The sequence below is a fragment of the Clupea harengus genome, unplaced genomic scaffold (assembly GCF_900700415.2).
Source record: "Clupea harengus unplaced genomic scaffold, Ch_v2.0.2, whole genome shotgun sequence".
In the NCBI taxonomy this organism is placed as follows: Eukaryota; Metazoa; Chordata; class Actinopteri; order Clupeiformes; family Clupeidae; genus Clupea; species Clupea harengus.
The window spans coordinates 1-59679 of NW_024879859.1; the positions used below are offsets into that span (position 1 = coordinate 1).

At 41.8% G+C, this 59679-nt stretch overlaps 5 protein-coding genes and 1 long non-coding RNA gene across 6 annotated transcripts; all 6 read left to right on the forward strand.

Moving 5' to 3' along the window:
- Positions 1-6: 6 nt before the first annotated feature.
- Positions 7-1359, forward strand: LOC122130550. Its single transcript, XR_006151919.1, has 3 exons — positions 7-261; positions 370-522; positions 717-1359. It is a non-coding gene; the product is annotated as an uncharacterized LOC122130550 (long non-coding RNA).
- A 4055-nt stretch (positions 1360-5414) lies between these two features.
- Positions 5415-6597, forward strand: LOC122130551 (E3 ubiquitin/ISG15 ligase TRIM25-like). The gene is made up of 2 exons (XM_042705260.1): positions 5415-6333; positions 6514-6597. Exons 1-2 carry the CDS (start codon positions 5749-5751, stop codon positions 6595-6597), a joined length of 669 nt encoding a protein of 222 aa, XP_042561194.1. The 5' UTR covers positions 5415-5748.
- An 8899-nt stretch (positions 6598-15496) lies between these two features.
- On the forward strand, positions 15497-19180 carry LOC122130548 (E3 ubiquitin/ISG15 ligase TRIM25-like). The gene is made up of 5 exons (XM_042705257.1): positions 15497-16087; positions 16278-16373; positions 18123-18356; positions 18800-18950; positions 19158-19180. The coding sequence occupies exons 1-5, from the start codon at positions 15503-15505 to the stop codon at positions 19178-19180; spliced, it is 1089 nt and encodes a 362-aa protein (XP_042561191.1). The 5' UTR covers positions 15497-15502.
- A 10028-nt stretch (positions 19181-29208) lies between these two features.
- On the forward strand, positions 29209-32500 carry LOC122130549 (E3 ubiquitin/ISG15 ligase TRIM25-like). Its single transcript, XM_042705258.1, has 7 exons — positions 29209-29292; positions 29336-29925; positions 30101-30196; positions 30436-30669; positions 31084-31234; positions 32008-32145; positions 32355-32500. Exons 2-7 carry the CDS (start codon positions 29341-29343, stop codon positions 32498-32500), a joined length of 1350 nt encoding a protein of 449 aa, XP_042561192.1. The 5' UTR covers positions 29209-29292; positions 29336-29340.
- Positions 32501-37202: 4702 nt separating this feature from the next.
- LOC122130547 (E3 ubiquitin/ISG15 ligase TRIM25-like) lies at positions 37203-40336 on the forward strand. The gene is made up of 3 exons (XM_042705256.1): positions 37203-37807; positions 37959-38054; positions 39990-40336. The coding sequence occupies exons 1-3, from the start codon at positions 37223-37225 to the stop codon at positions 40272-40274; spliced, it is 966 nt and encodes a 321-aa protein (XP_042561190.1). The 5' UTR covers positions 37203-37222; the 3' UTR covers positions 40275-40336.
- A 7128-nt stretch (positions 40337-47464) lies between these two features.
- On the forward strand, positions 47465-58023 carry LOC105897370 (E3 ubiquitin/ISG15 ligase TRIM25-like; the record flags this gene model as incomplete). Its single annotated transcript, XM_042705259.1, has 6 exons — positions 47465-48049; positions 48240-48335; positions 48628-48861; positions 52271-52421; positions 56360-56493; positions 57956-58023. Coding segments are annotated over exons 1-6 (1268 nt in total), but the record flags the coding sequence as incomplete, so codon positions are not given.
- Between the last annotated feature and the right edge of the window lie 1656 nt (positions 58024-59679).

A 59679-nucleotide genomic window follows, 5' to 3' on the forward strand; every position in this document is an offset into this window, starting at 1 on the left:
GAGCATAATAGGTCCTCTTTAATGAACGGAAGAGGTGCCGACATATTAGGCCAAAAGGTTCAATAGAGACAAAAAAACATTAAGCGGAGGACAAGGAGCAGAAAACCATTCACACCAGGGACAGGCTCCTAAACAGCCAAGGTCACAAGGTCAGAGTGGAATACAATAAATACAGGCAAGATTAGTAACTTGAAATTAGTAAATTAGAAAAAGCTTGAATGTGGTGTGAGAATCTGAACAGATAATGGTGATGAGGAACAGGTGAGGCATGACTATGACCAGCATCCTAGGAGTAGTTGACAGCAATATGGAGAAGTTTTCTGTTATTCAGACATCAGTCACACATAGCTTCCTCTGCTCCTTTCATAGTTACAGGCTTCCTGAAGGGGGACACGGTCAAACTGAAGACTCCTCAGATTGTCTATAAGTATTTCGAATGTGACAATTATAGAACTGGAATGTTTGCGGGCACCAACCGACACAATTATAACTTCACTGTCAGTGATGTGGCTGAGGTAACAGGTAAGACCCTTATGGATTTACACTCACTTTCATCACTTTCACTGCATTTACTGATGTAAATGATTCATGTGGATAATATAGCAAGAAATACATTAGCATTCCATTTCCAGGAGAATTTGTAGAATAAGAAATGTATTACCAATCATATACAGTACTACTATTGTGTTAAATAAATGACAAATTGATTCTCTTAGGTTCTACAGAGCCCGATACTGTGACCGTTAACTTTCCTGAGTACCCTGGTTGGGAGGGGAGTTCTTCTGAGCTGGAGCTGGTATTCGCGATAAATAAAGATCCATGATCACTTACTTATTTACTTCCCCTAACGTTTATTTTGGACCAACCAAAACCATCCTGTCCCTCTATGCAAATGCTCTGCTGATGTTCTATGCAAATACCTTTGGCCTTTATTTTATGTAACATTATGAACAGCTGCAAAGATCACATCTTGAAATCATTCATGAATCGATTTCTTCACTCTTCTTTCTGCCTTTGTTAGCGTGTAACAATCTCCATATTATGATCAACTAATAGTGTATGTCACTTTTGCAGTTTCACAGTAGAATGGAATTTATTAACACAATTTATTAACAATGCAGCCTATATGTCAATGCGGCAATGCCTTTGTTTCTTGTTCATTAAGTTTAATCCAAAGAAGAATTACGACCTGTTAATCAGTTAAAGACTTAAGATGTTCTTTGAATTCATTTTGTTGTCATGTAAGGGTAGGTGCAAAGTAATGCACATTATACTGTATATCACGGTTTTATCAGTGCCGATGTTGGAGTATATTTCACCTTGAGGCTTTATGAATAAACAAATGAATGTATTAATTAATGTTTGTTTATGTTGTCTTTTACTTGAGTGTCATCAAGAAATGATAGAGGATCAGATGGAGAGACACGAGGGGGCTTTAGGGTCTACGGTACAAGGGGTTGTGTGTGTTTGTGTGTGTGTGTGTGTGTGTGTGTGTGTGTGTGTGTGTGTGTGTGCCTGTTATTGGGTGCTGTGTGTGCATTTGTGTCAGCCTGACACGGCTTAAGAGCGTCTCAGCCAACAGAAGGAGGATATTTTATTTTAGTACCACCTAGACAAGGTATCATGAATTAGTGTGACTAGTCATCACGATCATGGCATGGACATGGTCCTTTCTCAGCGATGGAAGATAGCAATATGTTGGTCACAGGTCGTAGCAACAGTGATAGGAAATGCATGTGATTTGTTGGTTCAGTTCCCATCTGAAACAAAGACTAGGAGATATCATAATAGGTTAGTGGTGCGGGTGAATATTTGAGATACTCCCCCCGACTGCTTTTTTGTGTACGTCTTGCTGACTATGTCTGCCGGCATGATGAAAAAAAAGAAGACGCCTGGTTGTATCTTAAGTAATTAAGTAATAGTAATAACTTCTGTGTCTCAAACACACAGGTAAAAGCATTTATTGTCAAATTACACAGTATACTATTAATACATTGGTGTTACTCTTGGTGTTTAGAAGTCAGTTCTGCTGTAATTTAGCTAGTTAATTAGTTAGTTTAAGACCATTAGTAGTCACTAAACTACAGAGCAGAGATGCTGAGATGGAGAAACTTGGATGGACCCCACCAATTTTCACAAGGTAACACTTAAAGGCATCTGCAGAAGATGTTAGCTCTCAAATATCCCCTGCTGGGTGGCAGATATTAAGAACCTGTAGATGTTCTTCAGTCGTAATTGTAATAATATAGCGGGGTCTAATAGCAGCTTGTGTGTGTTATCGGATACGTTCGCGTTGTCATGTCAATCTAATTAACAGACTTAGCATTTCAATTGTTTAACAGACTGGCCGATTGTTTAACAAACTGGCCAATAACCGACGCAGCTACGATAGAACCTTTGAGGAAAAGGCTTCAGGGCCCAGTTAGATGGGAGGTATTAAGAACCTCTAAATGTTCTTCAGTTGTAATTGTAGCAGAACCCTTGACGTAAGGGCTTCAGGACCCAGTTAGATTGGAGATATTAAGAGCCTCTAAATGTTCTTCAGTTGTAATTGTAGCAGAACCCTTGACGTAAGGGCTTCAGGGCACAGTTAGATTGGAGATATTAAGAGCCTCTACATGTTCTTCAGTTGTAATTGTAGCAGAACCCTTGACGTAAGGGCTTCAGGGCCCAGTTAGTTTGGAGATATTAAGAGCCTCTAAATGTTCAATTGTAATTGTAGCAGAACCCTAGATAAGGGCTTCAGGGCCCGCTCTCTGTCCCATACGGTCCCCTGTAGAGTTTGGGTTTGTAGGTGAAACCGGGGTTGTTACATTAGTTTAATTAAATCAGTCTCATAAAATGTAATAATCATTAATTTTAGTATTTAATATTTTATAACTAAATTACTATAATAATGGAAAACTCTAGCTGTACCACTATGCTACAGTCTTAGTATGGTATTACAATACTAACGTATTACAATCTCAATGCAAGTCTATAACACTTCATGAAAACAACTAGACAAGTGAAGGCAATCAGAGTATTTGGTTGGCGGAAAATGTCTTTCAGTGGAATATTGGAACAATAACAGGCAAGACAATTGTTTGAGTCTAAAATAAACAATTTATTAAAAGTAACAAACAGGAATTAATGGCTAATATTAAATCAGGTATAATCACATAAACACTGGAGTAAAACAATTGAACAAGGCACAAAGTGGAATTGGGAAGTTGGGTAGTGAGGTAGTCTGTTTCAGGAATGCAGAGGAGGATGCGTTAGCTTCCTCGTCTCTGTGTGTGTGTGTGTGTGTGTGTGTGTGTGTGTGTGTGAGCGGGTGCGTGCGTGTGTGAGCGGGTGCGTGTGTGGGTATGCGAAGTTGCGAGTAATCCCCCTCTCAATGGAGAGATGGGGGAAGTGAGAGGGAGGCTTTGCGCAAGCGCACAGGCGATAGATGCTGTGTGCGTGAAGTAAAGAGTGCGTCAGGCCCCAACTAGATGGAGAATGGTCACCGGATGCTGCTGCAGGTCCGAGACCTGAACTCTATGTTTCTTATGCGCCAATTTAGTTGGGGGGAGGTGCACAGAGTAAAGAATGCCTGAACAAAGGATTCTTGCCTTAAGGACTAAATCCAAGCTAGGCCTTAATTCAATACAAGATATTTAACAACACTGAAATCGCGATGTATGCGTGTATATGTTCAGGTGGTGATGTAAAGGGAGTTAGAGAGAGAGAGAGAGGGGGGGGGGGGGGGGGGGTGCATACACAATCTATCTAACAAATAGCTAAAAGAACCAAGCAAGATTATCAGCGGTCAAGGACCGTGTAGACTGTGAATTTCAGATTGCATTTAGATCTTAATGAAATAAAATAACCACAATTCTCACATAGATTAAAACATACGTATAAAACTAAATTCTACCCAGATATTAGCCTTACTTGGATCGCTCTTGAATGGCGACCAAGATGTTTTCTGCAGGACTTCCGATGAGCAGCGTGGGACGCAGATTCGTGGAAGTTGCCAGGACCTTCTTAGCTCGTCAGCTGAAACTCGGGACGGCCTGGTGGTCGTTGAGGAGTCTCGAAGGGAATGAGAGTTCTTTTCGTCGACGTGAATGGATGAGGAGGGAACCGGTAGTACTATCGATGTAAACTCAGGTTGCAATTAAACGATTTCAAGTAGATTGGAACTTTGATCAGAAGTTCTATGGGCTACGTGTCGTCGTGTCGTCCTTTGTCCTGATGAGAATTCTTCTGTAGAGTCTGGTATCTCTATTTGTGAATGGATTTCTTCAGGAACACCAGGGTCAGGTGTGCTTCTTTTGGGTTGCTGTTGAACTCTGCTGCTGATGCCACTTCCTTCAGTGCACTGTCATAAACACCTAGAACATTAGAACACCTAAAACATTAGAATCGGAGCAGTTAAGGAACATTCTAGAGCCATTAAATGAATACTCCACCCAAAAAGGGTCGCCCCCCTCATGACATACTCAAGTGCAAACTTTGACACAGACAGCTGAGTGATCTACCATTCCTGGCATGTGCATGAAAGCACCAGTTCACATCATTCCCAACATCTGCTCTCTCACATCATTCCCAACATCTGCTCTTTCACATCATTCCCAACATCTGTTCAAATGAACTATATCACATCATTCCCATCATCTGTTCAAATGAACTGTATCACATTATTCCCAACATCTGTTCAAATGAAATGTATCACATTATTCCCAACATCTGTTCAAAAGAACTATATAACTTAATTCTGAACATCTGTTCAAATTAACTGTGTGGTAGGTGAAACTATATTTTAGTCTGTGTATATGTGCCTGTGTGGTAGGTGAAACTATCTTATAGTCTGTGTATGTTTTCCTGTGTGGTAGGTGAAACTATCTTTTAGTCTGTGCCTGTGTGACTGTGTGGTAGGGGAAACTCTATTTTAATGTGTGTATGTGTGCCTGTGCCCTTTGGAATTAACCAGAGAAGGGGCAGAACATGTTTTTACAGGCCATGGGTGCCTTAAGGCTAATCACATGAATTATTTTTCTTTTGTAATATTATGTTGTGGCTAATTACTCTTTATCCTTTCAATCAGGAGACTAGAGACTGGTTGTAGAAATCTAGAAGTTTGTATTGCAGTCACTAATGTAGCAATAAAGGACAGGTTCCATGGCTCGTCTCTGGGTGTGAAAACGCTACAGGCTCTTTTTAAGGCCTCAACTCTGAGAGTTTCTCCGTGGCTTGTTCTGTATGGCTGCTTGCCAAACCCAATCAGAATGACCTTATCTTAATCTTGCATAAGTGGTTATGCCCATGGTGCATACCCTCTTTGTGTAGGCTATGTTTCTCACAGGCCGAAGAGGGGCCTCTGGACTTGTAATAAATCTCTTCTATGGTATCTATGGTATGTACTCCAGACGTTTTAGAGCAGGATCTTCTGTTCTTACTGCAGACACACTCTAAGAAACCTCTTCACATAAAAAATATCCTACAATTATTAACATATTTTGTAATATGTTACATGCTTGATAACTTCTTAAATGAGGTTGACTTGAATGTCCGGTTGTGGGATACCATGTCTCTTAATAACACAATAGTTTTCTGAAATGAATTAGGGAATTTCTAGACTTCTGCAATCTTGCCCTGTGCCTTTAAGGCCAGTGTGCGCACACAATCATGAAGAAACACAAACACTCCCACTTCTGGTGAAACAAAAACCTTTTTAGCTTTCCTTGTAGACAGAACGTGTGTGCCTGTGTGGTAGGTGAAATGGCCAGTGCTTCAGTGTTTCAGGATGAGTTCTGCTGTTCTATCTGTCTGGATCTTCTGACGGACCCGGTGACTGTTACCTGTGGACACAGTTTCTGTTTGAAGTGTATTACAGGATGCTGGGATCAGGCAGACCATAAGGGTGTTTACAGCTGCCCCCAGTGCAGAGAGACCTTCACTCCTAGACCAGTTCTTCGCAGAAGCACATTGCTGGCTGATGTTGTGGAGAAGCTGAGGAAGATAGAAGTCCAGTCTGATCACACAGCTCCTTCCAACGCCGGACCAGACGATGTGGAGTGTGATTTCTGCACTGGGAGAAAACACAAAGCCATCAAGTCGTGTCTATCATGCATGGGCTCTTACTGTGAGGTTCACATCCAGCCTCACTATCAAGTGGCCTGTCTGAAAAAGCACAAGCTAGTGAATGCCTCCTCACGGCTACAAGAGAAGATCTGCTCACAACACGACAGGATCATTGAGGTGTTTTGTCGCACAGATCAGAAGTTGATATGTATGCTCTGTTCAATGGACGGCCACAATGGACACAAAACTGTCTCCGCTATAGCAGAACGAACTGAGAAGCAGGTAAGCACTCTCTCTCTCTGTCCCTCTCTCTCATTATTTTCTTAACTGAATTGAATAGAGTGAGAATAGTGATCAATCTGTATAATAAAATCATCAATATTCCGTCAATACCCATCTATTTATCTGTTGTAAATGTTGCCTAAAGCTAATGGATATTTGCCTGTGTACATTTATCCACAGAAAAAGTTGTTGGAGATGAAGTGGGATAACCAGATGTGGATCCAACAGAAGGAGAAGGAGGTGCAGAAGGTGAAAGGGCTTTGAAGTCTCTGCAGGTGATCACTGATAAACATGACTGATGTAAACTGATTGTAAACTGATTGTTTTACACAATTGATTTTGCTCCGCACTATGTCTGAACCCTTTTGGGTAAGAGTTTGGTTCTGTAGAATTGGTTTAATTTCTGAATTTCAGTTTTTACATTTCATTAGTTTTATTTCAGTTTTAAACATTTTGTTAGTTCAGTTTCCTTCCCCTCTTGTGCGTTTTAGGTCTGTCTTGCTCTGCACAGACGATACAAGCAGAGACACACAACTTTGCATGTCTACAGGCTAAGAAATTTTTCTTTTTTGAATAGTGATTGAAAATGAGCTGATATGAGTGCTCCTGTCTTGTTAACAGGCCTCTGCAAAAAAAGCTGTGAGGACACAGAGAGGATATTCACGGAGCTGATCAGCTTCATGGAGAAAAACACTCTGAGGTGAAAGAGTCGATCAGAGCTCAGGAGAAGGCAGAGGTGAGGTCGAGCTGAAGGACTCCTGAAGCAGCTGGAGCAGGAGATCGCTAAGCTAAAGAACAAAGATGCTAAGATGGAGCAAACTCCAGCCAATTGAGGACCCCATTGATTTCCTTCAGGTAACATTACTAGCCCCTTGGTCACCTACAGAGAGTCTTGACTCGCCTTAATTAGATGGTTCTATCAAGACTCTCTCTTGTCATCATAACAAAAAAGACCCTTGAAGTTGGGGCTTCCAGACCTAACTCTTTACAGTCCCCTAAGAGTTCATGTGCACAAACCTAACACACCTGATGCTTCTCATCAGCATTTAAGGACAGCAGGGTCACGTGTGTTTCGTTGGATATCTGGATGGCAGCCCACCCAACACAGGTGTGCACCTACACCTGCCTAAAATGGCACATACAGAGCTGAACTACAATGCTGTATTCAGGAGATATTAATTATTCTCTACAAGCTCCAAAAATGCATCTCAACATCTATGAAATATATATAAAAACAGATTGAGCATGCAGTTTTAATCATTTCCCTGTCTTGCCAATGGTTTCAAAAATCTTATGTTATCAGTTCAGTTCAAATCAGTTATATGAACAATTTCTCAAACATAGTTGATGTTAATGGTGTGCATGTATCAATTTTTGGAAAATGTTGGGTGTATATGTTTTAGGATTTATAGTACCTGCAACCCTTCACCTCTGAGACCAATGGTTTAGATCAGGGGTTCCCAACCTTTTCGACTCCGAGGCCCAACTTTTCGTATTTGTAACAGGTCGGGGCCCAACAGACACCCCGCTTATTTTAGCTAATCTATATTCCATTAGGCTAATTGAATCTATAATCCATTCATTCTAATTAATAAGCGATTGTTATGTGTCACAAAAAGCAACATCAGCACCTGCTACAGGTGGAAGCCTAGAAATGAATAAAAGAAAATATAACTCTAGATATTGCATCCAAATTGTGGAATTGTATTGTGCACCAGAAAACAACATAATACCACACAGAGAACTTAGTTGCAGTAGGCCTAGGCCTATTTGTGCACAGCAAACAAGCAAGGAAATAAAACCAGAATAGACCCAAGATAGCATCACTCTCAAAACAAAGTTGATGAAAACATGCAAACAAGACCACTCAGCTAGGTCCTAATTAAAATAGGTGATGCTTCAGACATGCAAATAGTAGGTTCAAATAGGTCAATATAACTGATTCAAAATAATTGAAATAATGATTTAAATCTGTGGCTGCAATCTATTATCAAACATAAATAGCACCGAGCAATTCCCTGGGCAGTAGTTCGAGTTGGTAGTTCTCCACAGAAAAGCATGATCCTCTTGTAGAATACCACTCCAATGATAACGCACAAAAAACAGCACTAATGCAGCTTTACTGACGTCCGTCGACCCGTCTTGTTTAAAAGGAACGGGCTGCCTTTTCATCCTTTCCAGGACTGGTTCTGTACGTGAGTGCTGGATGTTGCTGTCTCCAAATGTCCGATTCAGATTTGAAGTTTGAGGCGCCTCATTAGACAGCTTTAAAACGCACTCAACACACTGCGCCCTGGGCTCAACCTCCATTCAGAAAACCCAAATCTAATTTAATCAGGGTTGTATTGTACGCTGAATCTGAGTAGTTTTCGCTTATGACATTACCAGTGCTGTCATTCTTCCGCTTAAAGAAACCGCTAATAGTCGTCACAGCGCCTCAACTTGATGACGCTGTAAAGTTTGATAGGATAGGATATTATTTTCATGATCTGTCTGTTATGCCCTATTTATATATTTTTATATTGTGTTTAAAACATCCAATTTCAATCATAAATTGTATTAATATTAGGGCTGTCAATTTTCGTGCTCTCTCGCGTCATACAAGGAATGGTATGCGGGACACAATGGTGCACCTCGACGGTAAACACCTCAGTCAGCCCACCGTCTTCAACTACTGTTGATGGGCCGACAGTCACCGGCAACCCAAACTGCTACAGCGTTGGTAACCTTTCACGGACTGGTCTAGTTATTTTCCTAGTTGAAGTCGTGGAGTGGTGGTTGGCGACCATCTAACCTGGGACTGCTTCTGTCGGGGTGCTTTGCATTAAGGTGATAACTTAAAGACGAGCTGCTTCTGTGATCGCTAAATTCAGCTTGACAAATGCTACAACTTTAGTTTTGTCGATTGTTCCGTCATTTTGCCTCTTAAACAGACACTTTCCGCCCAACAATCCCTCAGCTCTCTCCATCTTCCACTACCGTCTTGGTCTCTCCTATCTAACTGATTTTACTTCAGGCACGGCGGTATCATGTCATTGGTCAACGCACACCGGAAGTTAACAACGTTGCTGTAACTGCGTTAAAATATTGTATCGCCTTAATCTCGGCCACAATAATCTCATAGATTGACGCATTAATTTTGACAGCCCTAATTAATATTGTTCCCAACTAAAAAATCAGTTCTTCGTGGAAAATTCACGGGGGAAAAAAAAACCTGAAACATTTTCGCGGCCCACTGGAAGGTGCTCCGCGGCCCATTGGGAAACCCTGGTCTAGATAGCACCTTTTTATCTAGTCCTCACGGCCTATGATCTCTCTGTTTGATCCCCTGTAGAGTTTCCGGTCACACCTCACCTCCTCATCTGTGGCTAAGAACCTTCCGAAGATTACTTTTAATCCACCAGTTCTCCTTCAGTAACATGATGAAATCAGGTGTCTCCGTCTCTGAATGAGAAACAAAACCAGTTCCTCCAGGACATATTTAAAGGTAGGCTTCTTCAAGATCACATGTCACAAGCCTGTAAGGCCAGAACTAAGCTTGGACCTAGAAGCAGAGACCAGAGTAGGGCTGGGAAGGACCTGTTAAAGAGGACCTATTATGCTTCAATTTTCAATGTTCATGATTTATAATCTCCTTTTCTCGCCTGGTTTAAGGCCTGGTTTGCTGCTTTGATATTCTCCATTTTTTCTAGATATAACTATAATGTCACTTAAAGGGGAGTTATTGATTGAAATAGTTTTGATTGAGTAGATTGAACTCTTTTGTGCTCTTCTTTTTAGGCACAATTATATTTTATGCTGTTCTTTGCCTCAGAAATCATCTACAGCGTCTGGTGGTTTACAAGCTGTTCACGGGTCCTGCAACAATTCAATTAAATTCTATTTCTATTTATATAGCGCTTAAACAATAAAATTCTCTGAAGGCGCTTCAAAGAAACCAAGAGACATGCATTTCTCTGCAGGCAAGCAGAACTTAGCATAATATTTTAGGTAAAAGTGGGCCTGCAGCTGATTAGTATCATTATGACATAATAGGGTGTCCATTTTGATTTGTTGGAAAGCCTCGTTAGTGAGAAGTCTACTGCTGAACACTGGGTCTAAAGTTTAGCTACAGCCAACACCTCCACACTTGAACACCCTTTTTTAAACACAATGGTGAAGGGGGACAAAAACTTGAATGCGGATTGAGAATCTGAAACAGATAATGGTGATGAGGAACAGGTGAGGCATGGACTATGACCAGCATTCCTAGGAGTAAAGTGACAGCAATATGGAGAAGTTTTCTGTGTTCAGTCAAATAGCTTCCTCTGCTCCTTTCATAGTTACAGGCTTCATGAAGGGGGACATCGGTCAAAACTGAAGACTCCTCAGACCGTCTATAAGTCTTCAGGATGTACAATATTGAACCTGATATGTACATGAGTCACCAACCAATACTATTATGACTTGGCCAGAAAGGTAAGACCCTTATATGGATTTACACTCACTTTCATCACTTTCACTGCATTTACTGATGTAAATGATTCATGTGGACAATAAAGCAAGAAATACATTAGCCATTCCATTTCCAGGAGATTTGTAGAAATAAGAAACGTATTACCAATCGTATATAGTACTACTATTGTGTTATATAAATAACAAATGGATTCTCTTAGGTTATACAGAGCCCGATACCGTGACTGTTAACTTTCCTGAGTACCCTGGTTGGAGTGGGAGTTCTTCTCAGCTGGAACTGGTATTCGTGATAAAGAAAGATCCATGATCATGATGAAGATTATTATGAATCTCTTACATATTATACTTACTTCCCCTGACGTTCCTTTTGGACCCGACCAAACAGCTGCAAAGGTCACATCTTGAAATCATTCTTGAATCGGTTTCTTCGCTCTTCTTTCTGCCTTTGTTAGCGTGTAACAATCTCCATATTATGATCTCACAATAGTGTAAGTCACTTTTGCAGTTTCACAGAAGAGAGGAATGTATTAACACAATGCAGCCTATATGTAAATGCAGCAATGCATTTGTTTCTTGCTCATTAAGTTTGATCTATAGAAGACTTACGAACTGTTAATCAGTTAAAGACTTAAGTTGTTCTTTAAATTAATTTTGCTGTCATGTATGGGTAAGTGCAAAGTAATGCACATTATACATCACAGTTTTATCAGTGCCGATGTTTGAGTATATTTCACCTTGAGGCTTTATGAATAAACAAATGAATGCATTAATTCATGTTTGTTTATGTTGTGTTTTACTTGAGTGTCATCAAGAAATGATAGAGGATCAGATGGAGAGACACGAGGGGGCTTTAGGTTCTACGGTACAGGGTGTGTGTGTGTGTGTGTGTGTGTGTGTGTGCCTGTGATTGCGTTTTGTGTGTGCATGTGTGTCAGCCTGAAACGGCTAAAGAGCGTCTCAGCCAACAGAAAGAGGATATTTTATATTAGTACCACCTAGACAAGGAATCATGAATTAGTGTGACTAGTCATCACGATCATGGCATGGACATGGTCCTTTCTCAGCGATGGAAGATAGCAATATGTTGGTCACAGGTCGTAGCAACAGTGATAGGAAATGCATGTGATTTGTTGGTTCGGTTCCCATCTGAAACAAAGACTAGGAGATAGCATAATAGGTTAGTGGTGTAGCTGAATATTGGAGATACTCCCCCCGACTGCTTTTTTGTGTGTGTATTGCTGACTGCCGGCTTGATGAAATAAAAACGGAAAAAAAAGACCCTGGTTTATCTAAAGTAATTTGTTTCTGTGTCTCTAACCGAAAGTAAAAGCATTTATTGTCAATTTACACTGAATGCTCTTAATACATCAGTGACACTCTTGGTGTTTAGAAGTCAGTTCTGTTGTCATTTAGCTAGGTAACTTGCTAGTTTAAGGCCACTAATAGTCACTAAACTACAGAGCAGAGATGCTGAGATGGAGCAACATGGATGGACCCCACCAGTTTTCACAAGGTAACACTTAAAGGCATCTGCAGAGGATATTAGCTCTCAAATATCCCCTGCTGGGTGGCAGATATTAAGAACCTCTAGATGTTCTTCAGTCGTAATTGTAATAGTATAGCGGGCCTAATAGTAGCTTTTGTGTGTTATCGGCTACGTTCGTTGTCATGTCAATCTAATCAATAGACTTAGCATTTCGATTGTTTAACAAACTGGCCGATAACCGACGCAGCTACGATAGAACCTTTGAGGAAAAGGCTTCAGGGCCCAGTTAGATTGGAGATATTAAGAACCTCTAAATGTTCTTCAGTCATAATCGTAGCAGAACCCTTGAAGTAAGGGCTTCAGGGCCCGTTCTCTGTCCCATATTGTCCCCTGTACAGTTTGGGTTCAAGCCTCACCTATCAGACCCGACGGCTCTCTTCAGGCCCTTCAGGAACACCAGGGTCAGGTGTGCTTCTTTTGGGTTGCTGTTGAACTCTGCTGATGCCACTTCCTCCAGTGCACTGTCGTAAACACCTAGAACATTAGAACACCTAAAACATTAGAATCAAGACAGTAAAGGAACAATCTAGATCCATCCAAGGAATACTCCACCCAAAAAAGGGGTCGCCCCCCTCATGACACACTGAATTGCAATCTTTGACACAGACAGCTGAGTGATCTACCATTCCTGGCGTGTGCATGAAAGCACCAGCTCACATCATTCCCAACATCTGCTCTCTCACATCATTCCCAACATCTGCTCTTTCACATCATTCCCAACATCTGCTCTCTCACATCATTCCCAACATCTGTTCAAATGAAGTATATCACATCATTCCCAACATCTGTTCAAATGAACTATATCACATAATTCCCAACATCTATTCAAATAAACTATATAACTTAATTCCCCAAATCTGTTCAAATTAACTATATCACATCATTCCCAAGATCTGTTCAAATGAACTATATCAGTACTATAAAATAGGGGGATATTTGATTGGATGAATCCCAAAAGGATCTGTATGAAGGTTGAATGAATAGGTGCCAATCGCCACATATTGTCCGGTAAGAACAGATGATGTCAAAATCCCAATGACAAAGTAAGAACTGGATTTATTTCCACACACACACTCTCAAGACATGAATGGCAGGATGAATATGGAATGACTGTTGATAGACATGAATAGGATGACAATGATAGAATGATCCGTGAATATTGACTAGGATGAACCATGGTTTCTACAGAAATGATAAATAACAAAGACGTACAAATATGAACAATTATATACAACAAAGATGAATATAGTATATACACGATGAATATTACAGCTATGATATAAGTATGGATCTGTCCCTTTAATGCCGTGCTGCGTAACGGTGAACATTCCATTATCTCCGTAACCAGCGGTAACTCGTTAAAGTAGCAGTAACAGAGTGAAATACGAATGCTACGGATGATAATGATAAAAGTAACTAACAGATACTATCTACAATGATACTGACAGACTAAATCGCTAAATGACACATAACAACTGAACACTCACTATCTTAAGGACGCACGGCAAGAACGAACGTGAATGGCTCTGATCTTTGAATCGTCCGATTAACTCCCGATGGCTGATACAGAGGTGGGTTAGACTTATATAGGGGAGAGGGGGGATGAGGGGAGCCAGAAAACCGGACTTGGGGTAGCCAATGACTTTCAGAGCATTAGCTGTGCATCTGCAGCCCATGAGTCCCTATGGAACTCTAGGATCAACTGATTGGGTGACCTCTCTATGGTCCCCAAGTCTCAGCTTTTGAACAAGTACAATGTTGGCTGTGCATTGAGTAAACAAGTTGCACATTTTAGGATTCATATTAAAGGCATTAATGCTTCATCTGAGCACATTTTTTTCTGCTCACAACATGACAGAATCATTGAGGAGTTTTGTCGCACAGATCATACATCAGAGATCAGTGATGTATGCTCTGTTCAATGGACGACCAAAACGGACTCAAAATTGTCTCCGCAATGACCAGTTGATTCAAATAAGCTAAATGCCTTTCAATGATGAGGGAGAATATATAGAATTATGATTTGATTTCTGATTATTTATTTGTCTTCAAATGGATTTCTCTTTAAGAGCCTTTCGTTTGCCCCTGTTGCCATTGTGCTTGCTCTAAGGGGGTCCAGTCACTGGGCTCTGTAAAAGCGCCTTGAGACAATTTTATTGTTTGGGCACTATATAAATACAATTGAATAAAATTGAATTGAACATGTCTGTATTTTCCTAATGATTACCCTGCATATAGTAATTGGGTTGGACTGTAAGGACGATTAGGAGGAAGTACATACCAGCTGCCATAGAGGTCTTATGAGGTCGTATCCTGCTGGACTCTCTGTCAGTGTTTGTGTTTGGTGAGACCCTCTACCCAGACCCTACGTGTGCCTAGTCTAATGAATGCATTAGACACATTTATGACTCATGAAAAGACAGCCAACTGCTTCACATGGAAAACAAAATGCTAGATGTTTACTTGAAATACATTTAATATCTTCACAACAGTTCAAACCATTAAAGACGATCACTATGCATACATACTCATACTCATGAACTGAGCAGGCATGTCATCGGATCTGCTAACTGAAAGCCACAGCACCCCAGCATGCTCTTCCCATAGGAAATAATAACCTGGACTTCTGACTTCTGACTTTTCCTCTGGAACAAATTACCCAATACAGTCCATACACATGAGTCAGCATAGGCATACATAAGGCATACATAAGGGAGGTTATAAACCTGCAATTTGGAATTAACCAGAGAAGGGGCAGAACATGTTTTTATTGACCATGGGTGACTAATCGCACAAATTGTTTTTCTTTTGTAATATTATTAACATATTCTGTAGTATGTTACGTGCTTGATAACTTCTTAAATGGGGTTGGCTTGAATGTCCGGTTGCGAGAAACCATGTCTCTTAATAACACAATCGTTTTTTTAAATGAATTAGGGAACTTCTAGACTTCTGCAATCTTGCCCTGTGCCTATAAGGCAGGTGTGCACACATAACCAGGAAGAAACACAAACACTCCCACTTCTGGAGAAACGAAACCTATTTAGCTTTTCTTGTAGTGTGTGCCTGTGTGGTAGGTGGAACTCTCTTTTAGTCTGTGTGTGTGTGCCTGTGTGGTAGGGGAAACTCTCTTTTAGTCTGTGTGTGTGTGCCTGCGTGGTAGGTGAAATGGCCAGTGCTTCAGTGTTTCAGGATGAGTTCTGCTGTTCTATCTGTCTGGATCTTCTGACGGACCCGGTGACTGTTACCTGTGGACACAGTTTCTGTTTGAAGTGTATTACAGGGTGCTGGGATCAGGAACACTATAAGGGTGTTTACAGCTGCCCCCAGTGCAGAGAGACCTTCACTCCTAGACCTGTTCTTCGCAGAAACACAATGATGGCTGAAATGCTGGAGAAGCTGACGAAGACAGAAGTCCAGTCTGATGACACGGCTCCTTCCAACGCCGGACCCGACGATGTGGAGTGTGATTTCTGTACTGGGAGAAAACACAAAGCCATTAAGTCGTGTCTAACATGCATGGGATCTTACTGTGAGGTTCACATCCAATCTCATTTTCAAGTGGCCTGTCTGAAAAAGCACAAGTTGGTGAATGCTTCCTCACGGCTACAAGAGAAGATCTGCTCACAACACGACAGGATCATTGAGGTGTTTTGCCGCACAGATCAGAAGTTGATATGTATGCTCTGTTCAATGGACGACCACAACGGACACAAAACTGTCTCCGCTATAGCAGAACGAACTGAGAAGCAGGTTAGCCCTCTCTCTCTCTCTCTCTCTCTCTCTCTCTGTCTCTCTCTCTTATTATTTGCTTAACTGAATTGAATAGAGTGAGAATAGTGATCAATCTGTTTAAATCGTCAGTATTCTGCCAATACCCATCTTTGTATCTGTTGTAAATGTTGCCTTAAGCTATTGGATACCTGTGGACATTTATCCACAGAAAAAGTTGTTGGAGATGAAGAGGGATAACCTGAGGTGGATCCAGCAGATTAAGAAGGAGGTGCAGCAGGTGAAACAAGCAAAGAAGTATCTGCAGGTGATCACTGATAAACATGACTGATGTAAACTGATGTTTGTTGCACACATCTCTTGCACACTGTTGTTTTTGCCCCCCTAGTATGGGGCGCCGTTTGTAAAATGTTGCACGTTCGAATATCCTGCTCAGTTTTGGTACATTTAGCATTATCATATGGGGGAAAAAGCATGACGATATTCAAATGTCACTTTTTCAAGCATTTAGAGAGAAATTCATGTAAATTCATGCGATTACTTTTCCAAGGATAATTTTTGGCAGTAACACAAAGTTGTTAATTAATATAAATCTTTCATCTAAATGTTAATGTTAAATGTAAATGTAAATGTAAATGTTAAATGTAAATGTTAAATCTAAATGTAAATGTTCGATGTTATATATAAATGTTAAATATAAGTGTTAAATGTAAATGTTAAATGTAAATACAAATATCAAATGCTAAATGTAAATGTTAAATGTAAATGTAAATGTTAAATGTAAATGTTCAGTCTACATGTCAGACTTGAGACAGAACATTACAATATTTACGGTAATTCATAGCTTTCAGTCACGTGACTACAATGGATACCTTGCGGGCAAAAAGAACAGGTGAACAGCGAAGATGTCGACCAACAGTGGACATCTTCAAGCAGTGCAGCCTACTCAATTACGATCGCCATCAAACACAGATCATACCACAATAGCCAGACAGAGATATCTAGAAAAAAATTACATTTTGGGAACCTCTGATCCCTTTACTGCACCCACTGATATTTGTATTTCTATAACGTCGTCGAAGTCCCTGCCTGAGCTCCAGTTTGGAGATATTTACATCTATCTAATAGAAAATCCGTCCCCCTACACACCTCAAAAACTGAAAGCCTACAAAAGCACAGATAGTAATTTAATTTTCAGAAGGGGATGGGTTCATAACGATGTCGTCTGGAAGGTGAAAACTAATAAACATCTTCATTATCAGAGCAAAGATGATTGCCATTTAATAGCTAGCTACCAGCTAGCGAGCTACATGCTGTTAGCTAGCAGCCTTTAGCCTACCCAACGCTGTTCTTTATCATTTGACACAATTTCCTGGTTAACACAAGTACAACCACCTGGTCTGGCGAATGACAACTGAAATTATCTTCCCATGTATTTTCTACTGGCATTGTAGTATTACCAGTTGGTCGACAAAATACAGTAGTATAGCCTACTTGCTTAGGTACTTGTAGCATTTACATTTAACATTTACATTTAACACTTATATTTAACATTTATATATAACATCGGACATTTACGTTTATATTTAACATTTACATTTACATTTAACATTTAACATTTAACATTTACATTTAACATTTACATTTAACATTTACATTTAGATGAAACATTTATATTATTCAACAACTTTGTGTTACTGCCAAACATTATCCTTGGAAAAGTTATTGCATGAATATACATGAATATCTCTCTAAATGTTTGAAAAAGTGACATTTGAATATTGTCAAGCTTTTTTTCCCATATGATAATGCTAAATGTACCAAAACTGAGCAGGATTTTCGAACGTGCGACATTTTACAAACGGCGCCCCATACCCTAGCAACCCCAAAATGGCTGAATGCTGTGGGTTAAGAGTGTTTCTGGTACTTGTTTTGTTAGGTGTTGTTTGGCTCTGCAAAGATGGCAAAAAAGCACTTGTCTGCATGTCAATGGGCTGAGGAATCCTTTGTGATGCTTGAAAATGAGCTGATATCAGTGCCTCTGTCCTGTTAACAGATGTCTGCACAGGTAGCTGTTGAGGACACAGAGAAGATCTTCATGGAGGTGATCAGCTTCATGCAGAAAAAAAGGATTGAGGTAAAAATGTCTATCAGAGCTCAGGAAGGGGCAGAGGTGAGTCGAGCTGAAGGACTCCTGAAGCAGCTGGAGCTGGAGATCGCTACGCTAAAGAACAGAGATGCTAAGATGGAGCAACTCCTACCAATTGAGGACCCCATTGATTTCCTTCAGGTAACACTACTAGCCCTCTGGTCACCTACAGAGAGTCTTGACTTGCCATAATTAGATGGGTTCTATCAAGAGCCTCTTTTGTCATCATACGGAAAATACCTTGAAGTTGGGGCTTCCAGACCTACTCTTTGTGATTTACAGTCCCCTACAGAGTTACTGTGCACCAAACACACCCGATGCAGTGTTAAATTATTTCCTGTCTTGCCAATGGTATATGAAATTTCAAAATCTCATATTTTGTCCATGAATCAGTTGTATGAACAATTACCCGAAAATATTGGATATTTATGGTGTGCATGCATCCATTTCTGGAAAATGTTGGGTGTGTGTGTTTTAGGATTTATAGTAAAACCCACAACCCTTCACCTCTGAGACCAATGGTCTAGATAGCACCTTTTTATCTAGTCCTCATGGTCTATGTCTGTCTGTTTGATCCCCTGTAGAGTTTCCAGTCACACCTCACCTTCTCATCTGTGGCTAAGAACCTTCCCAAGGTTACTTTTGAAACAAAGTTCTCCTTCCGTGAAGTGATGAAAGCAGTGTCTCCGTCTCTGAATGAGAAAACAAAACAGTTCCTCCAGGACATATTTAAAGGTAGGCTTCTTCAAGATGACATGTCACAAGCCTGTAAGCCTCTAAGCTTGGACCTAGAAGCAGAGACCAGAGAGGGCTGGGAAGGACCTTTTAAAGAGGACCTATTATGCTCATTTTCAATGTTCATGATTTTATTATCTCCTTCTCTCTTCTGGAGTAAGGCCTGGTTTTCTTCTTTGATATTCTTTGATATTATTGTTTTTTTAGGATATAACTATTATTTAACCTAAAGAGGAACTCGTATGCTCATTTTCAATGCTTATAATTTTAGAATAGAATAGATGTAAATGCTTAAATGTTCCAAACACATTATTTTTCTCATACTGTCCATCTCTATTCACCCTCTGTCTGAAACACCCTGTTAGAGCTTGTGTGTCGTGTGCAGCTGTTTAGCAACAATATGATTCAGTTGGAAAGTTAGCCTTGTTAGCGAGATACCTACAGCTGAGCACTGGGTCTACAGCTTGGCTACAGCCAACACATCCACACTTGAATACTTCCTTTTTTAAACATGAGGGGAGAGGGGGATATTTCCCCTCACAGTGCAGCACACAGCATCTTCACAACACAGCTACAAAACTTAACACACTCCTCCTGTTCTCCAGTAGTTACTGTGTGTTGTGTGAGGGTATTCCAAGCTTGCTGCTTGGTGAGCAATAGGGAGATTGTGTTCCGAGATTGAGTCATCTTGTAACAAAGGAAAAGGACTGGAATTCCAATGAGGTGTTTCAGGCAGCTGAGAAAAGGGGTTCCTGTGGGAGAGAGTTACTCTCTCTGGTGTGTACTTTGGGCTTTTGTAACTTTGCAGACTGTCTACATGCACAAAAGGCTATAGAACACACTAAAGGAAAGAGAAAAAGTGGAAGAGCATAATAGGTCCTCTTTAATGAAGGCAGAGGTGCAGACATAATGGGCCAAAAGGTTCAATAGAGACAAAAAAAACATTAAGGGGAAGACAAGGAGCAGAAAACAAGTAAACAGCCAAGGTCACAAGGTCAGAGTGGAATACAATAAATACGGGCAAGACTAGTAACATGAAAACAGGCAGGAGAAAAAACGAAGGTTACGTATGTAACCACGGTTCTATGAGTTTCGGATGACCGCCAGAGGCGGTGCTTACAGCACTGGATTTCCATCGCACGTACGTGCAGGTCGAGTGTTAATACCAACAAAGTCACCTGTGACCTGGGTGACGTCATCAATGTGCGCTAGCACAAAAGGCCGTCTCACCCAGCAAGCGACCTCTTGACAATCTTCTCGTGCAAACTCCGAATGACTGCCAAGGTCTGGCGGTCATCCGAAACTCATAGAACCGTGGTTACATACGTAACCTTCGTTCTATTTCGTTTCTCCTGACCGCCAGAGGCGGTGCTTACAGCACTGGATGACTAATACCAACAAAGTCATGAGGAGTGCCTACCGGCTTCTAGAGATGCCGTAACGGCAGGGTGACCCCCTTGCCTTCAGGATGCCACTGCAGGCAATCCGTGCTTACTGGCAAGGCGTGTAACTCCCCTACTCGCTTTGTTGACGTAATGGCTAGAAGAAAAGCGGTCTTCATTGAAAGCCAGCTGAGCTCCGTCGTCTGTAAAGGCTCAAACGGGGCTGCACAGAGTGCTCGTAGCACCAGGAGGAGATCCCACTGGGGCACCTGCCTCCGCTGTGGGGGTCTTAGTCGAGGAGCCCCCTTGAGGAACCGAGTCACCAGGGTATGGGACCCGATAGTTCTGCCTTCTATCCGAATGTGCCCTGCGGAGATGGCAGCAGCATACACCCTGATGGTGGAGGGCGTGAGTCCCCGATCCAGGAGTGACTGCAAGAACTGTAGTACCGCTGGCAGGGGGCAGTGTGCTGGCTCCTGTCCCCGTGCCTGGCACCATTCCGTGAATATCTTCCACCTGTTAGCATAGAGGGCATTGGTGGAGGGTGCCCGCGAGCTGTTAATGGTGAATACCACCGCCTGGGCCAGACCCAGAGCTGTAGCCGAGACGGATCTGGATGCCAGATCTGGCCGCCCAGCTGCGATAGTAGATCCCTCCTCACTGGGAGGCACCAGGGTCTCCCGTGCAACAGCTGGAGCAACCTGGGGAACCATACCCTCCCCGGCCACCGGGGAGCGATTAGTAGCAGCTCGTGCTCCTCTGTTTCCAACCTATGCAAGGTGGGCCAAATTAGTGGCAGAGGAGGAAAAGCGTATAGCTGCCGTCTCGGCCATGTATGCGCCAGTGCGTCCCGGCCTAGCGGGCCTGGCTCCGAGAGGCTGAACCAGAGGGAACACTGAGTCGATTCTCGAGAGGCGAATAGGTCCACCTCTGCCCTGCCATATCGACCCCATACCGCCTGTACCACATCTGGATGGAGTCTCCATTTCCCTGGGTCGGGGCTCTCCCGGGACAGGAGATCTGCGGCTCTGTTGTAAGTAGGGATGGGTATCGTTTGGTTTTTATCCGATACCGGTACATAACCGATACTTTTAAAACGATACCGGTGCCTAAACGGTGCCGGAACCGATACTTTTATAAAAAAATAAAAAAATGTTTACGATTGACGACATTTAAGAAAGGCTTTATTTCCAAATATATGAACTGTTTAAAGTAGATTATATATATAAATAAATACAAAACACCTTTTAACTTAAAACTTAAATAATATATGAACTGTTAACAAAAGTTTAGACTATACTTAAATAAATACAAAACACACACACACACTCTGTACACACACTACAGCTTCAATACTTCAGCAATTCTTTTGTTCAATTCAATTTTTTTTCTTCAAATTGAACAATATATTAACTGTTTAAAGTATATTATAAATATAAATACATACAAAACACTTGGCTTCAAACTTTTTAACTTCAAACTATGAACATTATATTAACTGTAAACAACAGTTTATAGTATACTTAAATAAATATAAATAAATACAAAAAACAGCTTCAAACTTCTTTTGCAAAAATATGAGCATATTTGCCTTTGGAGTCAAAAATGTATTATTTTGTTTGCATTTATTTCATGAAATTTCACCATTTTATGATTTGTTTATACCTATCTTTTCTAGCTTGTTTATAGTTAATCTTGTTACTTGAACACACTGAGTACGAGAAAATGTGTACTGCCCCTTTAAGAGACTACCGTAGGTTAAGTATAGCTGTCATCTCCGTTTATTTTTCAGTCTTCGGTTGCTGAACTGCCGTTGACTCTTTGCCTTCTCTCCACTCTTTTCACGCAATTGTTTTGTTGCATTTGCTGCACGTCGCGATGTTTGAATATTTTGGTGCGAAATACAGCCACACTTTTGACCGTTTACCTTTCGGTATTTTCTCTGTTAAAAGGTTGATGGCTAGTTCTGTTTGTGCTTGCTCTGTGAAATGCTGCATGCTCTTCACTGTCATAAGACTGTTGCTATGAAAACACCAATGAGCGTGAGCGACACAGGACAAAGTTTACATTGGGAGCTGGGGCAGTTTTACATGTGCCCCGCGGAATCTGCCTAGCAACCGTTTTCAATTGGCTCAGGCACCGAAATGAAGCACCGAAATCTGCGTTGCATTTCGGTCCGGGTAGGTACCGGTTGTATTGGAACCGGTTCCATATTGGTACCGGTTCTCGGTACCCAACCCTAGTTGTAAGTGCCGGGCAAATACACAGCCCTCAGGCTCAATAGGTGCTGATGGGTCTCCTGCAAGAGCTGCTGGGCAACCCCTAAGCACTGCAGCGATCTGGTGCCTCCCTGGTGGTTGATATAATACACCGCTGACATATTGTCCGACCTGACCAGCACGTGCCTCCCTACTAGCGCAGGGAGGAAGTGCCTTAGAGCCAGCAGCACCGCCCGAAGCTCTAGCACATTTATGTGCTGCCGCTTCTGCTGGGGGCTCCAACGACCTCTGGCCGTCTGACGCTGCCACACGGCGCCCCACCCTATCTGGGAAGCGTCCGTGGTCACCACCTCCCTCCGGGAAGGAATAGCGCCCAACGGAACTCCCTGGGTCAGGTACTTCCTCCTCCTCCAAGGATGGAGGAACCTCCTGCAGCTGGTGGTAACCCTCACCAGTCTGTGTCTGTGCCGCACGTGATGGAGGCCCAGGCTGTTTAGCCAGATTTGGAAAGGCCTCAGCGCCAGGAGGCCTAGTGGGATCAGGGATGCAGCTGATGTTAGCATCCCCAGTAGGCGTTGGAAGGATCTCAGGGTCAGAGCCCTGTGTCCTCTGAAGCGCGCCACGAGCTGCTGGATTCCGTCGACCCGCTGTTGAGAGGGGACAGCCCTCATCGCCTGCGAATCGATGGCCATGCCCAAGAACCCAATCTGCTGACGGGGAACTAGGGAACTCTTTCTGAGGTTCAGTCTGAGCCCTAGACCCGTGATATGCGCCATCAACGCGGCAACATCGCTGTGGGCCTGTACCTCCGACTGGGAGCAGATAAGCCAGTCGTCCAGGTAGGGCAAAATGCGCATTCCCTGGGCCTGCAGTGGAGCCAGAGCAGCTGCAACGCACCTGGTGAACACCCGGGGTGCCAGAGCTATTCCAAACGGTAGTACCCGAAATTGGTACGCCCGACCCTCGAAGGCGAACCTGAGGAATTGCCTGTGGTGTGGTGCGATTGGGACGTGGAAGTAAGCGTCCTTCAAGTCGATGGTCGTGAACCAATCGTTCTTCCGAATGCTGTGCAGAACCTCCTTGGTGCGCAGCATATGAAACCTCAGTGTCTTGAGATGAGTATTTAAGTGCCTGAGATCTAGAATGGGGCGGAGCCCGCCATCCTTCTTTGGAATTATGAAATAGGTTGAGTAGAACCCACCTTCGTGTGTAGGCGCGTCGAGCTGTTCGATGGCCTCTTTTTGGAGGAGAGCGCCGATCTCCTGACGTAGGGCTAGGGCCTTTCCCGGGTTGGTGACGGTGGTGGTCTTGACCCCACGGAACTTTGGCGGTCGGCCTTGAAATTGGATAATGTAACCCTGAGACAGGGTTGCCAGTACCCAGGGGTCCGATGTCACCGCTTCCCAGCGCCTGAGATGTTGGCTGGAGAAGCGGCCGACCGCCGGTGTACTGCTGTCACTGCCTGCCCCCTCTCCCCCTCCGGTCCCTAGAGGGGTAACGGGCCGTGGCTTGGGCGCCCTGTGTAGGGCGAAGTGTGCGGGTGGCGGGGGGTGGGCGAGATCTGTCTGGCTGGCGAAACCTCTCTGACTGCCGTGTCCGCGGCTGGCTGACTGGCCACTGTGCAGGCGCCTCAGCTCTTAGTGGTGGGGGCCCGCGTCTAGTCTGGCTCCCCCGACGAAGGCTCGCAAACTGCTGCCTGGCCTGTATGACCTGCACACTGCACTCCAGGGCCTGCTGTGCAGCCTGACCAAACAACTCCCCTGGGACCACCGGGAGAGAACGTAGTGCCCTCCTGCCTGGCTCGGCTAGGGGGGATTGGGCCACCCATATCTGGCGACTGGCTAAAGTCAAATATGACATTAGCCTACCGAGCTCTCTCGACATAAAGGCAAACGCCTGTAGCGAGGAGTCACACAACCCCTGGGACGCCGATGCATCCCCTGTGCCCTGCAGTGTCTGGGTGAGAGCCAGCATTAAGTGGGACATTGAATTCCCTATGCGTGCCGTACGAGCGGCTGCATCATAACACCTCACAATGAGGTCGTCTGTCAGCCGGCATTGTGGGCGGGGGCAGCGAGCATGGGGCCTAAGCGCCTCATCGGGGGACAGTATTAAGGCCGCCACCGACGGCTCCACATTAGGCATCCTTTCAAGCCCATAGGTGGACGCACCCTGCATGGCCGACAGGACCCTGCAGTTGGTGGGGAGGTGGGAAAATTGTCTGGGGTCTGCCCAGCACCTCTGCAGCTCCTCAATGTACGGAGCTGAGGGTGGGACCGCAAAGGCAGTCTGCTGTACCGCGGTTCTAAAAAACGCATTCTGGGGGGGCACCGCCACAGGGACCGGGTCCAGCCCCAAACGCGCCAACGCTGCCTTCAGGGTGGACTTAATAGAAAGCTGGCCAGCCTCTGGCTCCACCCCTGTACCCCGGGCTGTATCCTGGGAGCTGGTCTGAGAGTCGTGGGGGGCTGACTCGTACGACTCGGCCTCGTCTCCCTGTCCCATGTCCAAACTCTCTGACGCCCTTGTGGAGAGTGTATCTAGCTCCTGGGCACTCCCTACTGGTGACAGCGTCGGTGGTGACCGCTCCGCCTGATCGGCTGGTGGGGTTCGAGCGTGTACGCTACCACCCTGCCCTGTGTGTGTTGGAGGCTGCAAATTGGCCAACAGCGCCTTAATACTCTCCAACTCTGTGGTCACTGAGTCCACCTTCTGTGCCAGTCCACTCTTCTTCCTCTTTGCCTTAACGGTGGTCTGCCGTGCAGTACTACGGCGCTTAGTCGGCCGTAGCACTCTCTCGTGTGCCCCTTCATGGGGCTGTGCAGTGCCCGTCTCCACCTCCACTAACCTAGCTGCCCGAGCTGTCAGGCTTAGGCAGTTACAGCTCATGCAGGCAAACTCTGTTAGCCCCTGTCTCAGATGCTCCACGCCCAGACAGGCGGGGCACTCCATATGGCCATCCTCTGGCTCGAGAGGGGCCCGGCAGCTAGCACAGATGGTTAACATCTTGCCCTGTACTGTTAGTTCTGGCTTCCAGCGAGAAGCACTTAGCCAGACTAGTATAAGCCCGATGGGGCTGCCTTCAAAGGCTAGCGGGCTAGCAGGCACGTGAGGGCGTGTACACCCCTGCTCTGCTCTAGCAATGAGACCGAGAGCGGGTACACTCAGGTCCGGTGTGAACAGACGGTCGTCTCTTCCCAACCGATGCTATCTTAAGCCAACAGACTCATAAGGAGTCTTAACTTCTTCACAGAGCGAGACACACTCCGAAATGAAAAACAAAATATATTAGACCAGGCTACAAGAGTGAGTACACTCAGGCTCCGTATAATCCGACGGTCGTTCCCCACCGCCGCTAACTTAAACAAAAAGATCCGTAACAGAATCTTAATTTAGTAACAGAGCGAGACACACTCCGAATGAAAACAAAATATATTAAACCAGGCTACAGAGCGAGTACCCTCAAGCTCCGTGCTATTCAACGGTGGCTTCCAACCACCGCTAATTTAAACAAAACAAAATCCGTAACAGAGTCTTACTTTAATCATAGAGCGAGACACACTCCGAAATGAAAAGCCGTGTCAAACCAGGCTACTGCGGCAGTGGAGCGAGCACACTCCACAGCGGCTGTCACAAACAAACTTACAATAACAAGTTTACCTACCTTACGACTCCGGTGCTGTAGACTTAGCTGTTAGCTCTAGCTCTGTCCATCAACGTTCGTCTAATATGGCCGTAGCCTGCCGGGTAGCTGTCTAACTGAAGATACTAAGGACACTATATCCAGAGAAAACCGGCGAGAACACCGTTCAGCTGGGTTATTTCCACCTGTGCCGAGTGAGCGGGGCCGCTCCGGTCCAGGCTACCCTTCAAGTAAGAAACAACCAGTTAGCTTACCCGCTTTGATGCGAACAAAAAACAACTTCGCCTAACGCAGTTTCTTGGAGGGTGAATATCCACTGCCCCGACCACAATGGGTAACGAAACTACTAGCGTCTTCCTCGAATCACGAATGTCGACCTGCTTTCGCGAGAAGATGCAAGAGGTCGCTTGCTGGGTGAGACGGCCTTTTGTGCTAGCGCACATTGACGACGTCACCCAGGTCACAGGTGACTTTGTTGGTATTAACACTCGACCTGCACGTACGTGCGATGGAAATCCAGTGCTGTAAGCACCGCCTCTGGCGGTCAGGAGAAACTAAATAGAACTTGAATGTGGTGTGAGAATCTGAACAGATAATGGTGATGAGGAACAGGTGAGGCATGACTATGACCAGCATCCTAGGAGTAGGTGAGACCAATATGGAGAAGTTTTCTGTTATTCAGATATCAGTCACACATAACTTCCTCTGCTCCTTTCATAGTCACGGGCTTCATGAAGGGGGACACGGTCAGACTGAACACTCCTCAGACCGCCAGGAGACTGTACTCTGGATACGGGTACAACGAAAACACTGTCAGTGGTGTGGGTGAGATAACAGGTAAGACCCTTATGGATTTACACTCACTTACATCACTTTCACTGCATGCAGAAGTACTGATGTAAATGATTCATGTGGACAATATAACAATAAATAAATTAGCATTCTTTTTACATGAGAATATGTAGGAAAAGAAACGTATCACCAATGATATACAGTACTACTATTGTGTTAAATAAATGACAAATAGATTCTCTTAGCTTTTACAGAGCCCGATACCGTGACCGTTAACTTTCCTGAGCTCCCTGGTTGGAGGGGGAGTTCTTCTCTGCTGGAACTGGTATTTGCGATAAAGAAAGATCCATGATCATGATGAAGATGATTATGATCTCTTACATATTTACTTCCCCTGACGTTTATTTTGGACCGACCAAAACAACCCTGTCCCTCTATGTAAATGCTCTGCTGATGCTCTTTGCAAATGCCTTTGACCTTTATTTTATGTAACATTATGAACAGCTGCAAAGATCACATCTTGAAATCATTCATGAATCGATTTCTTCGCTCTTCTTTCTGCCTTTGTTAGCGTGTAACAATCTCCATATTGTGATCTCACAATAGTGTATGTCACTTTTGAAGTTTCACAGTAGAGTGGAATCTATTAACACAATGCAGCCTATATGTCAATGCAGCAATGCATTTGTTTCTTGCTCATTAAGTTTAATCTAAGACTTACAACTTGTTAATCAGAGAAAGACTTAAGCTGTTCTTTAAATTAATTTTGTTGTCATGTAAGGGTAAGTGCAAAGTAATGCACAAATTGCATGAATTCATGTTTGTTTATGTTGTCTTTTACTTGAGTGTCATCAAGAAATGATAGAGGATCAGATAGAGAGACACAAGGGGGCTTTAGGGTCTATGGTACAGGGTGTGTGTGTTTTTTTTATAGTCAACATTTTGAAATAATTTCAGAGTGTATTCACTAGCTCCCGTGTCTTCCATTCATAGAGCACAACAACCTCAGTATTTTATTTCATTTTATTCATTTCATTTTATTCATTCATTTTATTTCTTATACACTTTTTTATATCACCTTTGCAGTAGCACAACAGAGGGGAACTTATTATCCTAAAACACATTACCAGATTTGATCTGTTTTAAACAAGAGGTCTGATGAAATGTTTTAAGACGTTAACTGACGGATTGATAAAATGTTTTAAAAGTGAACTGACTGATTGATGAAAGGTTTTAAAAAGTGAACTGACTGACTGATTAAAAGTTTTTAAAAGTTAACTAACTGACTGATGATCAATGACTTCATCATCACCTATTTTTTCTTGCCCCTGTCGCCATTGTGCTTGCTCTAAGGAGGTCCAGGCACTGGCCTTGGTAAAGCGCCTTGAGACAATTTTATTGTTTGGGCACTATATAAATAAAATTGAATAAAATTGAATTGAACATTTTGTTTTTTCCTAATGATTACCCTGCATATAGTAATTGGGTTGGACTGTAAGGACGATTAGGAGGAAGTACAGATACCAGCTGCCATAGAGGTCTTATGAGGTCATATCCTGCTGGACTCTCTGTCAGTGTTTGGTGAGACCCTCTACCCAGACCCTACGTGTGCCTAGTCTAATGAATGCATTAGTCACATTTATGACTGATGAAAAGACAGCCCACTGCTTCACATGGAAAACAAATGCTGGATGATTACTTGATACATTTAATATCTTCACAACAGTTCAAACCATTAAAGACAATCAAAGACATACTCATGAACTGAGCAGGCATGTCATCGGATCTGCTAACTGAAAGCCACAGCACCCCAGTCAGTAAGTGCTCTTGACCGTGCTCCTCCCTGCATGCTCTTCCCATAGGAAATAATAACCTGGACTTCTGACCTTTTCCTCTGGAACAAATTACCCAATACAGTCCATACACATGAGTCAGCATAGGCATACGTAAGGGAGGTTATAAACCTGCACTTTGGATTTAACCAGAGAAGGGGCAGAACATGTTTTTATAGGCGAATTGTTTTTCTTTTGCAATATTATTAACATATTCTGTAATATGCTACGTGCTTGATAACTTCTTAAATGGGGTTGACTTGAATGTCAGGTTGTGGGATACAATGTCTCTTAACAACACAATAGTTTTCTGAAATGAATTAGGGAACTTCTAGACTTCTGCAATCTTGCCCTGTGCCTTTAAGGCAGGTGTGCACACACACAATCAGGAAGAAACACAAACACTCCCACTTCTGGTGAAACGAGACCTATTTAGCTTTCCCTGTAGCCAGAACGTGTGAGCCTGTGTGGTAGGTGGAACTCTCTTTTAGTCTGTGTGTGTGTGCCTGTGTGGTAGGTGAAATGGCCAGTGCTTCAGTGTTTCAGGATGAGTTCTGCTGTTCTATCTGTCTGGATCTGATGAAGGATCCGGTGACTGTTACCTGTGGACACAGTTTCTGTTTGAACTGTATTACGGGGTGCTGGGATCAGGAAAACCATAAGGGTGTTTACAGCTGCCCCCAGTGCAGAGAGACCTTCACTCCTAGACCTGTTCTTCGCAGAAGCACATTGCTGGCTGATGTTGTGGAGAAGCTGAAGAAGACAGAAGTCCAGTCTGATCACACGGCTCCTTCCAACGCTGGACCAGACGATGTGGAGTGTGATTTCTGTACTGGGAGAAAACACAAAGCCATTAAGTCGTGTCTAACATGCATGGGATCTTACTGTGAGGTTCACATCCAATCTCATTATCAAGTGGCCTGTCTGAAAAAGCACAAGCTAGTGAATGCCTCCTCACGGCTACAAGAGAAGATCTGCTCACAACACGGCAAGATCATTGAGGTGTTTTGTCGCACAGATCAGAAGTTAATATGTATGCTCTGTTCAATGGACGACCACAACGGACACAAGACTGTCTCCGCTATAGCAGAACGAACTGAGAAGCAGGTTGGTTTTCTCTCTCTCCGTCTGTCGAAACGTTATTTGCTTAATTGAATTGAATAGAACGAAAAGAGTAATCAATCTGTATAAATCGTCAGTATTCTGCCAATGCATATTTTTGCAACTCCTGTAAATGTTAACTAAAGCTATTGGATATTTCCCTGTGTACATTTATCCACAGAAACAGTTGTTGGAGATGAAGAGGGATAACCAGAGGCGGATCCAGCAGAAGGAGAAGGAGGTGGAGGAGGTGAAACAAGAAAAGAAGTATCTGCAGGTGATCACTGATAAACATGACTGATGTAAACTGTTCTAGAATTGGTTTAATTTTTGAATTTCAGTTTTTACATTTAGTTAGTTCAGATTCTTTCCCTTCTTGTGCCGTTTAGGTCTGTCTTGCTCTGCACAAATGATACAAGCATAGACACACATCTTTGCATGTCTACAGGCTATGATCTTTCTTTTAAAACAGTGATTGAAAATGAGCTGATATGAGTGCTCCTGTCTTGTAAACAGGCCTCTGCACAAAAAGCTGATGAGGACACAGATTGGATCTTCACAGAGCTGATCAACTTCATGGAGAAAAAACGCTCTGAGGCGAAAGAGTCGATCAGAACTGAAGAGAAGGCAGAGGTGAGTCGAGCTGACGGACTCCTGAAAGAACTGGAGCTGGAGATCGCTAGGCTAAAGAACAGAGATGCTGAGATGGACCAACTCCAGCCAATTGAGGACCCCATTGATTTCCTCCAGGTAACACTACTAGCCCTCTGGTCACCTAGAGAGAGTCTTGACTTGCCATAATTAGATGGGTTCTAAAAAGAACCTCTCTGTCATCATACAGAAAAGACCTTGAAGTTGGGCCTTCCAGACCAACTGTTTACAGTCCCCTAAAGAGTTAATGTGCACAGAGCTAACCTACAGTGCTGTATTTAGGAGAGATAGTAATCATTCTCTACAGGCATCTCAACATTATGAAATATATATAAAAAAAAACAGATGGTGCATGCAGTTTTAAATAATTTCCTGTCTTGCCAAATGTCGGGTGTATGTGTTTTAGGATTTATAGTAAAACCCACAACACTTCACCTCTGAGACCAATGGTCTAGAAAGCACCTTTTTATCTAGTCCTCATGGCCTATGATCTCTCTGTTTGATCCCCTGTAGAGTTTCCAGCCACACCTCACCTCCTCATCTGTGGCTAAGAACCTTCCTAAGGCTACTCTTGAAACAGATTTCTCCTTCAGCGAAGTGATGAAATCAGTGTCTCCGTCTCTGAATGAGAAAACAAAACAGTTCCTCCAGGACATACTTAAAGGTAGGCTTCTTCAAGATGACATGTAACAAGCCTGTAAGCCTCTAAGCTTGGACCTAGAAGCAGAGACCAGAGAGGGATGGAAGGACCTTTTAAAGAGGACCTAATATGCTAATATTTTAATGTTCATGATTTTATTATCTCCTCTCTTCTGGAGTAAGGCCTGGTTTGCTGCTTTGATATTTTCCTTTTTCTAAGGATAAATCTATAATGTAACTGAAATCTCTGTTCTGAGATTGAGTCATCTTGTAACAAAGGAAAAGGGTGTTTCAGGCAGCTGAGAAAATTGGTTTCTGTTGGAGAGAGTTACTTCCTCTGGTGTGTACTTTGGGCTTTTGTAACTTTGCAGACTGTCTACATGTCTACAAAAAGCTATAGAACACACTAAAGGAATGAGAAAAAGTGGAAGAGCATAAATGGTCCTTTTTAATGAAGGCAGAGGTGCAGACATAATGGGCCAAAAGGTTCAATAGAGACAAAAAAACATGAAGCGGAGGACAAGGAGCAGAAAACCATCCATACCAGGGACAGGCTCCTAAACAGCCAAGGTCACAAGGTCAGAGTGGAATACAATAAATACAGGCAAAATTAGTAACATGAAAACGGGCAGGAGAAAAAAACTTGAATGTGGTGTGAGAATCTGAACAGATAATGGTGATGAGGAACAGGTGAGGCATGACTATGACCAGCATCCTAGGAGTAGGTGACAGCAATATGGAGAAGATTTCTGTTATTCAGACATCAGTCACACATAGCTTCCTCTGCTCCTTTCATAGTCACAGGCTTCAGGAAGGGGGACACGGTCAGACTGAAGTATCCTGAGACCGTTGCAAAGACTTTACGATGTGATATTAGGTCTGGATACAACCAACACAGTTATGACATCACTGTCAGTGGTGTGGGTGAGGTAACAGGTAAGACCCTTATGGATTTACACTCACTTACATCACTTTCACTGCATGCAGAAGTACTGATGTACATGATTCATGTGGACAATGTAACAAGAAATACATTAGCATTCTATTTCCATGAGAATTTGCAGAAAAAGAAATGTATTGCCAATCATATACAGTACTACTATTGTGTTAAATAAATGACAAATGGATTCTCTTAGCTTTTACAGAGCCCGATACTGTGACCGTAAAGTTTCCTGAGCTTCCTCGTTGGAAAGGGAGTTCTTCTGAGCTGGAACTGGTATTCGCGATAAATAATGATGATCATGATGAAGATGAAGATGATTATGATCTCTTATATCTTTTCTTCCCCTGACATTTATTTTGGACCGACCAAAACCACCCTGTCCCTATATGCAAATGCTCTCCTGATGTTCTATGCAAATGCCTTTGACCTTTATTTTATGTAACATTATGAACAGCTGCAAAGATCACATCTTGAAATCATTCATGAATTGATTTCTCCGCTCTTCTTTCTGCCTTTGTTAGCATGCAACAATCTCCATATTATGATTTACTAATAGTGTATGTCACTTTTGCAGTTTCACAGTAGAGTGGAATGTATTAACACAATGCAGCCTATATGTCAATGCAGCAATGCCTTTGTTTGTTGCTCATAAAGTTTAATCTATAGAAGACTTACGACCTGTTAATCCGTTAAAGACTTGTCATGTAAGGGTAGGTGTCAAGTAATGCACATTATACATCACAGTTTTATCAGTGCCGATGTTGGAGTATATTTCACCTTGAGGCTTTATGAATAAACAAATGAATGCATTAATTAATGTTTGTTTATGTTGTCTTTTACTTGAGTGTCATCAAGAAATGACAGAGGATCAGATGGAGAGACACGAGGGGGCTTTAGGGTCTACGGTACAGGTTGTGTGTGCGTGTGTGTGTGTGTGTGTGTGTGTGTGTGTGTGTGTGTGTGTGTGTGTGTGTGTGTGTGTGTGTGTGTGTGTGTGTCTGTGTGTGTGTCAGACTGAAACTAGGCTAAAGAGCATCTCAGCCAACAGAAAGAGAATATTTTATTTTAGTACCACCTAGACAAGGTATCATGAATTAGTGTGACTAGTCATCACGATTATGGCATGGACATGGTCCTTTCTCAGCGATGGAAGATAGCAATATGTTGGTCACAGGTCGTAGCAACAGTAAAAGGAAATGCATGTGATTTGTTGGTTCGATTCCCATCTGAAATAAAGACTAGGAGATAGAATAATAGGTTAGTGGTGCGGGTGAATATTTGAGATACTCCCCCCGACTGCTTTTTTGTGTATGTTCTGCTGTAATTTAGCTAGTTAATTAGTTAGTTTAAGACCATTAGTAGTCACTAAACTACAGAGCAGAGATGCTGAGATGGAGAAACTTGGATGGACCCCACCAATTTTCACAAGGTAACACTTAAAGGCATCTGCAGAAGATGTTAGCTCTCAAATATCCCCTGCTGGGTGGCAGATATTAAGAACCTCTAGATGTTCTTCAGTCGTAATTGTAATAATAAAGCGGGGTCTAATAGCAGCTTGTGTGTGTTATTGGCTACGTTCGCGTTGTGTCAATCTAATTAACAGACTTAGCATTTCGATTGTTTAACAGACTAGCCGATGTTTAACAAACTGGCCGATAACCGACGCAGCTACAATAGAACCTTTGAGGGAAGGGTTTCAGGGCACAGTTAGTTTGGAGATATTAAGAGCCTCTAAATGTTCAATTGTAATTGTAGCAGAACCCTTGACATAAGGGCTTCAGGGCACAGTTAGATGGGAGATATTAAGAGCCTCTAAATGTTCTTCAGTTGTAATTGTAGCAGAACCCTTGACATAAGGGCTTCAGGGCACAGTTAGATGGGAGATATTAAGAGCCTCTAAATGTTCTTCAGTTGTAATTGTAGCAGAACCCTTGACATAAGGGCTTCAGGGCACAGTTAGATGGGAGATATTAAGAACCTCTAAATGTTCTTCAGTTGTAATTGTAGCAGAACCCTAGATAAGGGCTTCAGGGCCCGCTCTCTGTCCCATACGGTCCCCTGTAGAGTTTGGGTTTGTAGGTGAAACCGGGGTTGTTACATTAGTTTAATTAAATCAGTCTCATAAAATGTAATAATCATTCATTTTATTATTTAATATTTTATAATTAAATTACTATAATAATGGAAAACTCTAGCTGTACCACTATGCTACAGTCTTAGTATGGTATTACAATACTAACGTATTGCAATCTCAATACAAGTCTATAACACTTCATGAAAACAACTAGACAAGTGAAGGCAATCAGAGTATTTGGTTGGCGGAAAATGGCTTTCAGTGGAATATTGGAACAATAACAGGCAAGACAATTGTTTAAGTCTAAAATAAACAATTTATTAAAAGTAACAAACAGTAATTAATGGCTAATATTAAATCAGGTATAATCACATAAACACTGGAGTAAAACAATTGAACAAGGCACAAAGTGGAATTGGGAAGTTGGGTAGTGAGGTAGTCTGTTTCAGGAATGCAAAGGAGGATGCGTTAGCTTCCTCGTCTCTGTCTGTGTGTGTGTGTGTGTGAGCGGGTGCGTGCGTGTGTGAGCAGGTGCGTGTGTGGGTATGCGAAGTTGCGAGTAATCCCCCTCTCAATGGAGAGATGGGGGAAGTGAGAGGGAGGCTTTGCGCAAGCGCACAGGCGATAGATGCTGTGTGCGTGAAGTAAAGAGTGCGTCAGGCCCCAACTAGATGGAGAATGGTCACCGGATGCTGCTGCAGGTCCGAGACCTGAACTCTATGTTTCTTAGGCGCCAATTTAGTTGGGGGGAGGTGCACAGAGTAAAGAATGCCTGAACAAAGGATTCTTGCCTTAAGGACTAAATCCAAGCTAGGCCTTAATTCAATACAAGATATTTAACAACACTGAAATCGCGATGTATGCGTGTATATGTTCAGGTGGTGATGTAAAGGGAGTTAGAGAGAGAGAGAGAGGGGGGGGCGGGGGGGGGTGCATACACAATCTATCTAACAAATAGCAAAAATAACCAAGCAAGATTATCAGCGGTCAAGGACCGTGTGGACTGTGAATTTCAGATTGCATTTAGATCTTAATGAAATAAAATAACCACACTTCTCACATAGATTAAAACATACGTATAAAACTAAATTCTGCCCAGATATTAGCCTTACTTGGATCGCTCTTGCATGGCGACCAAGATGTTTTCTGCAGGACTTCCGATGAGCAGCGTGGGACGCAGATTCGTGGAAGTTGCCAGGACCTTCTTAGCTCGTCAGCTGAAACTCGGGACGGCCTGGTGGTCGTTGAGGAGTCTCGAAGGGAATGAAAGTTCTTTTCGTCGACGTGAATGGATGAGGAGGGAACCGGTAGTACTATCGATGTAAACTCAGGTTGCAATTAAACGATTTCAAGTAGATTGGAACTTTGATCAGAAGTTCTATGGGCTACGTGTCGTCGTGTCGTCCTTTGTCCTGATGAGAATTCTTCTGTAGAGTCTGGTATCTCTATTTGTGAATGGATTTCTTCAGGAACACCAGGGTCAGGTGTGCTTCTTTTGGGTTGCTGTTGAACTCTGCTGCTGATGCCACTTCCTTCAGTGCACTGTCGTAAACACCTAGAACATTAGAACACCTAAAACATTAGAATCGAGAGAAAAGGATCAATCTAGATCCATCCAAGGAATACTCCACCCAAAAAGGGTCGCCCCCTCATGACATACTCAAGTGCAATCTTTGACACAGACAGCTGAGTGATCTACCATTCCTGGCATGTGCATGAAAGCACCAGCTCACATCATTCCCAACATCTGCTCTCTCACATCATTCCCAACATCTGCTCTTTCACATCATTCCCAACATCTGCTCTCTCACATCATTCCCAACATCTGCTCTCACATCATTCCCAACATCTGTTCAAATGAACTGTATCACATTATTCCCAACATCTGTTCAAATGAAATGTATCACATTATTCCCAACATCTGTTCAAAAGAACTATGTAACTTCATTCTCAACATCTGTTCAAATGAACTGTGTGGTAGGTGAAACTCTCTTTTAGTCTGTGTATGTGTGCCTGTAGGTGAAACTATCTTTTAGTCTGTGTATGTGTGCCTGTGTGGTAGGTGAAACTATCTTATAGTCTGTGTATGTTTTCCTGTGTGGTAGGTGAAACTATCTTTTAGTCTGTGCCTGTGTGACTGTGTGGTAGGTGAAACTTTCTTTTAATGTGTGTATGTGTGCCTGTGCACTTTGGAATTAACCAGAGAAGGGGCAGAACATGTTTTTACCGACCATGGGTGCCTTAAGGCTAATCACATGAATTATTTTTCTTTTGTAATATTATGTTGTGGCTAATTACTCTTTATCTTTTCAATCAGAAGACTAGGGAATGTTTGTAGAAATCTGGAAGTTTGTATTGCAGTCACTAATGTAGCAATAAAGGACAGGTTCCATGGCTCGTCTCTGGGTGTGAACACGCTACAGGCTCTTCTTAAGGCCTCAACTCTGAGAGTTTCTCCGTGGCTTGTTCTGTATGGCTGCTTGCCAAACCCAATCAGAATGATCTTATCTTAATCTTGCATAAGTGGTTATGCCCATGGTCCATACCCTCTTTGTGTAGGCTATGTTTCTCACAGGCCGAAGAGGGGCCCCTGGACTTGTAATAAATCTCTTCTATGGTATCTATGGTATGTACTCCAGACGTTTTAGAGCAGGATGTTCTGTTCTTACTGCAGACACACTCTAAGAAACCTCTTCACATAAAAAATATCCTACAATTATTAACATATTTTGTAATATGTTACGTGCTTGATAACTTCTTAAATGAGGTTGACTTGAATGTCCGGTTGTGGGAAACCATGTCTCTTAATAACACAATAGTTTTCTGAAATGAATTAGGGAATTTCTAGACTTCTGCAATCTTGCCCTGTGCCTTTAAGGCCAGTGTGCGCACACAATCATGAAGAAACACAAACACTCCCACTTCTGGTGAAACAAAAACATTTTTAGCCTTTCCTTGTAGACAGAACGTGTGTGTGTGCCTGTGTGGTAGGTGAAATGGCCAGTGCTTCAGTGTTTCAGGATGAGTTCTGCTGTTCTATCTGTCTGGATCTGCTGACGGACCCGGTGACTGTTACCTGTGGACACAGTTTCTGTTTGAAGTGTATTACAGGATGCTGGGATCAGGCAGACCATAAGGGTGTTTACAGCTGCCCCCAGTGCAGAGAGACCTTCACCCCTAGACCAGTTATTCGCAGAAGCACATTGCTGGCTGATGTTGTGGAGAAGCTGAAGAAGACAGAAGTCCAGTCTGATCACACTGCTCCTTCCAACGCCGGACCCGACGATGTGGAGTGTGATTTCTGCACTGGGAGCAAACACAAAGCCATCAAGTCGTGTCTAACATGCCTGGTTTCATTTTGTGAAGTTCACATCCAGCCTCACTATGAAGTGCCTCGCCTAAGCAAGCACAAGCTAGTGAATGCCTCCTCACGGCTACAAGAGAAGATCTGCTCACAACACGACAGGATCATTGAGGTGTTTTGTCGCACAGATCAGAAGTTAATATGTATGCTCTGTTCAATGGACGACCACAACGGACACAAAATTGTCTCCGCTATAGCAGAACGAACTAACAAGAAGGTTAGCGCTCTCTCTCTCATTATTTGCTTAACTGAATTGTGTAAGAATAGCGATATCTGTATAAATCGTCAGTATTCTGCCAATACCCATCTTTGTATCTGTTGTAAGTGTTGCCCTAAGCTATTGGATACCTGTGGACATTTATCCACAGAAAAAGTTGTTGGAGATGAAGAGGGATAACCAGAGGCGGATCCAGCAGAAGGAGAAGGAGGTGCTGGAGGTGAAACAAGCAAAGAAGTATCTGCAGGTGATCACTGATAAACATGACTGATGTACACTGATGTTTGTTGCACACATCTCCTGAATAATATAAATGTTTCATCTAAATATAAATGTTAGATAAAAAAGTAAATGTTAAATGTTAAATGTAAATGTAAATGTAAATGTAAATGTTAAATATAAACGTAAATGTTCGATGTATATATAGTTGTTAAATATAAGTGTTAAATGTAAACATGACTGATGTAAACTGATGTTTGTTTGCACACATCTCTTGCACACTGTTGTTTTTGCCCCCCTAGTATAGGGCGCCGTTTGTAAAATGTCGCACGTTCTAAAATCCTGCTCAGTTTTGGTACATTTAGCATTATCATATGGAAAAAAAGCATGACGATATTCAAATGTCACTTTTTCAAGCATTTAGAGAGAAATTCATGTAAATTCATGCGATTACTTTTCCAAGGATAATTTTTGGCAGTAACACAAAGTTGTTAATTAATATAAATCTTTCATCTAAATGTTAATGTGAAATGTAAATGTTAAATGTAAATGTAAATGTAAATGTTAAATCTAAACGTAAATGTTCGATGTTATATATAAATGTTAAATATAAGTGTTAAATGTAAATACAAATATCAAATGCTAAATGTAAATGTTAAATGTAAATGTAAATGTAAATGTAAATGTAAATGTAAATGTTAAATGTAAATGTTCAGTCTACATGTCAGACTTGAGACAGAACATTACAATATTTACGGTAATTCATAGCTTTCAGTCACGTGACTACAATGGATACCTTGCGGGCAAAAAGAACAGCTGAACAGCGAAGATGTCGACCAACAGTGGACATCTTCGAGCAGTGCAGCCTACTCAATTACGATCGCCATCAAACACAGATCATACCACAATAGCCAGACAGAGATATCTAGAAAAAAAATTACATTTTGGGAACCTGTGATCCCTTTACTGCACCCACTGATATTTTTATTTCTATAACGTCGTCGAAGTCCCTGCCTGAGCTCCAGTTTGGAGATATTTACATCTATCTAATAGGAAATCCGTCCCCCTACACACCTCAAAAACTGAAAGCCTACAAAAGCACAGATAGTAATTTAATTTTCAGAAGGGGATGGGTTCATAACGATGTCGTCTGGAAGGTGAAAACTAATAAACATTTTCATTATCAGAGCAAAGATGATTGCCATTTAATAGCTAGCTACCACCTAGCGAGCTACATGCTGTTAGCTAGCAGCCTTTAGCCTACCCAACGCTGTTCTTTATCATTTGACACAATTTCCTGGTTAACACAAGTACAACCACCTGGTCTGGCGAATGACAACTGAAATTATCTTCCCAAGTATTTTCTACTGGCATTGTAGTATTACCAGTTGGATGACAAAATACAGTAGTATAGCCTACTTGCTTAGGTACTTGTAGCATTTACATTTAGCATTTACATTTAACACTTATATTTAACAACTATATATACATCGAACATTTACGTTTATATTTAACATTTACATTTACATTTACATTTAACATTTAACATTTACTTTTTTATTTAACATTTACATTTAGATGAAACATTTATATTATTCAACAACTTTGTGTTACTGCCAAACATTATCCTTGGAAAAGTTATTGCATGAATTCACATGAATATCTCTCTAAATGCTTGAAAAAGTGACATTTGAATATTGTCAAGCTTTTTTCCCCATATGATAATGCTAAATGTACCAAAACTGAGCAGAATTTTAGAACGTGCAACATTTTACAAACGGCGCCCCATACCCTAGCAACCCCAAAATGGCTGAATGCTGTGGGTTTCTGGTACTTGTTTTGTTAGGTGTTGTTTGGCTCTGCAAAGATGGCAAAAAGGCACTTGTCGTCATGTCAATGGGCTGAGGAATCCTTTGTGATGCTTGAAAATGACCTGATATCAGTGCCTCTGTCCTGTTAACAGATGTCTGCACAGGTAGCTGTTGAGGACACAGAGAAGATCTTCACGGAGCTGATCAGCTTCATGCAGAAAAAAAGGATTGAGGTAAAAATGTCTATCAGAGCTCAGGAGAAGGCAGAGGTGAGTCGAGCTGAAGGACTCCTGAAGCAGCTGGAGCTGGAGATCGCTAAGCTAAAGAACAGAGATGCTAAGATGGAGCAACTCCTGCCAATTGAGGACCCCATTGATTTCCTTCAGGTAACACTACTAGCCCTCTGGTCACCTAGAGAGAGTCTTGACTTGCCATAATTAGATGGCTTCTATCAAGAGCCTCTTTTGTCATCATACAGAAAAGACCTTGAAGTTGGGGCTTCCAGACCTACTCTTTGTGATTTACAGTCCCCTACAGAGTTACTGTGCACCCAACACACTGGATGCATTGTTAAATTATTTCCTGTCTTGCCAATGGTATATGAAATTTCAAAATCTCATATTTTGTCCATAAATCAGTTATATGAACAATTACCCGAAAATATTTTATATTTATGGTGTGCATGCATCCATTTCTGGAAAATGTTGGGTGTGTGTGTTTGAGGATTTATAGTAAAACTCACAACCCTTCACCTCTGAGACCAATGGTCTGGATAGCACCTTTTTATTTAGTCCTTACAGCCTATGATCTGTCTGTTTGATCCCCTTTAGAGTTTCCAGTCACACCTCACCTCCTCACCTGTGGCTAAGAACCTTCCCAAGGTTACTTTTGAAACAAAGTTCTCCTTCCGCGAAGTGATGAAATCACTGTCTCCGTCTCTGAATGAGAAAACAAAACAGTTCCTCCAGGACATACTTAAAGGTAGGTTTCTTCAAGATGACATGTCACAAGCCTGTAAGGCCAGAACTAAGCTTGGACCTAGAAGCAGAGACCAGAGAGGGGCTGGGAAGGACCTTTTAAAGAAGACCTATTATGCTAATTTTCAATGTTCATGATTTTATTATCTCCTTCTCTCTTCTGGAGTAAGGCCTGGTTTGCTTCTTTGATATTCTTTGATATTATTGTTTTTTAAGGATATACCTATTATTTAACTTAAAGGGGACCTCATATGCTCATTTTCAATGCTTATAATTTTAGAATAGATGTAAATGCTTAAATGTTCCAAACATTATTTTTCTCATACTGTCCATCTCTATTCACCCTCTAACACCCTGTTAGAGCTTGTGTGTCGTGTGCAGCTGTTTAGCAACACCATTATAACACAATATGATTCAGTTGGAAAGTTAGCCTTGTTAGCGAGATGCCTACAGCTGAGCACTGGGTCTACAGCTTGGCTACAGCCAACACATCCACACTTGAACACTTTTTAAACATGATGGGAGAGGGGGATATTTCCCCTCACAGTGCAGCACACCGCATCTTCACAACACGGCTACAAAACTTAATGTGGTGTGAGAATCTGAACAGATGAGGCATGACTTTGACCAGCATCCTAGGAGTAGGTAACAGCAATATGGAGAAGTTTTCTGTTATTCAGACATCAGTCACACATAGCTTCCTCTGCTCCTTTCCTAGTCACAGGCTTCATGAAGGGGAACACGGTCAAACTGAAGACTCCTGTGAACGTTGGCAGTTATCTTCATTGTAATAGTAGGCATGGACACTTGTTAGACCGACAGAGTTATGACATCACTGTCAGTGGTGTGGGTGAGGTAACAGGTAAGACCCTTATGGATTTACACTCACTTACATCACTTTCACTGCATGCAGAAGTACTGATGTAAATGATTCATGTGGACAATATAACAAGAAATAAATTAGCATTCTATTTCCATGAGAATTTGTAGAATAAGAAATTTATTACCAATCATATACAGTACTACTATTGTGTTAAATAAATGACAAATTGATTCTCTTAGGTTCTACAGGGCCCGATACTGTGACCGTTAACTTTCCTGAGCTCCCTGGTTGGAAGGGGAGTTCTTCTGAGCTGGAAGTGGTATTCGCGATAAAGAAAGATCCATGATCACTTACTTATTTACTTCCCCTAACGTTTATTTTGGACTGACCAAAACAACCCTGTCCCTCTATGCGAATGCTCTGCTGATGTTCTATGCAAATACCTTTGACCTTTATTTTATGTAACATTATGAAAAGCTGCAAAGATCTTGAAATCATTAATTAATCAATGTCCTTGCTCTTCTCTCTGCCTTTGTGAGCGTGTAACAATCTCACAATAGCTCACAATGGTGCATGTCACTTTTGCAGTGTCACAGTAGAGTGGAATTTATTAACACAATGCAGCTTATATGTCAATGCAGCAATGCCTTTGTTTCTTGCTCATTAAGTTTAATCCAAAGAAGACTTATCAGTTAAAGACTTAAGTTGTTCTTTGAATTCATTTTCTTGTCATGTAAGGGTATCACAGTTTTATCAGTGCCGATGTTGGAGTATATTTCACCTTGAGGCTTTATGAATAAACAAATGAATGCATTAATTAATGTTTGTTTATGTTGTCTTTTACTTGAGTGTCATCAAGAAATGATAGAGCAGGGGTCGGCAAGTAACTTGGGCCGCGGGCCAGTATTTTTCCTCGACACTAGGTGGCGGGCCAAAGTCTGGGTTACTGCATATTAAGACGCTGCGATAGGTGCACTCGCAACAACTAAGCCTACATGGAGAATGGATAGGTCTACTACAAATAACTAATGATAATAAACCATGTGAATGAGCCCATTGGTTGTCTGTTTGAATAATTTTAATAATTTTAACGAACTCTGTCTTATCCCCCTGTCAATATAGCCTTGCCTATTGTGAATAATAGCAATGACGAAGTTTTTTCAACATTCAGCCTCCTAATTAGACCTAGGCTACTACTTAAAGTCCATCTTAGACTACCTTTATTTCGAAATAGTTGGTTGACACACCTCCTTACAATGTTTATTGTTTGGGAAAATAGCGTGCAGAGAAATTAGCATACAATGTCTTTGTCAAAAGGTCTGAAGAGGAAAGTTGACAACGATAACAGAGCCTATTAAACTGCCTTTATCTTACCCGGCTTCACTAATGGAAAGCCCATGTGTCTCATCTGCAACAAAGTTGTTGTGGTTTGCAAAGGGTACAATTCAATTTAAGGAGTGATGAGGCTGGTGCACTCAATAGCGCGCTATTGACTAACATTACCTCAGACAAGGTAGCTAGCTAGCAGGTTAGCTGGCAAAATAGTCTTACAAAACGAGATGACGATACAAATTCCACAAACAGAAAACACAGCCGATTACCCACGTTGTCATTATTGGTGCACACAAACAGCTCTCACTGACTGACACTGGTGCTTGCTTTAACAAAGTGACTTGTCATTTCTATGAGTGAGGTAACGTTAAAATTCGCTTTATTGAACGTCCTTACAAAAGTCCCCCAATAAAAGTGTCATGGGTTTACGATCCATTTAAATTTCATTGATCTAGCGATGTCAATTCAGATATGCTAGTTATAAACCAACCGACACTTCTCTGATGACAGCCATACGAAGACGTTACGAGAGGGTTGCCTTGCCAGAACAAACAGGAGGATGCTAGATAATATTACTATTTCTAATACGTTTTTGAAATTTGACATCAACATGGTCTATCATCCAAACGTGGTGGCTCGTCATCGTTGGTGCACATAAATACTGTCTCATCCAGTGAGAATAGACGCGGGCGTTTAGGATTACTAGCCATAACTGTAAAACACACTGTTTCTCCTCAGGCGATCTGTCGGTAGTGAGATGTAGCGATAAAAAACTTCAGAAAAGTCAATGACAGGAAACCCAGTTTCCGGTTTCAAAATAAAAGTAAAATGTTAATCTAACCATTAGCGGGGTTGTAGAATAAAAACTGTCTCTTTAAAAAAAAACTGCTACTATCAGAATAATTTGACGGGCTCAAAAAATTAACTGGCGGGCCACAATTTGCCTGTTGCCGACCCATGTGATAGAGGATCAGATGGGGAGACACGAGGGGGCATTAGGGTCTACGGTACAAGGGTGTGTGTGTGTGTGCGCGCGTGTGTGTGTGTGTGTGTGTGTGCGTATGTCAGCCTGCAATTAGGCTAAAGAGCGTCTCAGCCAACAGAAAGAGGATATTTTATTTTAGTACCACCTAGACAAGGTATTATGAATTAGTGTGACTAGTCATCATGATCATGGCATGGACATGGTCCTTTCTCAGCGATGGAAGATAGCAATATGTTGGTCACAGGTCATAGTAGCAGTGATAGGAAATACATGTGATTTGTTGGTAAGGCGATTGCCAAAAGGCATTAGTTCCCATCTGAAATAAAGACTAGGAGATATCATAATAGATTAGCGGTGCAGGTGAATACTGGAGATACTCTCCCTGACTGCTTATTTGTATGTGTCTGGCTGACTGTGTCCGCCGGCTTGATGAAAAAAAAGAAGACAAAAAAGAAAACGTCTGGGAGCGTCTTGCATTAGAATTATTTTCTGTGTCTCAAACCAAAGTAACAGCATTTATTGTCAAATTACACTGAATGCTCTGTATACAACGGTGCTGCTGTTGGTGTTTAGAAGTCAATTCTGCTGTCATTTAGCTAGTTAACTCGCTAGTTTAAGACCACAACACCTTATGATGCTTAAGTACATTCCTGAGATGATGAGATGGAGCAACCTGGATGGACCCCACTAATGGTAGTTTTTTAGTACCAAAAGATTGGTGAAGACACAGTCTGAATATGATCAGTCAAGACACAGATTTAATCTTGTACAGTGATGCGCATCAAGGGAGAGAGAAAGAGGTTTCACTCAAAAGCTTCACCTATGTCTCATCTAGTCATCCATTGTAACATTTCAGTTCCTATATCTTCCATATCATAAGGGGTGTCACCCCATAGCCCCATCCCTTCATGAATATGTATCAATCTGCAACCCATGGTTCTCAAGAAACTCCATAACATTTGTTCACAGGGGAAGTTGGTTAAGAGATCCAGCTGTGAGCATATGTCAGAGGCCTGTATTCATGGAGGTGGAGGGGTGAGGAATCTCAAAGACCCTCTGATAAGACCAAGAGAAGGGGAGAGGTGAGAACACTCATTCACACCTCTCTCGGGTCATAATAGTATAGTCTAATAGTACATTCAACCAGAAATGCTTACATTTTAGCCTAAGTCCAATTAAAAGCAACAAAGGCAAAATGAATATAAGATTGAATATTGAATATTGTCAATCATTATTAACTCTGATCCATTCATTCTGATTTTTCAACTCCTTCACCACCAATTTCCACAAGGTAACACTTATAGGCATCTGCAGAGGATGTTATTGTTAAGTGAAAATTCACACTCAAGTTTACTTCTGACTCTGGAGTTGTGTATAAGTATCTCTTTAATCAATATGCAAATATGCACCTCCATCAGCAGAACGTCGATTTCGGCCTCACTATAATTCTTCTTTTTACGTGTTTCCTTCTTGCTTGCCATTGTCACAGAGAGTTTGTGCGTTGAGAATGCGCTCAATTTATATGCTAATTAAATTAAGTAGGGGGCGCTTTGAGGGCGGAGATTCAGTGCGTACATTTGTTTTCTCTGAATCACACTTACGATAATTTCAGAAAAGTTCTAAGATCAAATGAAGGATGGCTTCTACGTAACATTTTATTAAATGAGTCCCCGGGTCTTTGGCGTTTGTGTGTGCAGCGCATTTTATGACTGCCACTGCTTTTGGGAGTTGGAATGCAGATATCAGTGCCTGTATTAGATCTTTGTGTGTAATAGGTTTCCCTGTAGACGTTATCATGCCTCTATTTGCCCATTGACCTGCTAAGACATGACATGTAGAGAACGCATAGTTGCTATCTGTGTAGATATTCACTGTTTTCTCCATGACCATTTTGCAAGCTTCAGTGAGGGCAATCAGTTCTGCTGCTTGTGCAAGGCTAGGCTCTGCTTTTAAAACGTCCTCATCCGTGATGATAGGAATTCATTTTTATCAGATAATGGTTATTGGAGACCCAGTCTTAGATATGATCAGTCAGTAAACAGGTTTAATCTTGGACAACGGTGGCCACCATTGTGAGACAGAAACTGAAGTTCACTCACGCAGAGCTTCACCTCACCTTAGACTCATCTGATTATCCATTGAAAGATTGCAGATAAATGCACTGAGTATAAGGGGTGTCACCCTCTATCATGCGGCCCAGGTCCATCAAGGCGCTTTGATTTGACCAAGAGGAAGGGAGTGAGACCACTTATCACACCTCACTCCTCACTCAGGTCAAACCATCATAAGTATATTCACCCAGAAATGCTTACATTCTAGCCTAAGTCCGAATAACAGCAACAGTTATAACTAGATATAAGATGTATTGAATAATTGACTATGATATATCATTATAAACTCTGAACCTTCAATTCTGATTCCTTCAGTGACCACTGCTGCCATCTAATTTCTTTCTGCTTGAACCGTCAACAGACATAGTTAAGTCTGCTTCCGGAAAGGGCATGTCTCAGCTCCGGCTGCCATTGTTTTGTCCGTGTCTTCTACACAATCATGTGGGTTCCCATCTCTTCTACACAATCATGTGGGTTTCCATCCTCTGCTCTCTTCTACACAATCATGTGGGTTCCCATCTCTTCTACACAATCATGTGGGTTTCCATCCTCTGCTCTCTTCTACACAATCATGTGGGTTCCCATCCTCTGCTGTGGGTAAAGGTGTAGCTGGGTTTAATGTTGTGCATCACTCAATAGTGCTATGAGGCTGTGAGAGCAGAACAGTCATACAAGATAGGTGTCTAGCTAATGACATATACGCATGTCTGTGCTGTAACATGTGGAACACTCAGTGTAAGTGATGTGCATGAAAGCACCAACTCACATCATTCCCAACATCTGTTGAATTGAACTGTACCACATAATTCCCAACATCTATTCAAATTAACTACATCAGTACAATGTTGGATGCGCATTGAGTAAACAAGTTGTACACTTTAGGATTCATATTAAAGGAATGAATGCTTGATCTGAGCACATTTTGTTTTCTTGTTGTTGACGAAACCTCCTTGCGTGCTTTCCCCCTTGTGACTAACCTCAGATCCAGAACAAACTCCTGAGTCACTGCATAGGCACACCCAGGAAACCTGATGAACCTGCTTTTCATAATCACCCTAGAGGAAGCACACAATGTTTTTAAAAGCCAGAGGTGTCTTATTGCGAGTTATGTGAATATTTCTGTTGGATTACTTACATGTTTCATTACTTTAGTGTTGAAGACTGAAGACTTCTGCAGACTTCTGCAATGTTTCTTGAATATGTGCATCGGAGCAGAACCAGGAAGTTACATTCACACATTCCAACACTCCAAGTGGTGAAATGAAAGGGCGTAGCCTTTTAGTCTGTGTATGTGTGCCTGTGTGGGAGGTGAAACTCTCTTTTAGTCTGTGTATGTGTGCCTGTGTGGTAGGTGAAACTCTCTTTTAGTCTGTGTATGTGTGCCTGTGTGGTAGGTGAAATGGCCAGTGCTTCAGTGTTGCAAGAAGAGTTCTGTTGTCCTATCTGTCTGGATCTGCTGACGGACCCGGTGACTGTTACCTGTGGACACAGTTTCTGTTCGAAGTGTATTACAGGGTGCTGGGATCAGGAAGACCATAAGGGTGTTTACAGCTGCCCCCAGTGCAGAGAGACCTTCACTCCTAGACCAGTTATTCGCAGAAGCACATTGCTGGCTGATGTTGTGGATAAGCTGAAGAAGACAGAAGTCCAGTCTGATGCCACGACTCCTTGCTACGCCGGACCAGACGATGTGGAGTGTGATTTCTGCACTGGGAGAAAACACAAAGCCATCAAGTCGTGTCTAACATGCATGGGCTCTTACTGTGAGGTTCACATCCAGCCTCACAATGAGGTGGCCTGTCTGAAAAAGCACAAGCTAGTGAATGCCTCCTCACGGCTACAAGAGAAGCTCTGCTCACAACACGACAGAATCATTGAGGTGTTTTGTCGCACAGATCAGAAGTTAATATGTATGCTCTGTTCAATGGACGACCACAACGGACACAAAATTGTTTCCGCCATAGCAGAACGAACTGAGAAGCAGGTTAGCTCTCTCTCTCCCTCCCTCCCTCACCCTATTTCTCTCTCTCATTGTTTGCTTGATTGAACTGAATAGAATGAGAATACTGATCAATCTGTATAAATCGTCAATATTCTGTCAATACCCATCTTTGTATCTGTTGTAAATGTTGCCTAAAGCTATTGGATATTTGCCTGTGTACATTTATCCACAGAAACAGTTGTTGGAGATGAAGAGGGATAACCAAAAGTGGATCCAGCAGAAGGAGAAGGAGGTGCAGGAGGTGAAAGGGGCTTTGAAGTCTCTGCAGGTGATCACTGATAAACATGACTGATGTAAACTGTGTGTTCCTCCTAGCAACCCCAGTATGTCTGAACCCTTTGGATAGGAGTTGGGTTCTGTAGAATTAGTTTAATTTTTGAATTTCAGTTTTCACATTTCATTAGTTCAGTTTCTTTCCCTTCTTGTGCGTTTTAGGTCTGTCTTGCTCTGCACACACATTTACAAGCATAGACACACATCTTTGCATGTCTATGGGATATTCATTTTTTTTAACAGTGATTGAAAATGAGCTGATATGAGTGCTCCTGTCTTGTTAACAGGCCTCTGCAAAAAAAGCTGATGAGGACACAGAGAGGATCTTCACTGAGCTGATCAGCTTCATGGACAAAAAACGCTCTGAGGCGAAAGAGTCGATCAGAGCTCAGGAGAAGGCAGAGGTGAGTCGAGCTGAAGGACTCCTGAAGCAGCTGGAGCTGGAGATCGCTAAGCTAAAGAACAGAGATGCTGAGATGAAGAAAGTCCAGCCAATTGAGGACCCCATTGATTTCCTTCAGGTAACATTACTAGCCCTCTGGTCACCTAGAGAGAGTCTTGACTCGCCCTAATTAGATGGGTTCTATCAAGACCTACTCTTTGTGATTTACAGTCCCCTACGGAGTTAATGTGCACCAAAACACACAGGATGCAATGTAAAATTATTTCCTGTCTTGCCAATGGTATATGAAATTTCAAAATCTCATATTTTGTCCATAATTCAGTTTCCAACAATTTTCTGCAAATATTAGATGTTTATGGTGTTTCATGCATCCATTTCTGGAAAATGTTGAGTGTGTGTGTTTTAGGATTCATAGTAAAACCCACAACCCTTCACCTATGAGACCAATGGTATAGATCAGGGTTTCCCAACCCATGGGGAGCACCTTCCAGTGGGCCGCGAAAATGTTTCAGGTTTTTTTTTTTTTCTCACAAATTTTCCACGAAGAACTGATTTTTGGTTGGGAACAATATTAATTAGGGCTGTCAAAGTTAACGCGTCAATCTATGAGATTATTGTGGCCGAGATTAACGCGATACAATATTTTAACGCAGTTAACGCAATTTTGTTTACTTCCGGTGTGCGTTGACCAATGACCGCCGCGTGCCTGAAGTCAAATCAGTTAGATAGGAGAGACCGAGACGGTAGTGGAAGATGGAGAGAGCTGAGGGATTGTTGGGCGGAAAGTTTCTGTTTAAGAGGCAAAATGACGGAACAATCGACAAAGCTAAAGTTGTATGTAGCATTTGTCAAGCTGAATTTAGCTATCACAGAAGCAGCTCGTCTTTAAGTTATCACCTTAATTCAAAGCACCCGACAGAAAGCAGTCCCAGGTTAGATGGTCGCCAACCCACACTCTACGACTTCTCTAGGAAAATAACTAGACCAGTCCGTGAAAAGGTTACCAACGCTGTAGCAGTTTGGGTTGCCGGTGACTGTCGGCCCATCAACATAGTTGAAGACGGTGGGCTGACTGAGGTGTTCAGAATTGCTTCAGGGGACAATTCTTATGATTTACCTTCGAGGTGCACCATTGTGTCTTGCATACATTCCTTTTATGAAGGCGAGAGAGCACGAAAAAAATACCATTAAACAACAGTGTCTAAAATACACGCTGTCTGAAGTGATTACTCGTTAATTTATAAGATTTAGTCTTTAGAAGAAAAGCAAACTTTTAATCACGATTAATGAATTTCAAAAGGTGAGATAAATTAGTTAATTTTTTTGTATCTATTCAGCCCTAATATTAATACAATTTACGATTGAAATTGGATGTTTTAAACACAATATAATATATAAATAGGCATAACAGACAAATCATGGAAAAGTTGAGGCGCTCAGTTAAGGTTTAGTCTGTGGCGATATTAGCGGTTTCTTAAGCAGAAGAATGACAGCACTGGTAATGTCATACTACCGAAAACTACTCAAATTCAGCGAAAATACAACCCTGATTAAATTAGATTTGGTTTTCAGAATGGAGGTTGAGCCCAGGGCGCAGTGTGTTGAGTGCGTTTTAAAGCTGTCTAATGAGGCGCTCAAACCTTCAAATCTGAATCGACATTTGGAGACCCAACATCCAGCACTCACGTACAGAGCCAGGTCCTGGAAAGGATGAAAGGCAGCCCGTTCCTTTTAAAACAAGACGGGTCGACGGCATAGGCGGAGATCCCGGGGGGGACGTGTCCCCCCCTACCATAAAGTTGAAAAATATAGTAATATGAAATATAAATACGACGACACAAGCGGTGCTAATTATAGTAAAGTTTTTTTCTAAACTCCATTTACGGAGTTCCAATCGATATGCACAAGTATACATAAGTTTATTAATGGATTGGCATGACAACGTGAACGTTTGCCGGTAACACACGCATGCCGGTAATTAACACCGTTAAGATAGCTAGCTAGACAGTCTAGGACACTGTCCTGTCAGGGGCAGGTTCATGCTAGTTAATAAACGTAGGTCTACATCTCAGTGCCTCTCCAGATTTGTTAAATTATCTGAAGGTAAATTAATTTCATCTTTTCCTGCGGACCATTAACTATGCTGGTGTTGCACCTTGGGGTGACAGTGGTACAGGAGGTAGAGAAGCCGTATTGTAGTCTTTAGGTTACTAGTTCGATTCCCTGTCGAAGTGTCCTTGAGCTGTTTAATAACTTATTTTGAGCATCAAGTTCTCTTGAACTTTGGACATTATTTGTCTGTGAATAGATATTGCGTGTTAGTATGGAGGATTATAGGGGCCAAAACTAAATAAATAAATACATAAATAAATAAATAAATGAATGGTTAAATACTTGGATAAATACATAATTAGATAACAAAATGAATAAAATGAGACACTAAATATATAAATGTTGCATGTACTCGTGTGTATATATATATATATATATATATTTATGTTTTCATGTATAATGTAAGTATAAATAAATAAATGTGAACACATGAAAACGTAAATATAGTTTTGGCCCCTATAACCCTCCATATGTTAGTACATTTAATGCTGTTTAGAGAATTCTAAAATTACTTTGAATTTCTGTTTGTAAATGTGATAAGAGAATTCTGTATTTAGCAGTTTATGCTAGCTCTCGTGAAAGCAATTTTTTCATGCCCCCCCCCCCCCCCCCCCCGGAATTACTCTCTGAAATTTGACCATGTATTGTCCCCCCCTACAATGAAATGGGATCTCCGCCCCTGGTCGACGGACGTCAGTAAAGCTGCATTAGTGCTGTTTTTTGTGCGTTATCATTGGAGTGGTATTCTACAAGAGGACATGCTTTTCTGTGAAGAACTACCAACTCGAACTACTGCCCAGGAATGCTCTGTGCTATTTATGTTGATAATAGATTGCAGCCACAGATTTAAATCATTATTTCAATTATTTGAATCATTATATTGACCTATTTGAACCTACTATTTGCATGTCTGAAGCATCACCTATTTTAATTAGGCCTAGCTGAGTGGTCTTGTTTGCATGTTTCATCACATCATGTTTTGAGTGCATGCTATCTTTTGGGTCTATTCTGGTTTTATTTCCTTGCTTGTTTGCTGTGCACAAAAAGGCCTAGGCCGACTGCAACTAAGTTCTCTGTGTGGTTTTATGTTGTTTTCTGGTGCACAATACAATTTGGATGCAATATCTAGAGTTAGATTTTCTTTTATTCATTTCTAGGCTTCCACCTGTAGCAGGTGCTGATGCTTTTTGTGACACATAACAATCGCTTATTAATTAGAATGAATGGATTATAGATTCAATTAGCCTAATGGAATATAGATTAGCTAAAATAAGCAGGGTGTCTGTTGGGCCCCGACCTGTTACAAATACGAAAAGTTGGGCCTCGGAGTCGAAAAGGTTGGGAACCCCTGGTCTAGATAGCACCTTTTTATCTAGTCCTCACAGCCTATGATCTCTCTGTTTGATCCCCTGTAGAGTTTCCAGTCACACCTCACCTCCTCATCTGTGGCTGAGAACTTTCCGATGGTTACTTTTAAAACAACTTTCTCCTTCAGCGAAGTGATGAAATCAGTGTCTCCATCTCTGAAAGAGAAAACAAAAGAGTTTCACCAGGCAATACTTAAAGGTAGGTTTATTTTCTTTCAAAATGATAATGTCACAGGCCAGTGATTCCTAGAAGCTAAGATAACAGTGGGCTGAGCAGAATCTCACTAAGTGTCAGGATCCTGGGGTACGTTCGTCGTAGAGTTGAAGCTAAGTTAATCAATTGGCCTTTTAGCCCGTTAAGATTAGCGAGCTGATTGAGAACAGCAAATATCGGTTCGTTAACGGCTGATCCGCATCCTAATCATGTGGTTAATTTCAACCAGGCTAAAGTTATCATGGCATTTGCGCGTGCACGTCCTACTTCAAAAGGCAGCAAAGGTCGATCACCAAAACCATGATTTTCTAACGGTATAATGGTTCTAAACTCAAAGAAAAGGGCTCTTTTTTTTCTCCGCTGGCGAGTAGGAGATGAACATGAACACTTATGAAGAATACAAGACCATAATCATGGCAAAATTCCACACCACCACCGCTGTGAGAGCAAGGTGTGTTGGGATGTTTATAGAGTGATATCTATGTATGAATACCTGACGGCAAGTGTCCACTGGTACAGAGGTTGCCTCTACCGGTTTGAATCTGCATGGTTGCTAGTTCAAATCCCATCACCTCCTTCCTCGATGTAGTTTTACATTTCCTTGGAAGTCGCTTTGAATAAAAGCGTCTGTTAAATTACTAAATGTATTAATAACAAATGCAATAAATTGAAGCAGTGAAAATAAATTGTCTGTATTTCTCTCTATTCTTATCATGAGTCCACCTTAATCATTTTCTACAATAATGATATGCTATGGTGTACTAATAACACTCATATAATTATGAGTGCTTTGTTCTCCGCATCACCGACACTACAAAAATGTACCACTCGCAAAAAAGCGCAAGACAGTCAATGTTCGACTGTGGTGTTTGCAATAAATGACTCGAGAAGGTCTGGTAAATTAATGATTCCTTGTCGGCTGAATCGGTAGCGCTCATACAAGAATAATGGATCTTGGCGATCGCAAAGAACTCTCTCCCTCCGCTAATCTAACTCTAATATCAGTCCTAGGTCAATGGGATCCCTCCTTTTTCCGGGTGTGTGGCAAGCTTATCCAGCTACACTTAAGTTAGCCTGCCCTGGAGCAGGTTAGTGCTAATCGATATGTAACTATGGTGATTTATCAAAAGTTGCTTCCACGAACCAAAAAGAGGGGCGTTTTTTATCTTAGCCTGAAAATTAGCTTGCTAAACCGCTTAGCGAGCTACGACGAATACCCCCCTGCTCTGTCTGTTTTGTGTTTGTCTATTTTGTCTAGTGCTGTCAAACGATTAAAATATTTAATCGCGATTAATCGCATTTATGTCATAGTTAGCTCAAAATGAATCGCGATTAATCAACCAACATTGCCAAACAGGGCGGTACAAAATAAAATTATAAAGTGCACATTTCAGGTAAACAAGGACTCAGCCTATAGTGCAGTTAAACCATGGCTTAATATTTTCTTTTTTTCAAGTCTGCTGGGAACATAGCAGTCAGGCCTCTTATTTCAGAAACAATGAACCGTAACAGTTAGGTTACCAATAGGGATGCCGATACTTCGTTAAAATACTCGTACTCGTACTCGTTTTTGAATTGCCGATACCAAGCACCGATACCACTCATCAGTATTTCACTGCATCAAACTGGCCGAGCTATGCTGACACAAAATGTGATTTATTGTCCTACCTGTCCTACCACTCTCTGCCAGACTAGTAAGTAGCTTATTTGCCGTCGTGTGTTGCATTTGCTTGATGTTTGACTGTGTTAGGAATGTTTGTCATAGTGTCAAAGTATTTCAGTATACAGGTTTCGCTAAATTTAGCTGCTAGCATCTCGTTAGCGATTAGCAATTCCGTTGTGCTGCCATAACGGCGATTTGGGCTCATTTTAAGATAAATGACGACGACAGGAGTAAGGCACAGTGTAAGATCTGCACTGCTACGGTGTCGAGGGGCGGAAAGGAAAGTACTTTGTTTAACACAAGCAATTTGATTAAACATCTGAAGACACACCATAGTGCTAAGTACACAGAGTTCACTGATGCTAGTGGCAAGACCGAAGCAACCAATCTTAACTGACGTCTTGCAAAAGAAAAAAACGCGCACGCACACACAGAGAGAGAGAGGTAGAGAGAAAGACTGTGCCACATAGGTTAAGTGATTGTTTGTGTACTTGAGCAGGAGATTATTCTGATCCTTTTGTAACTGAAATGTGCTCTTGTGCTAATCCAGTAATAGTTCTGTTCACTTTTTGTTAAGCAGACTGTGTCATTAACTATGCAGCAAATTGAATTGCCTTTATCTGGTTATTTTTGCATTTTGTCTAATGTGATGATATTGTCTGTTTGAAGGCTTTTTTGTGTGTGTTAAAACCAGAAAGCTCTGTTTATTTTTGGCTTGGGATAGCCTTCTGTTAATTTTGTACTACAGGCTTGACATAATCTGCAGAGGATAAAATAAAATCTGCCTCCAAATTAATTGCACTTTCATGGAGACCAAATCTAAGAAGTATCGGTATCGGTACTCGGTATCGGCAAGTACACAAATAAAAATACTCGTACTCGTATCGGTTTGTAAAAAAGTGGTATCGGTGCATCCCTAGTTACCAATAAAAGGTAAGCCTACTATCTACTTCTTTGCTTTCAGCCAGCTGCCTGTTGACATTTTCAGACAACAGTGAAGCTCGCTTCTTTTGCACAACACAACTTTTAAAAGTTAACTTTGGATTCAGAAGCTTTTTATCATCCATTTCGCCGTATCGCGCTCACCATTCACTCAAACCCTAACGTTAGCCTACTTCACAGTTTGCGAGGCCAAAAAGAACGTTAATCAAAAAACAAAAACAAAAAAATCTTGCGATAAAAAAATGAACGCCGTTAAAATGGGTTTGCGTTAACGCCGTTAATAACACGTTTAACTGACAGCACTCATTTTGTCATGTGCTTCTTGTGTGTGTTTGTTATGCTATGTGTTTCCCCGTGTTTGTTTATTATTTCCATGTGCTCCTTTGTTGTCATTCAGAACTCCGCCCCCACCTGCCTTCCACCACATCCTGGTTTTTTCCTTCACCTACCACACCTGCCCCGTTAATCACCCGGTTTGTTTCCCTGATTGGTTTCTCCTGTGTCTTGTTAATTCCCCTTGTTTAGTTCACCTGTGTCTGGTTGTCTAGTTCCCCCTCTGGTATTTAAGTTCAGTCTGTTTTGTGTTTCTTGTTGGTTCAGAGCGGATACATTTCGAAATGCCTGCGTATCCATTTTCGTGTATACAACAGATTCGCACATTCTCTGACACGGTGATGTCAAAACTTAACAAACTCCTCCCGGCCTCCAGCAGTTACTGTGTGTTGTGTGAGGCTGTGCCAAACTTTCCGCTGGGCGGGCAATAAGGACATTGTGTTCCGAGATTGAGTCATCTTGTAACAAAGGAAAAGGGCTGGAATTGAGGTGTTTTAGGCAGCTGAGAAAAGTGGTTTCTGTGGGAGAGAGTTACTCCCTCTGGTGTGTACTTTGGGCTTTTGTAACTTTGCAGACTGTTTACATGCACAAAAACCTATAGAACACACTAAAGGAAAGAGAAAAGGTGGAAGAGCATAATAGGTCCTCTTTAATGAACGGAAGAGGTGCCGACATATTAGGCCAAAAGGTTCAATAGAGACAAAAAAACATTAAGCGGAGGACAAGGAGCAGAAAACCATTCACACCAGGGACAGGCTCCTAAACAGCCAAGGTCACAAGGTCAGAGTGGAATACAATAAATACAGGCAAGATTAGTAACTTGAAATTAGTAAATTAGAAAAAGCTTGAATGTGGTGTGAGAATCTGAACAGATAATGGTGATGAGGAACAGGTGAGGCATGACTATGACCAGCATCCTAGGAGTAAGTGACACCAATATGGAGAAGTTTTCTGTGCTTCATAGCTTCCTCTGCTCCTTTCATAGTTACAGGCTTCATGAAGGGGGACACGGTCAAACTGAAGACTCCTCAGACCGTCTATAAGTCTTCAGGATGTAACAATATTGAACCTGATATGTACATGAGCACCAACCAATACTATTATGACTTGGCCAGAAAGGTAAGACCCTTATATGGATTTACACTCACTTTCATCACTTTCACTGCATTTACTGATGTAAATGATTCATGTGGACAATAAAGCAAGAAATACATTAGCATTCCATTTCCAGGAGAATTTGTAGAATAAGAAACGTATTACCAATCGTATATAGTACTACTATTGTGTTATATAAATAACAAATGGATTCTCTTAGGTTATACAGAGCCCGATACCGTGACTGTTAACTTTCCTGAGTACCCTGGTTGGAGTGGGAGTTCTTCTCAGCTGGAACTGGTATTCGTGATAAAGAAAGATCCATGATCATGATGAAGATTATTATGATCTCTTACATATTTACTTCCCCTGACGTTCATTTTGGACCGACCAAACAGCTGCAAAGGTCACATCTTGAAATCATTCTTGAATCGGTTTCTTCGCTCTTCTTTCTGCCTTTGTTAGCGTGTAACAATCTCCATATATGATCTCACAATAGTGTAAGTCACTTTTGCAGTTTCACAGAAGAGAGGAATGTATTAACACAATGCAGCCTATATGTAAATGCAGCAATGCATTTGTTTCTTGCTCATTAAGTTTGATCTATAGAAGACTTACGAACTGTTAATCAGTTAAAGACTTAAGTTGTTCTTTAAATTAATTTTGCTGTCATGTATGGGTAAGTGCAAAGTAATGCACATTATACATCACAGTTTTATCAGTGCCGATGTTTGAGTATATTTCACCTTGAGGCTTTATGAATAAACAAATGAATGCATTAAATTCATGTTTGTTTATGTTGTGTTTTACTGAGTGTCATCAAGAAATGATAGAGGATCAGATGGAGAGACACGAGGGGGCTTTAGGTTCTACGGTACAGGGTGTGTGTGTGTGTGTGTGTGTGTGTGTGTGCCTGTGATTGCGTTTTGTGTGTGCATGTGTGTCAGCCTGAAAAACGGCTAAAGAGCGTCTCAGCCAACAGAAAGAGGATATTTTATATTAGTACCACCTAGACAAGGAATCATGAATTAGTGTGACTAGTCATCACGATCATGGCATGGACATGGTCCTTTCTCAGCGATGGAAGATAGCAATATGTTGGTCACAGGTCGTAGCAACAGTGATAGGAATGCATGTGATTTGTTGGTTCGGTTCCCATCTGAAACAAGACTAGGAGATAGCATAATAGGTTAGTGGTGTAGCTGAATATTGGAGATACTCCCCCCGACTGCTTTTTTGTGTGTGTATTGCTGACTGCCGGCTTGATGAAATAAAAGAAGACGGAAAAAAAGACGCCCTGGTTTATCTAAAGTAATTTTTCACAAGGTAACACTTAAAGAATCTGCAGAGGATATTAGCTCTCCGATCTCCCTGCTGGATGGCAGATATTAAGAACCTCTAAATGTTCTTCAGTCATAATCGTAGCAGAACCCTTGAAGTAAGGGCTTCAGGGCCCGTTCTCTGTCCCATATTGTCCCCTGTACAGTTTGGGTTCAAGCCTCACCTATCAGACCCGACGGCTCTCTTCAGGCCCTTCAGGAACACCAGGGTCAGGTGTGCTTCTTTTGGTTGCTGTTGAACTCTGCTGATGCCACTTCCTCCAGTGCACTGTCGTAAACACTAGAACATTAGAACACCTAAAACATTAGAATCAAGACAGTAAAGGAACAATCTAGATCATCAAGGAATACTCCACCCAAAAAGGGGTCGCCCCCCTCTATGACACACTGAATTGCAATCTTTGACACAGACAGCTGAGTGATCTACCATTCCTGGCGTGTGCATGAAAGCACCAGCTCACATCATTCCAACATCTGCTCTCTCACATCATTCCCACATCTGCTCTTTCACATCATTTCCAACATCTGCCTCTCACATCATTCCCAACATCTGTTCAAATGAAGTATATCACATCATTCCCAACATCTGTTCAAATGAACTATATCACATAATTCCCAACATCTATTCAAATAAACTATATAACTTAATTCCCAAATCTGTTCAAATTAACTATATCACATCATTCCCAAGATCTGTTTCAAATGAACTATATCAGTACTATAAATAGGGGGATATTTGATTGGATGAATCCCAAAAGGATCTGTATGAAGGTTGAATGAATAGGTGGCCAATCGCCACCATATTGTCCGGTAAGAACAGATGATGTCAAAATCCCAATGACAAAGTAAAGAACTGGATTTATTTCCACACCACACTCTCAACGACCATGAATGGCAGGATGAATATGGAATGACTGTTGATAGACATGAATAGGATGGACAATGATAGAATGATCCGTGAATATTGACTAGGATGAACCATGGTTTCTACAGAAATGATAAATAACAAAGACCGTACAAATATGAACATATATACAACAAAGATGAATATAGTATATACACGATGAATATTACAGCTATGATATAAGTATGGATCTGTCCCTTTAATGCCGTGCTGCGTAACGGTGAACATTCCATTAATCTCCGTAACGCAGCGGTAAACTCGTTTAAAGTAGCAGTAACAGAGTGAAATACCGAATGCCTACGGATGATAATGATAAAAGTAACTAACAGATACTATCTACAATGATACTGACAGACTAAATCGCTAAATGACACATAACAACTGAACACTCACTATCTTAAGGACGCACGGCAAGAACGAACGTGAATGGCTCTGATCTTTGAATCGTCCGATTAACTCCCGATGGCTGATACAGAGGTGGGTTAGACTATATAGGGGAGAGGGGGGATGAGGGGAGCCAGAAACCGGACTTGGGGGTAGCCAATGACTTTCAAAGCATTAGCTGTGCATCTGCAGCCCATGAGTCCCTATGGAACTCTAGGATCAACTGATTGGGTGACCTCTCTATGGTCCCAAGTCTCAGCTTTTGAACAAGTACAATGTTGGCTGTGCATTGAGTAAACAAGTTGCACATTTTAGGATTCATATTAAAGGCATTAATGCTTCATCTGAGCACATTTTTTTCTGCTCAACATGACAGAATCATTGAGGAGTTTTGTCGCACAGATCATACATCAGAGATTCAGTGATGTATGCTCTGTTCAATGGACGACCCAAAACGGACTCAAAATTGTCTCCGCAATGACCAGTTGATTCAAATAAGCTAAATGCCTTTCAATGATGAGGGAGAATATATAGAATTATGATTTGATTTCTGATTATTTATTTGTCTTCAAATGGATTTCT

What these genes read in the sequence shown, in the direction of transcription:
- LOC122130549 (XM_042705258.1), top strand. Translation starts at nt 29,341, where the DNA reads ATGGCCAGTGCTTCAGTGTTTCAGGATGAGTTCTGCTGTTCTATCTGT. An exon ending in CAGAACGAACTGAGAAGCAG is followed by an intron (nt 29,926 to 30,100) that starts GTTGGTTTTCTC and finishes ATTTATCCACAG; the next exon opens with AAACAGTTGTTGGAGATGAA. An exon ending in ACCCCATTGATTTCCTCCAG is followed by an intron (nt 30,670 to 31,083) that starts GTAACACTACTA and finishes GATCCCCTGTAG; the next exon opens with AGTTTCCAGCCACACCTCAC.
- LOC122130547 (XM_042705256.1), top strand. Translation starts at nt 37,223, where the DNA reads ATGGCCAGTGCTTCAGTGTTTCAGGATGAGTTCTGCTGTTCTATCTGT. An exon ending in CAGAACGAACTAACAAGAAG is followed by an intron (nt 37,808 to 37,958) that starts GTTAGCGCTCTC and finishes ATTTATCCACAG; the next exon opens with AAAAAGTTGTTGGAGATGAA. An exon ending in AAGCAAAGAAGTATCTGCAG is followed by an intron (nt 38,055 to 39,989) that starts GTGATCACTGAT and finishes TCCTGTTAACAG; the next exon opens with ATGTCTGCACAGGTAGCTGT.
- LOC122130551 (XM_042705260.1), top strand. Translation starts at nt 5,749, where the DNA reads ATGGCCAGTGCTTCAGTGTTTCAGGATGAGTTCTGCTGTTCTATCTGT. An exon ending in CAGAACGAACTGAGAAGCAG is followed by an intron (nt 6,334 to 6,513) that starts GTAAGCACTCTC and finishes ATTTATCCACAG; the next exon opens with AAAAAGTTGTTGGAGATGAA.
- LOC122130548 (XM_042705257.1), top strand. Translation starts at nt 15,503, where the DNA reads ATGGCCAGTGCTTCAGTGTTTCAGGATGAGTTCTGCTGTTCTATCTGT. An exon ending in CAGAACGAACTGAGAAGCAG is followed by an intron (nt 16,088 to 16,277) that starts GTTAGCCCTCTC and finishes ATTTATCCACAG; the next exon opens with AAAAAGTTGTTGGAGATGAA. An exon ending in AAGCAAAGAAGTATCTGCAG is followed by an intron (nt 16,374 to 18,122) that starts GTGATCACTGAT and finishes TCCTGTTAACAG; the next exon opens with ATGTCTGCACAGGTAGCTGT.